The sequence below is a fragment of the Phocoena phocoena genome, chromosome 1 (assembly GCF_963924675.1).
Source record: "Phocoena phocoena chromosome 1, mPhoPho1.1, whole genome shotgun sequence".
In the NCBI taxonomy this organism is placed as follows: Eukaryota; Metazoa; Chordata; class Mammalia; order Artiodactyla; family Phocoenidae; genus Phocoena; species Phocoena phocoena.
The window spans coordinates 121,435,349-121,506,687 of record NC_089219.1 but is presented as its reverse complement, the minus strand read 5'-3'; the positions used below and the strand labels follow the sequence as shown (position 1 = coordinate 121,506,687).

Genomic DNA, 71,339 nt, shown 5'->3' with positions numbered 1-71,339 from the left:
TTGTGCTTTGCCTAATTTCACTTGCTCCTAAAGTTCCGCAGGCAGAGGCCTCACACCTGGCACTGCAGAGCCGATTTCCTAGTGCAAAATGGCTGGGCCGACACCTCAGCTCGCGGGGCCCCATGCAGACTCCGCGACATAGAGCCTGAGCTCCAGCCAACCCGCCCCTCGAGAGCTCCGCCCCCTCCCTCCCGCTGACGCTGCCGGGATCTCTACACAGCAGCCCGGCCCACAGCCCGCGGGGGAGCGCATGCTCTCACCTCTCCATTCTCTGATCAAAATATAAAGTTTTCCTTTGCTTCTGAACCAAACTCAGTCTCGTTCTGTTGACTCCAATGACGCTGGGCAGGGGGACCCTTGTTGGGACCCACTCTGGAGGATCAGTAACAGAAATTGAGAACATTGTAACTTCAATGAATAGATGTGTGAGCCAAACTGTTATTAACATAGAGCAGTGTATAAGGCTCGTGTAAAATAAGATGTTTCTAACACTTCCATTTGATGTTTCCATAACTTTACTATAAGCAAGTTCAGTGGAGGGGTTTGTCTTATCTGTCAGGTCAACATTAGAGAAATGAAGTGATTTCTTTCCAAGGATGTACATCTAATAATCTTGGCTGAAGCTTCAATCTTGTTTTGAATGCTTTTCCATTGAATATGATATCTCTCTTTCAGCTCCCCCATTTCTGAGAAGTATAAAATCTTATAATTTATTATTACCAAAGGGGAAACGCGGGAGGAGGGATAAATTAAGAGTTTGGGATAAACACATACACACTGCTATGTATAAAATAGATCATCAACAAGGAACTACTGTATAGCCCAGGGAACTACACTCAATATTTTGTAATAACCTATAAGGGGAAATATTCTGAAAAACAATAGATATCTATATCTACATCATCTATCAATGACAGATAAAACGAAACATAAAGGAGGCCGATGGTGAGCGCTTCTGACCCTGAAGACTTCAATCATCTAAAGCTTGGAATCTGCCTACTGCCCAAGGCCTTTAATGAACATACACATACCCGTAGCTTAAAAATTTCCCAGTTTGTGTTTCCGGGAGACACTGATTTGGAAAAATCTCCCGTGTTCTCCTTACATGCAGGGGATTCTTCCTACAGCTAAAACATGCCTGTGACACCCAAAAGATGGTACACCGTTTGATCAGGAAGAGTTTGGAAAAGACACGTCATCTCCTCATATCCTGGTAGTCGGGTTCACCCCTCCAACCTCTTTCCTAACAAGCTCCCCACTTGGAGAATCAGCACCTTTAAACTCCTGTTTCGTACAGTTTGCAATTTGTCCGGAGGATGATTGGGAAGAGGGGGAACCAATGAGAGACTAGCTCTAGGTGTTTGGACAAGCACATGTCACTCTAATTTCCAATCAGGAAGAAGAATTAACCAAAGGCTCAGCCTGCCCCACCGGAACCAGAATAAGACCTGAAGCAATCCTGCAGTTTTGCGGCCAGTGCACAAAAAAGCGAGTTGAAAAATGGAGCTCAGGGGCACTGCAATTCACAAACCTGCAGAGTTATAAAGGACAACTATCGTCCAAAAATATATGGAGGTAAGGCAACCAAAAAGATCTGAAAGCAAGGCATAATTGCAGGAAACAGTTTTCAAGACGTAGATTGGACTCGCCTTCAAAGCACATGAAAAGTGGCAGAACTTCGCCAGTGATACAGTTGGCCAAAAAGGGCATATGTGTTTTTCCTAAATACATTCAGAAAAATCGCATACGCGCTTTTCGGCCAACCAAACAAGCAGGCAATGCAAATCAGCACTACAAAGAAGTCTCACTTCACACTGGTCAAAAGGGCCATCCTGGAAAAGTGTAAAAACCACAAATGCAGGACAGGCCATGGAGAAAAGGGAGCCTTGTTACACTGATGGGGGGGATGTAAATTGCCAATGGCCACTCTGCAGAAGTGTATGGTGTTTCCTGAAATATCTAAAAAACAGAGCTACAGAGCATAGGGCACTTCCACTCATGGGCATATATCTTGGGAAAACCAAAAATCGACAGGACACAGGCACCCCAAGTTTAGTGCTGCTCTGTTTACAAGAACCTCGACTTGGGTACACCTTAAATATCCCAGGAAAGAGAAAAATGGATAAAGAAGTTGTGGTACTTACGTACAACGGAATATCACTCAGCCATGAAATCAATGTCATAAGGCCAGTAGCAGCATAATGAGTGGATTTAGGTACAATGATTCTAAGTGAAATAAGTCAGACAGAAAAAGAAACTTATCATAAGATATCACTTAGAGGGGGAATCTAAAAATTGCTACACATGAACTGAATTATAAAACAGAACAGAGTCACACGTTTAGAAAACACACTTATGGCTGCTTAAGGGGAAAGGTGAGGTGAGGTGCTGCATAAAAGAAGAGTTTGAAATTAGCACAGATACCGTTCGATAAACCAAATATGTAACGGAAAAGACCTACTCATTGCTCAATGAACTGGACTCAACACACCCTATTCACTGGAGAAGAATATATCTGAGTAGTAAGAATCTTAAAACGTGTATATTGATATCTCTCTGTAAGTAAATGAAGTGGGTGTACAGCGGCATGAACACAGCATTGAAAATCAGCTAAACCCCACTATAAAAATAAAATACAAACAAAAACAAAAACAAGGACAGTGAAAGTGAGAAAAATTCTTACAAAATTCATTCAGGGGCTGTGATGCAACCTGGATTGACCACATCTAGACCCACAGCTGGATGAGACATAGGCTGGACACTCTTGGGGCTGAGAGGATTGGTGAGTTTGGGTGAGCAAATGCAGACCCTTTAAAGTAATACTGCGTGGTACCCATTCCATGGGTCCCAAATCTCCAGATTCAGGGGAATCTTCCTACAGCTAAAACATGCATGGGAAACCCAGAGGATGGTACACCGTGTGATCAGGAAAGGTTTCTAAGACGCACCTCATCTATTCATCTCCTGGTGCTCGGGTTCGCCATTCCAGCCATTTTACTAACAATCTCCCCACTTGGAGAATCAGCACTTTTAACCTCCTGTTTCGTACAGTTTGCAATTTGTCCAGAGGATGAACGGGAAGAGGGGGATCCGATGAGAGACCAGCTCTAGGTGTTCGGACAAGCATATGTCACTCTAATTTCCAATCAGGAAGAAGAATTAACCAAAGGTTCAACTTGCTCCCTGGAACCAGAATAGAGTCTGAAGCGATCCTGCAGATTTGCGGCCAGCTCCCAAAAAAGCGAGTTGAAAAATGGAGCTCAGGGGCACTGCAATTCACAAACCTGCAGGGTTATAAGTGATAACTATCGTCCAAAAATATATTGAGGTAAGGCAATCAAAAGGATTTGAAAGCAAGGCAGAATTGCAGGAAACAGTTTTCAAGACGTAGATTGGACTTGCCTTGAAAGCACATGAAAAGCAGCAGAACTTTGCCAATGATGCAGTTGTCCAAAAAGAGCGTATGCGTTTTTCCTGAATATATTTGTAAAAATATAAAAATCCTTTTTCCTGATATATATATATATATATGTAAATACATATACACACACATATATATATGGTAATATCTCCACAAAGTAAAAAAAAAATAAGCTATACTAAAGAGTATACAGTAAAAACTAAATATTTACCATGTGCATTCCCAACGTTACCACCCAAAGGCAATCACTCCTAATGGTTTCTTACATATCCTTAAGCAGTCCATGCACATAACAAATTAACACACACACACAAAAGTATATGTGTATTCTCTCTCCAATTAAAAAAAAATAGCATATGCTGCAAACTGTTCTCCATTTTGTTTTTATCACTGTATCTTGGAGACTATTCTATATTAGTACAGAGGTATCTGCCTCGTAAAAAAAATTTTTAAATTAAAGGCACAAAACAAAATAGTTTCAGGGCCTAGAGTAAATTACTTTTGAGGAAGGCTAAACAGATATTATGGGGAACTTATTGGTTATTAGGAGTATAAAGAGGAATTAGAAATCATTTCTACCTTCTAGGAGTCACATATTAGGAAATACACTCACATAAACAATTTAGCAATTGTTAATACAGTATGATGTGATATTATGCTATACAGTGGCAGCACAAAGGATTAAGTAATCAACTCTACTTGTGCCAGGAACAAATGTTAAGCACTTCATGGGCATTAACCCATATATGACTTACCACAACCCTATTACATGCCTGCAGGGGGTCTTTATTAGTCAGGGTTTGATTAGAAGTTCCGCCAGTTGAGAGACTGCACTAAGATGCAAAAGTTGCCCTGCTATATATTTACCAATAAAACAATCACTAATAAAATTAGTCATCAGATATCCCTCCTCATGTAATATCTTTCTGTTCCCATTAGCCTATTTGCAAATTCATTCCAAATTGTTTGCAAAATGAAACTGCAAATCTATTGCAGAAGATGTAGGACTTTCACGAAGTCATGGAAAGTAATAGTGGAGAATTCCTCAAATCACAAGCAAAGCCAGAAGAATATTATAAATATAACATTGTTATGGAAGTATACTATTTAATAATTGAGGAAGACAAACTCCAAAAGGGTAGTGGCATTTCACAAGAAAATGATTTGAATGCAAAAGAAAGGAAAAGTAAAATATCTGTTTCATATATCATGGTAAGCAAAGGCAAAAGCCTGGAGTAGATAAACAAAAGATAACAACAGAGTGGTACCAATAAGTGTACCACTACAGAAAATCATCAAGTCAAAAAGGAAGAGAACAAAAGAAGGAACCAAGAAATAACAAAACAGCCAGAAAACAATTAACAAAATGGCAACAGTAAGTCCATACCTACCAATAATTACTTTAAATGTAAAGGACTAAATTATCTAATCAAAAGACATAGAGTTCTTGGGACTTCCCTGGTGGTCCAGTGGTTAAGACTTGGCGATTCCACTACAGTTCTGCAGCCTGTGGAAGGAAAACCACATGCACAGAAAGATAGACAAAATGAAAAGGCAGAGGACATTGTACCAGATGAAGGAACAAAATAAAACCCCAGAAAAACAACTAAATGAAGTGGAGATAGGCAACCTTCCAGAAAAAGAATTCAGAATAATGATAGTGAACATGATCCAGGACCTTGGAAAAAGAATGGAGGCAAAGATTGAGAAGACGCAAGAAATGTTTAACAAAGACCTAGAAGAATTAAAAAAAAAAACACCTAGAAGAATTAAAGAACAAACAAACAGACATGAACAATACAATAACTGAAATGAAAAATACACTAGAAGGAATCAATAGCAGAATAACTGAGGCAGAAGAATGGATATGTGACCTGGAAGACAGAATGGTGGAATTCACTGCCACAGAACAGAATAAAGATAAAAGAATGAAAAGAAATGAAGACAGCCTAAAAGACCTCTGGAACAACATTAAACACAACAACATTCGCATGATACGGGTCCCAGAAGGAGAAGAGAGAGAGAAAGAACCAGAGAAAATATTTGAAGAGATTATAGTGAAAAACTTCACTAACATGGGAAAGGAAATAGCCACCCAAACCCAGTAAGCGCAGAGAGTCCCATACAGGATAAACCCAAGGAGAAACACGCCAAGACACATAGTAATCATACTGACAGAAATTAAAAACAAAGAAAAATTATATTGAAAGCAGCAGGGAAAAATGACAAATAACATACAAGGGAACTCCCATAAGGTTAACAGCTGATTTCTCAGCAGAAACTCTACAAGCCAGAAGAGAGTGGCACGATATATTTAAAGTGATGAAAGGGAAGAACCTACAACCAAGATTACAATACCCGGCAAGAATCTCATTCAGATTTGATGGAGAGATCAAAAGCTTTACAGATAAGCAAAAGCTAAGAGAATTCAGCACCACGAAACCAGCTCTACAACAAATGCTAAAGGAAATTCTCTAGGTGGGAAACACAAGAAAAGAAAAGGACCTACAAAAACAAACCCATAACAATTAAGAAAATGGTAACAGGAACATCCATATTGATAATTATCTTAAACGTGAATGGATTAAATGCTCCAACCAAAAGACACAGGCTCGCTGAACAGATACAAAAACAAGACCCATATATATGCTGTGTACAAGAGACCCACAACAGATGTAGGGACACATACAGACTGAAAGTGAGGGGATGGAAAAAGATATTCTATGCAAATGGAAATCAAAAGAAAGCTGGAGTAGAAATACTCAGATAAAATAGACGTTAAAATAAAGAATGTTACAAGAGACAAGGAAGGACACTACATAATGAGCAAGGGATCAATCCAAGAAGAAGATATAACAATTATAAATATATATGCACCCAACACTGGAGCACCTCAATACATAAGGCAACTGCTAACAGCTATAAAAGAGGAATTTGACAGTAACACAATAATAGTGGGGGACTTTAACACCTCACTTCCACCAATGGACAGATCATCTAGACAGAAAATTAATAAGAAAACACAAGCTTTAAGTAACACAACAGACCAGATAGATTTAATTGATATTTATAGGACATGCCATCCAAAAACAGGAGATTACACTTTCTTCTCAAGTGCACATGGAACATTCTCCAGGACTGATCACATCTCAGGTCACAAATCAAGCCTTGGTAAATTTAAGAAAACCAAAGTCATATCAAGCATCTTTTCTGACCACAATGTTATGAGATTAGAAATCAAATACAGGGCAAAAACCGTAAAAAACACAAACACATGGAGGCTAAACAGTACATCACTAAATAACCAAGAGATCACTGAAGAAGACATCAAAAACTACCTACAGGCAAATGACAATGAAAACACGACGATCCAAAATCTATAGGATGCAGCCAAAGCAGTTCTAAGAGGGAAGTTTATAGCAATATAAGCCTACCTCAACAAACAAGAAAAATCTCAAATAAACAATCTAACCTTACACCTAAAGGAACTAGAGAAAGAAGAACAAACAAAATCTAAAGTTAGTAGAAGGAAAGAAATCATAAAGATCAGAGCAGAAATAAATGAAATAGAAACAAAGAAAACAAAAGCAAAGGTCAATAAAACTAAAAGCTGGTTCTTTGAGAAGATAAACAAAATTGATAAACCTTTAGCCAGACTCATCAAGAAAAAGAGGGAGAGGACTCAAATCAATAAAATTAGAAATGAAAAAGGAGAAGTTACAACGGACACCGCAGAAATACAAAGCATCATGAGAGACTACTACAAGCAACTCTATGCCAATAAAATGGACAACCTGGAAGAAATGGAGAAATTCTTAGAAAGCTATAACCTTCCAAGACTGAACCAGGAAGAAATAGAAAATATGAACAGACCAATCACAAGTAATGAAATTGAAACTGTGATTAAAAATCTTCCAACAAATAAAAGTCCAGGAACAGTGATTAAAAATCTTCCAACAAATAAAAGTCCAGGAACAGATGGCTTCAGAGGTGAATTCTATCAAATATTTAGAGAAGAGCTAACACCCATCCTTCTCAAACTATTCCAAAAAATTGCAGAGGAAGGAACACTTCCAAACTCATTCTATGAGGCCACCATCACCCTGATAACAAAACCAGACAAAGATACTAAAAAACAGAAAATTACAGACCAATATCACTGATGAAATTAGATGCAAAAATCCTCAACAAAATACTAGCAAACAGAATCCAACAACACATTAAAGGGATCATACACCATGAACAAGTGGGATGCAAGGATTTTCAATATACACAAAGTAATCAATGTGATACATCATATTAACAAACTGAAGAATAAAAACCATATAATCATCTCAATAGATGCAGAAAAAGCTTTTGACAAAATTCAACACCCACTTATGACAAAAACTCTCCAGAAAGTGGGCAAGGAGGGAACCTACCTCAACATAATAAAGGCCATATACGACAAACCTACAGCAAACATCATTCTCAATGGTGAAAAATTGAAAGCATTTCCTCTAAGATCAGGAACAAGACAAGGATGTCCACTCTCCCCATTATTATTCAACATAGTTTTGTAAGTCCTAGCCACGGCAATCAGAGAAGAAAAAGAAATAAAAGGAATAATAATTGGAAAAGAAGAAGTAAAACTGTCACTGTTTGCAGAAGACATACTATACACAGAGAATCCTAACGATGCCACCAGAAAACTACTAGAGCCAATCAATGAATTTGTTAAAGTTGCAGGATACAGAATTAATGCATAGAAATATCTTGCATTCCTATACACTAACAACAAAAGATCAGAAATAGAAATTAAGGAAACAATCCCATTCACCATTGCAATAAAAAGAATAAAATACCTAGGAATAAACCTACCTAAGGAGACAAAAGACCTGCACTCAGAAAACTATAAGACACTGATGAAAGAAATCAAAGATGACACAAACAGATGGAGAGATATACGACGTTCTTGGATTGGAAGAATCAATATTGTGAAAATGACTATACTACCCAAAGCAATCTACCGATCCAATGCAATCCCTATCAAATTACCAGTGGCATTTTTTACAGAACTAGAACAAAAAATCTTAAAATTTGTATGGAGACAGAAAAGACCCCGAATAGCCAAAGCAGTCTTGAGGGAATAAAACAGAGCTGGAGGAATCAGACTCCCTGACTTCATAGTATACTACAAAGCTACAGTAATCAAGACAATATGGTACTGGCACAAAAACAGAAATATAGATCAATGGAACAGGATAGAAAGTCCAGAGATAAACCCATGCAACTACGGTCAACTAATCTGTGACAAAGGAGGCAAGGATATACAATGGAGAAAAGACAGTCTCTTCAATAAGTGGTGCTGGGAAACCCAGACAGTTACATGGAAAAGAATGAAATTAGAGCACTCCCTAACACCATACACAAAAATAAAAACAAAATGGATTAGAGACCTAAATGTAATACAAGACACTATAAACCTCTTAGCAGAAAACATAGGAAGAACACTCTTTGATATAAATCACAGCAAGATCTTTTTTGATCCACCTCCTAGTGTAATGGAAATAAAAACAAAAGTAAACAAATGGGGCCTAGTGAAACTTAAAAGCTCTTGCACAGCAAAGGAAACTACAAACAAGACAAAAAGAAAACCCTCAGAATGGGAGAAAATATTTGCTAACAAATCAACGGACAAAGGATTAATCTCCAAAATATATAAACAGCTCATGCAGCTCAATATTAAAAAAACAAAGAACCCAATCAAAAAATGGGCAGAAGACCTAAATAGACATTTCTCCAAAGAAGACATATATATGGCCAAGAAGCATGTGAAAAGCTGCTCAACATCACTAATTATTAGAGCAATACAAATCAAAATTACAATGACGTATCACGTCGCACCAGTTAGAATGGGTATCATCAGAAAATCTACAAACAACAAATGCTGGAGAGGGTGTGGAGAAAAGGGAACCCTCTTGCACTGTTGGTGGGAATGTAAATTAATATAGCCACTATGGAGAACAGTATGGAGGCTCCTTAAAAAACTAAAAGTAGAATTACCATAGGACCCAGCAATCCCACTACTGGGCATATACCCAGAGAAAAACATAATTCAGAAAGACACATGCACCCCAATGTTCATTGCAGCACTCTTTACAATAGCCAGGTTATGGAAGCAACCTAAATGTCCATCGACAGAGGAATGGATAAAGAAGATGTGGTACATATATACAATGGAATATTACTCAGCCATAAAAAGGAACAGAATTGGGTCAGTTGTAGAGACGTGGATGAATCTAGAGACTGTCACACAGAGTGAAGTAAGTCAGAAAGAGAAAAACAAATATCGCATATTAATGCATGTATGTGGAACCTAGAAAAATGGTACAGATAAACCAGTTTGCAGAGCAGAAATAGAGAGACAGATCTAGACAACAAACGTATGGACACCAAGAGGGGAAAGTGGTGGTGGGTGTGGTGTGATGAATTAGGAGATTGGGATTGACATATATACACTAATATGTGTAAAATAGGTAAGTAATAAGAACCTGCTGTATAAAAAAATAAATAAAATTTTAAAAAAAAGACTCTGTGATTCCACTGCATGGGGCACAGGTTCAATCCTTCGTCGGCGAACTAAGATCTCACATGCCACATGGCGCAGAAAAAGAAAAAAAAAAAAAAGGAAGACACAGAGTGTCTGGTGTCTGAATGGATTACAGAAACAATAAGACCTAAGTAACTATATGCTGCCTATAAGAGACTCACTGAAGATTTAAGGAAACACACAGATTAAAAGTGAAGAGATGGAAAAAGTTATTCTTTATAAATGGAAACCAAAAGAAAGCAGGAGTAGCTATACTTAAATCAGATAAAACAGACTTTAAGCCAAAGACTGCAATAAGAAACTAGGAAGGTCATTATACAGTGATAAAGGGATCAATGCAAAAACAGGATGTAACATTTGTAAATACTTATGCAACCAAAATATGAGCACCTAAATATATAAAGCAAACATTAACAGACCTGAAGGGAGAAATGGCAACATAGTAATAGTAAGGGACTTTAATAGTCCCTTTCAACAACGGATAGGTAATACAGACAGAAAATTAATAAGGAAACATTGCACTCCAACTACATTAGACCAGATGGCTTTACTGGCGAATTCTACCAAACATTTAAAGAATTAATACGAATCCTTCTCAGACTCTTCCAAAAAATAGAAAAGGAAGGAACACTTCCAAATTCATTTAATGAGGCCAGCATTAACCTGATACCAAAATAAGACAAAGATGCCATGAGAAAAAAAAAAATTACAGATCAGTATCCCTAATAAACACAGATGCAAAAATCCTCAACAAAATATTGGCAAACCAAATTCAACAATATATTGAAAGGACCGTGTACCATGATCAAGTGGGATTTATTCCAGGAATGCAAGGATGGTTCACAATCTGCATATCAATCAATTTGATATCCCTCACTAACAAAATGAAGATAAAAATCATATGATCATGTCAATAGATGTAGAAAAAGCATTTACAAAATTCAACATACATTCATGATAAAAACTTTGAACAAAGTGGTATAGAAGGAGTGTACCTCATAATAAAGGCCATTAGGACAAGCCTCCAGGTAACATCATACTCAATGGTGGAAAGCTGAAAGCTTTTTCTCTAAGATCAGGAACAAGAAAAGGATGCCTACTCTTGCTACTTTTCCTCAACATAGTACTGGAAGTCCTAACCAAAGCAATTAGGCAAGAAAAAGAAATACAAAGCATTCAAATTGAAAAGGAAGAAGTAAAATTGTCTTTTTTGCAGATGACATAATATTATACATAGAAACCCCCAAGGGTTCTTTCAAAAAACTGTTAGAACTAATAAATGAATTCAGTAAAGTTGCAGAATACAAAATCAATATACAAAAATTAGTTGTATTTAAAAACACTGACAATGAGCTATCCATAAGAGAAAATAAGAAAACAATACCATTTACAACTGCATCAAAAGAAATAAAATACCTAGGAAAAAATTTAACCAAAGAAATAAAAAAATTGTATAATGAAAACTATAAAATATTGATGAAAAAGTGGAAGAAGACACAAGTAAGTGGGAAGTTATTCTGTGCTCATGGATTGGGAGAATTAATATTGTTAAAATGTTCATACTACCTAAAGAAATCTCAAATTCAATGCAATACCTACAGGACTCCAATGGCATTTTTCATAGAAATAGAATAAACAATTCTAAAATTCATATGTAACTACCAAAGGCCCCAAATAGTGAAAGCAATCTTGAGAAAGAACAAAGTTGGAAGTATCACATGTCCTGATTTTAAACTATATTACAAAGGTATAGTAATCTAAACAGTATGGTATTGGCATAAAAACAGACACATAGATCAATGGGACAGAATAGAGAGCCCAGAAATAAACCCATGCATATTTGGTCAATTAACAAAGGAGCCAAGAATATACAATGGGGAAAAAATAATCTCTTCAATAAATGGTGTTGGGAAAACTGACAGCCACAAGAATGAAACTGGACCTCTATCTGATATCATATACAAAAATCAATTCAAAATGGATTAAAGACTTGAATGTAAGACCAGAAACCATAAAACTCCCAGAAAAAAAGCATAGGGAGTAAGTTCTTTGACATCAGTCTTGTTGATGGTGTTTTGGGGTTTGTCATCAAAAGCAGAGGCAACAAAAGCAAAAAATAAACAAGTGAGACTATATCAAATTAAAAGTTTCTGCACAGCAAAGGAAACCAGTAGTAAAATAAAATGGCCACCTATGGAATGTGAGAAAATATTTGCAAATCATATATTTGATAAGGAATTAATACACAAAATATATAAAGAACACATAAAAACTGGGCAGAGGAACTGAATAGATATTTTTCCAAAGACATACAAAAGGCCAACAGGTACATGAAAAGGTGCCCAGGATCACTAATCATCAGGGAAATGCAAATCAAAACCACAATGAGGGGACTTCCCTGGTGGTGCAGTGGTTAAGAATCCGCTGCCAATGCAGGGGACACAGGTTCGATGCCTGGTCCAGGAAGATCCCACATGCCATGGAGCAACTAAGCCCATGTGCCACAACTACTGAGCCTGCAATCTAGAGCCCACGAGCCACAACTACTGAGCCCACATACCACAACTACTGAAGCCTGCACACACCAACTATTGAAGCCTGCACACCTAGAGCCCATGCTACACAACAAAGACAAGTCACCGCAATGAGAAACCCACACACTGCAATGAAGAGTAGCCCCCGCTTGCTGCAACTACAGAAAGCCCGCGTGCAGCAACTAAGACCCAACACAGACAAAAAAATATAAATAAATTATAAAATTTAAAAACTCCTTATCTTAAAAAACAAATGAAAAACCCCTACTCAGTGTAAAAGTTGTGAGCTAAGTTTTATTCAGGGACCTTAGAGAGGACTATAGCACAGGAGACAGCCTCTCAGTAGCTCTGAGGGGCTGCTCTGAAGAGGTAGGGGAAGAGCCAGGATATACATGATTTGTGGGGTTGGGAAATACATGTAGTCAAGCATGTATCTTGGTAAAAGATGACTGCTAATCACAAAGAACAGATATCTAAAGTTAGTAATTGTAATGCTTTTCTGCGTATAGGAAGATTCAAGCATTTGGAGTCATTGAAATTTTTCCTTAGATATGGATCGTAGCTATCTAGGAGCTCAAAGCACAGAATATTTCATGCTGTTCCCCACCCATCCCATCCCATTCTTTTTTTTAAATTAATTAATTAATTAATTTTGGCTGTGTTGTTTTCACTGCTGCATGTGGGCTTTCTCTAGTTGTGGTGCATGGGCTTCTCATTGTGATGGCTTCTCTCGTTGCAGAGCATGGGCTTTAGGCGTGCAGGCTCAGTAGTCATGGCTCGCAGAATCTAGAGTGCAGGCTCAGTAGTTGTGGCCCATGGCCCCACTTGCTCTGCGGCATGTGGGATCGTCCTGGATCAGGGCTTAAACTGTGTCCCCTGCATTGGCAGGTGGATTCTTAACCACTGTGCCACCAGAGAAGTCCCCCCGCCATCCCACTCTGAATTCCCCTCAGAGCGCACAGATGGTGAGCTATCTCAGTGAGTTGCAACTTAACCCTTTTATAAATGGGATGATAAGCCACACTCTGTTCTTTTTGTTGAAGTCTTCGTTTGCTGCCATGAGGGGCAAATGACTCCATTTTGGGCCTGTTACTTTTTTTTTTTTTTTAACATGAGGCTGTATTGTATAATTGAGATTTGCTATGAGAGTAGAATTTAAATGTTCTCACCACACACATGCACACAAAAGATATGTGAGGCAATTGATGTGTTAACTATGTAGATGGAGGGAATCATTCACAAAGTATATGTGTATCAAATCACTACAAATATTTTACAATTTCATTTGTCAATTATACCTCAATAAAGCTGAATTTTTGTTAAAAAATTAAAACATCTTTCAAAAATGACCCTTTGGGGACACACAGCAAACTTGGGCTGAAGTCTTGCTCCTCCAACCCAACTGTAAAGATGCCATAATAGCAAGAAAGTTGATAGATTCCAGCACTTAACATAATTACTGTAAGAAAAGCCTGGGGGAGAAAAAATAGTGATTCAGTTCCTGAATGGGGAAAAAAATGACAGTCAATATGTAAGAGTGCCAATACCATGAAAATGGATATTCTGGGTGAGAACTTAACTGTGCTTTTTTTCTTTCCCTCTCACATTGTTTCTTCAAGATGGTTTCCTAAAAATTGATTTGCATATATAATTTTATCAGATAATGCCAAATTCCTTTGCATGCAGTTATACAATTTTGCATTTCCATCAGCAATGTATGAGAGTGTCTGATAATTCATAACCATGCTAATGGAGTATGTTGTCAAATTTTTGGATTTCTGATAGGTGAGAGAGTTGAGAGTTGAGAAATGGTGTCTCAGTGTTGTTTATTTACATTTATTTATTTATTTATATTTTTGGCTTAGTTGGGCCTTAGTTGCGGCATGCGGGCTACAGAGTGTGTGGGCTCTGTAGTTGTGGGCTTAGTTGCCCCACAGCATGTGGGATCTTAGTTCCCTGACCAGGGATCAAACCCATGTCTCCTGCACTGGAAGGTGGATTCTTAGCTATTGGACAACCAGGGAAGTCCCCCAGTGTTGTTTTAAACTGACTTTCTTATTATGAGTAAGCTCGACTGTCTTTTTGTTTAAAAGACATTTTTCTATCGTTTTTGTGAACTACCTATTTGTGAATTTTGTCCATTGTCCTATCATGTTATGGATCTCAGTTTCTTAATGTAAATCAGCCTTTTGTCTGTGGTACAAGTTGCAGTTTTTCATTTGTCTTTTGCTATGTTTGTAGCCCTTTTTGTCATGCAAAAAAATATTTATAATCTTTAAACACTTAAATGTATCAGTCTTTAGTATCATTTCTTCTGATTTTGGGTACTAGTTAAGAAAAGATTTCCCCTCTCCCAGTTCTAAAGAAATTTATCCCTGTGTCTTCTAGGGCTTGTATGGTTTCATGTTTTTAATTTTAGATCTCAAACTATTTTGCTAATGTTTTCAAGTCTTTCATATTCTTACTGATTTTCTATCTACTTGTATCAAACTATGACTGTGGATTTATCTATTTTTCTTTTCTGGTTTGTTAGTCTTTTATTTCATGTATTTTGAAGCTCTGAATTAGGTGCATATACAATGAAGGTTGTTATGTCTTTATGTTGAACAAATCTTTTTATTATTATGAAATGTCCTCTTTACCCCTGGTAATATACTTGTCCTAAAGTTTACTTTGTCTCAGATTAATATAGTTCAGCTTTCTTAAGAGTAATATTTTCAAATTTCTTTTAACTTATGAGTTTTAATATTTAAGAATATATTATATTCTTGCATATCTATATATACATTATATATATATGTGTATTATTTAATTGGTTCCTTTTAAAAGCCAGTATGATCAACAGAAGAATGGCATAATGATGTCAAGTAACATTGCTTGACCTCTTCCTATTTGTTCATTTATTAGGCATGTATTATTTTTATCATATCAATAGCAGAATAAAATGTAATTTTGAAAAAAAAAAAGAAAGCCAGTATGAAAAATCTCTGCCTTTTCATTTTGGTGTTTAGATCATTTACACTTAGTGTAATTTTCCACATGGTTAGGTTTAAATTTACCATTTTGCTATTTGTTTTCTATTTTTCTGATCTGTTCATTGTCCCCTTTTTAATATTTTCCTGGTTTATTTGAATTATTTTATTTAATTTCCACTTCTGGCTTATTAGTTATATATATATATTTTTGTTGTTGTTGTTGTTGATTTATTTATTTTGGCTGCGCTGGGTCGTAGTTGCAGCATGCGGGAGATTTGTTGTGGCATATGGCATCTTTAGTTGCAGCATGTGGGCTTCTTAGTTGTGGCATGCGAACTCTTTAGCTGCGGCATGCGTACAGGATCTAGTTTCCTGACCAGGGATCGAACCCTGGCCCCCTGCATTGGGAGTGTGGAGTCTTACCCACTGGACCACCAGGGAAGTCCCATTAGCTGTATTTTTGTATTAGTTTTTTAGTGGTTGATCTAGAGTTTACAATTGCATCTTTAACTTATATTCTATCTTCAAATACTATTATACGACATGATAAAATGTAAAAATCATACAAGTATACTTACATTTCTCCCACCCATTCTTTGTTGCTGTTCTTGTCATACATTTCACTTTTACACGTTATTAACCTCACAATATACTATTTTTGCTTAAACAGATATCTTTTAAATAAATTATAGTTTATGAGAATCATTATATTTACCATATTTATTATTTCTGGGATCTTTATTCCTTTGTATAAATCCAACTTTCTATCTTGTATCATTTCCCTTCAGCTTGGAGAACTTCAACATTTCTTTTACTGTAGTACAATATGTTACAGACCACCTCTCTCAGATTTGTCTGAAAATATCTTTATCTTACCTTGATTTTTGATGAATATTTTTGTTACATGAAAAATTAGGGTTTTTTTTCTTTCAGAGTATTAAAAATGTTCTATCTTCTGACTTGCCTAGGTTCTAATGAGAAAGCTGTTGTCATTTTAATCTTTGTTTCTCAGTACATAATGTGTATTTTAGTTCCTCTTATTGCTTTTCATTATTCTCTTTATCAGCACTTTTCAGCAATGTGATTATAATGTGCTTTGATGTGCTTTTCTTTTTACACTTACCCTGTTTGGGGTTAGTTGAGATTCTTGGATCTAGGGTGGTAGTTAAAAACAGTATAAAACAGTGTTATATCTGCATTCCATATGGTCAAGAAGCTAGAGAAAAGACTGAACACGCTAAGTAGAGACATGGAAGATATTAAAAAATCACAAATAGAACTCCTAGAAATGAAAACCATATTGTCTTAGTTGAAAACCACACTGAAGTGACAGCATACTAGATATTGCAGAAGACTGTTCAGTGAATTTGAAGATAAAGCACTAGAAACCATCCCAAATGAAACAGAGAGAAAATTTACCACAGATTACCTTAAATTTCTGAGAAGAAAAAGGTGAACTTATTGAAATGAGATGAGCTCCAATGTGCTGGAAGATGTGAGAGAGGTAGGGAAGATTCTAAAAGGCAAACAGGATAGAGGTTTAGGAAAAAAGATAGATAAAATGATTGCAAAGAGCATACAAGACTATGCTGAGTTTGTATAACATAGTTTCTGTTAAGGATCCATTTCCCCATTAGCCACACTAGAAACACCAGAATAATTTTTGCCATTTCTCCTTTCTCTATTCTCTAAGCCATGCTAAATCAGTCTCATGAATTACTTTCCTGGTTTCTCTAGTATTCATTCTTTTCACTGACACCCTAGTTCTGGCTCTTTTTTCTGTTCGTCTGGACATCAATATGGTCTTCTAATTAATCTGCCATCCATTCTAAACTGTGTTGCCAAATTCTTTTTCCTAAGGCACCACTTTGATCATGTCACTTTTTTACTATAAAATCTTCAAAGGCTCCGCTGCCCTCTGAATAAAAATTTGGACTGTGTTTCACCTGCAATTCAAAGTCTTACCTATTTCTCCAGCTTTCTGTCTTATGATATAACTGTACTAAATTATCTGTTATTTCCAACAAACTTTCATTTTACTGCCTCTTAATCATTAATGAAAACACTTACTGAGTACCTACAATGTGGCATTAGTCTAAATGACAGGGATAGTCACTTTCCTTCAACCTAGGTTCATGGAAATCTGATCACCTTCATACAAATCCATATAATGAAGTTTCTGAACTTCCAAAGTTGAAGATCAGACCTCAGATAGAGGTAAAATCACTACGGTACAGTCACTTAGGAAGTTTTACCTGAAATAACCAACTGCCATCTATGTTCAGAACATTATGGAATGAATTATTTGCATGAGGTTCAGAGAGAACACAGAAAACAGACCACAGAAAAATGCGTAAGAATCAGATTGAAATGAGTGAAAAAGGTCTAATTTGTCCTGCACAGAACAATTTCTCCTTGGGAAAGGATAAGTGATATGTACCACAAGAATGGAAAGTTAAAATTTCCCTGTGCTTTGGTTGAATGCTTTTGTACGTAGAACATGCATTTCATCCCTTTGACAAATATTTTTAAGTATCTACTAATAGGCTCTGTGCTTGGTGTATATGTCAATTTGAGATGGAGCTCCTGAAAAGGCCCAGAGTCAGAGAAATGAACATTTAGTAGTATTGTTTATGGTATTTATGTTTCTCCATGAATAAAATCAATGCCTTTTTGGCAGCAAAGTGAATTATTAAGGTGGGTAATAGTCTAAGTAGTGAGTACAAGTGAATTATCGGCCAAGAATCTACCATAGGAATACTGAGTAAGCATGACAATGTGTATTTCTAATGGGAAAAGTCACCTCAGATTTTAGTCTTCTATTAAAGATGGCCCAGACTCACATGTGAGAAAAGGAATGTGGACTTGTTTAGGTATTTAAGCATTTTCAAGGGTCCCTTCTAACTCTTAATATTATAAAGCTTATTGTCAAAACCAAATTTTTTGTATTTTCCGCTCTTAAAAGGCTACTTTTCCCAGACATTCTATGTCAGGTTTGTCAAAATACAGAGACAGATTTACCATGAAATTAATGAAAGAAACTTACGCTTTTGGGATCCTCACTTGCGCTGGCCCCTTTTAAATAAATAAATAAGTATTCACTTTTGTACCTAATTTTGACATGTAATTCCATATTGTTCTTTGTAGAAAGAGCCCAAGAATTGTATAAGCTTTAGGTCACAATACACCTAGAAATGCCTCTGGTAGAAACCTTATAATTACTGAAGTATTCTTGTTCACCTCATTTTATTTAATTCTAAGAATTACTATTTCATCCTTCAAAACTCTATTGGATTTTCTCTTGTCAATTTCTGCTGATACTATTTAGTTCAGGGCTTCCTCACTTGAAAACTGCATCATGATGATAGCCTGATAGTTGGTTTTCCTGACTGCAATCTCCCTTCCAAATAAATCTATTCTATGTAAAGATGGCAGACTAATTTTCTTAAAAAGAAACACTGCTTATTTTGCAAAATTCCCATCCAAACTCAAGATATTCTCGTGTCTTTCCACTATCACTGATCTTCTACACTTGGGATGCTTAAATGCCCAGGCAAAAGTGACAGTCAATAAGAGGATACTTGAAGCCACAAGAGAAATGTGACACATTTTTCTAGAGTATCATTTTTTTCTTGATAGCAAGTAATTTAAAAGATTATTTCCCCCCTTTTCTTTACTTGCATCAAAGAGATATCGAATTGAATGTAAAAAGATAAAATATTTTTGAGCTCAGATGCAGAAAATTAGATTCACTATTATTCTTGGCTCATGACACATTCTCACCACTGGTTCATTCAAGGCTCTCAAGCATTCATTCATTCTTTCATTCAAAATAATACAACAGGGGAATTCCCTGGCGTTCCAGTGGTTAGGACTCCGAGCTTTCACTGTTGAGGGCCCATGTTCAATCCCTGGTTGGGGAACTAAGATCCCAGAAGCCGCACAGCCAATAAATAAACAAACAAACAAATATCCATGAAGTCACCACCAACATGAAAACTAGGACATGAATTTACAATGACATTCACCTCTTTGACCCTCCATCGCATCACCCAGCCTCTTCCCACTCAAGGTAACACTATCTAAATCATCATTCTCTTGCTTTTCTTTTTAATATCACAGGTGTATATATATATATATATATATATATATATATATATATATATTCCTAAACAGTTTTGGGGGGGCAGCTTAGAAGTTATTAACTTTATAAGAAGTCTATCACATGCTGTATGTAATTCTTAGACTTACTCTTTTCACTCAATATTATATTGCTAGGATTAATGCACATTATGGCATATAACTGCAATAAATTCATTTGGAGTGCTGTATAAATATATTCTAATTTATTTATCTATTCTTCTACTTGTAGATGGGCATTTGGGTTGTCTTCAGATTTTGATATTAAAGAGAATGCTCATATGAACAATCTTGTGTATGTCCTGGTACTTGTTCAAGTTTCTTTTGGGTATATACCTGGAGCAAAATGGTAGGTCAAGGGGTTTCCAAATGTTTATCTTTACAGGTTAATGATAAACTTTCAAAGGAGGCTGTACCAATTTATACTCCCACTAGAAATGACTAAAAGATTCTGCTGATCCACATCCTCTAGATATGGTCCAACTTAAAAAAGTTTTTTTAAGTTATGGTAACATAGGCACAATATCAAGCCTACCATTTTAACTATGTCTAAGGGTACAGTTCAGCGATATTAATATTGTTCATATTGTTGTGCAATAATCACCCACCACATCCATCTCCTGAACTTTTTCATCTTCCCAAACTGAAACTCTGTGCCCATTAAACAATAACTCTCCTCTCTCCTCTCCCCAGTCCTTAGCATCCACCATTCTACTTTCTGTGTCTATGGATTTCACTACTCTAAGTACCTCGTAGTGGAATCATACAGTATTCATACTTTTGTGACTGGCTTATTTTACTTAGTGTAATGTCTTCAAGGCTCATCTATGTTGCAGAATGTGTTAGAATTTCCTTCTTTTAAGACTGAATTATATATATATGGACACATTTTGGTTATCCATTCATCCATCTATGAACACTTGGATTGCTAAGTATAAGGGAAGAAGGGAAAATTGGAGTTTGAGTGAAAGAACTGGATAGGTTCAGTCTGGGATATCCAAACGGAAATGCCCAGTTGGCAGTTAAGTTACTAGGTCTGAGAATCAGAAAAGAAACCTGAGCTACAGATATTATTTCATGAATTATCAGTGGGTAAATGGTAACTGAAGCTACTGAAGAAAGCAAGATGACAGGGAAAGTGAATAGAATGAGAAAAAACTAGTTCAAGGATTATGTACTAGGTGGTTTAATAAGAACCAGTAACAATAACAGTTAACACTTATTGTGACCTTTCTATGAGCCCGGTACCATTCTAAATATTTTGCTCAAATAATTAAAAAAAACAACTTTGGACTTATTATTATGCCATTTTACATTTAAGGAAACCAAGGCACAATGCAGTGAAATAATTTGCCTGAAATTGCACATTAAATTGAGTGGTGAAGCCAAGATTTGAAGACAGGTAGCCTGACTCCAGAATTTTGTTCTCAACCCTATACAAACCTCACAGTAATTCTGGAAGGTAGGTATTTTTACTTCTACTTCATAGATTAAAAAAATAAATGAGGCTCAGAGAAATTAAATTAACTTGCTAGAGTAATACAGCTTGCATGAAGTAGGATTACGATTCAAACGTAAAGACCACATCCTTTAATACGTCAGTTATGAGAAGAGATTTAATTTCTCTCATAATCTTTTACAATGCCTCGCCTAGTACTAAATATTTGTTTAAAAAATGGTATTATTATTCTTAATTATTACTACTAATAATGTAAGAACATTGAAGTTTAGCTCCAATTTACCTTTCACAGGAAGTTACTTGAGGTTGTACCACAACATAAAAAAAGTATAAACTAAGGCGGAAGATGTGGGTCCAGGAAATAGTGACTCGTACCCTAAAGAATAGTGAAAGGAAGTCCCAGTACAAAAGCCTTATAATAGTCATAGAAATTGGAGGACAGTGAATTTTTGGACAGTGGTCTTCACGGAGAAAACTTTGAAATCTAAAAATTAGTACAATGAGACTTTAGAGATATGATAAAGGAATCTGGTAGCATGTAGTAAAGATGTCACTGAATTGCCTCTAGCACTGTTCTTGAACAAAGGGCATTAGGGTCATGATATTGTTGCCCTAGAGAAGGAAATGTTATCCTAGCAGACAGTTCTGTAGTAAATATTAACATAGGAATAATTGAAATGCTTTTTATTACTGTATTTCACTGATTGTAAGACTTTTCCCCCCATATTTTAAACTTCTGGATGGGATGCATCTTACAATCAATGGTGTGTCATGGTTTAATTATTTTCTTTCTTAATAGTACATAAAATAATAGTGCATCTTCTAATCAATAGCATATTGGATTTGATCAACTATGTGTGCCACAAACAGTTTTATATGCTTTATAATATTACTCTTTCAAATTTAATCTTCCTAACAGTTTCATGTAGCTGATGCTATTACTATTTTATAGACAAGGAAACTGAGGCTCAAAGATGTTAAACAAGGCTTCCCTGGTGGTGCAGTGGTTGAGAATCTGCCTGCCAATGCAGGGGACACGAGTTCAAGCCCTGGTGTGGAAATATCCCACATGCCGCAGAGCAACTAGGCCCGTGAGCCACAACTACTAAGCCTGTGCGTCTGGAGCCTGTGCTCCCCAACAAGAGAGGCCGCGACAGGGAGAGGCCCTCACATCGCGATGAAGAGTAGCCCCCACTCGCCGCAACTAGAGAAAGCCCTCGCACAGAAACGAAGACCCAACACACCCCAAAATAAATAAATAGATAAATAAATTTATCTATTTATTTAAAAAAAAGATGTTAAACAATATGCTCAAGGACTGCTGTCAACTAAGTGGCAAAGCCAGAATTGAAAACCAGGTCTGGGGAATTCCCTGGCGGTCCAGTGGTTAGGACTCAGTGTTCTCACTGTCGGGGCCCTGGGCTCAATCCAGAAACCTCGTGGCATGGCCAAAAAATAAAAAAAACAGAAAAAGAAAACCAAGCCTTACTTCAAAGGTCATGCTCTGTTGCACCTCAACAATTACCATGGGTGATACAAAGCTGAATAAAAACCATCGAAGTTGAATAGTTCAGGTGGGATGAAGTTTTTCCAACTCCTCCAGAAAGAACCAATCTTGCCCTCATCTGTGCTCCAATAACATTTTATGAGTACCTCTGTGGATGTAAAATGTCACCTGCCATATCAGCAAACATAGGATATTGTGGCCATCAAGCCATCAGCCACTACATCAGCCCTGAGGCAACTCAGGATAGAGAAAAACAAACAGGCTGCTGGTCACCAAGCTGTCAGCCACTGCAGCTGTCCCCAATGGTGCAACCTGAGAGGAATTCAGGATGGAGTAAAAAACAGGATACTGGCCCTAGACAGTTAAGGTGCATATCAAAGGAAGGATATCAATAAGCCCAAACTCTTGCATCTTCCCATACACAGCTAAATTCATTAACTTGAGATGTCTGGTTTTTCTTCAATTAGCAGTACTCTTTTGATTGCCAACTACCTGGTTTTTGTTGCAAAAACTCCTATATATCCTTGCTCCTCCCTTTCCTCTTTGGAGCAGTGTCTCAGAGCTGAAAGGCTGCCTCCCGGGCTTAAGGCCTCAGAAAGTCCACGCGGAATAAAATATAACTCCCAACTTTCAGGTTGCTCAATTTTTTTCAGTTGACACCTCTAGTATATGTTGTTATAATGTATAACTTACAGGGAAGTCAGTAGTAGTATCTTAATCACTCTTTCCAACCTTAACAGTGCTTACCACTGAGCCTGACACATGAAGAGAAGCTCAATATCTGTTAAAAGGAAACAGGGTCTCTGCCACTAAGTGTAAAGAGGAGACAAGAAAGGCACATATAACTAATAAAGGCCAAATATAGTGTTATAGGAAAATTATAAATAAAATGCATTGGAGTTTACAAGAAAAGAAAAAAAACGATAGAGAGTACAGGTCAAGGGGAAACAGTTCAGCCAGCTTCCAGATTTTCCTACACACTCACACAGACAGTCTGGAAAAGCTGAAAAGGCTGAAACCAAGCTAATGAGACAATTTCTCTACCCATTTTAAAATTTAATGAGTTATCAGCATTTATAGACTGAACTTGTAAAATTTCATATAAAATCATTTTCTTGAAAAATGGGAAGGTATTGGAAACTGGGTGCTCATTCTCCAAGGGAAATTGGTTGGATGTAGCAATTGTTCCCTTCAGATAAAGTTAGTGCTCCCTTGCTCATCGTAGTACCTCCCACCATTTTCTTACGCCCACCCAGTGTAAAATACTTTATACCTGACCATGACGGGTATTTGGGTTTAGGACACCTTCTCAAGACAAACCGCTCACTGCTCTATTACACACCGGGTATTTTCAAGCACCGTGTCTCTGCCTGGAAAGACTTTGCTTTCTACAAAAGCACTCAGACTTCTCTAAGCGACTGCTTCAATTCCTTCTACTAGCTTTCTCTGATCATCCCCTCAACCGGGTCACCGCAGCATTCTGGTCATACCTCTATTAAAACCCCAATCACACCGTATGTACAAGTTTTTCTCTTTTACTAGGACGTGAGTGCCTGGAAGCCAGCGGGCCACGATTCATTGACGTTCGCGCCCCAAATCCGTGGCCCGGCATCTAAACACAGGCATTCGGTACGTGTGTGCGGAAGTCAATCTCCCCACTTTACGCAAACCTAGGCTAAACTACCTACTCGACTTTAGATGCGGGACTGAGACATAAACGCAGACGAGTCAAAACAAGTCGACTCTGGGCGAGAAGAAAGCACACCACACCACCACCGCGAGAAAACGCTACCAGACAAGGTTCCGCCGCCGTAATTCTGTTTCAGCGGCTCCAGTTCCAACTCTCGCGAGATTCGGCCTGAGCGCCAGCCCATAAGCCCCAGAGACACGCAGCTCGGTTTCTGCGGGATTCTCGCGGTAGCGCGACACGCCAGGAGGAGCACTTCCGGCGCTGCGCCCAGGAAGCGGAAGTGAGGCTTCCAGGCTGAGAGTGTCGGTGTGTTACTCGGCTGTCCGGAAATCTAGAAAAAAAAAAAATCGTTTTCGTTTCACTTTCCCTGGCTTTCGAGCGCTTCCCCCCTGGCGGGTGGGAGTGCAGAGACTGAAGCGCAAGATGAGCACCATGTTCGCAGACACGCTACTCATCGTGTTTATCTCCGTGTGTACGGCTCTGCTCGCCGAGGGTGAGAGCGGCTGCTTCTCTGACGTTTGATCAGTCCCCGAGGGAAGGATCCTAGACCCTGGGTCCCTCGAGCCTAGGGAGAGGTCGCGAGCCTTGGCGGGGGTGGGAGTGGGCTTCATCTCCATTCCAGGGAATCTTACCTCCAGGAGCGGGAGGGGTAGTGTGGAATCGATTGCCGAGGTTTCTTCGGTCTAGGGGAGGTTTCACTTGCGTGTTTGTGAAGACACCTTCGTATCGTGTCACAGTTTTGGTTGAAGATTCAGTTGTCTTAACGTTTAAAAAAAGTTAACTATTGGTGAATACAAAGCAAAAAATTGAAATCCATTCTTATCCAACGGTAACCACTAATAAAGGCTGTTGACCGTTCCAAACATTTCTCTATTAGCATGCTGCTTTTAATGTTTCAGGTATAACCTGGGTCCTGGTTTACAGGACAGACAAGTACAAGAGACTGAAGGCAGAAGTGGAAAAACAGAGTAAAAAATGTGAGTATGGGGCTTCCCTGGTGGCGCAGTGGTTGAAAGTCCGCCTGCCGATGCAGGGGACACGGGTTCGTGCCCCGGTCTGGGAAGATCCCACATGCTGCGGAGCGGCTGGGCCTGTGAGCCATGGCCGGTGGGCCTGCGCTTCCGGAGCCTGCGCTTCTGGAGCCTGCGCTCCGCAACGGGAGAGGCCACAACAGTGAGAGACCCGCGTACCGCAAAAAAAAAAAAAAAAAAAAAGTGAGAGTATGGCAACATCCTTTAAAAACAGTTTCAATACATCAGGCTCACTGAGTGCATGTTCACAGTACATATTTTAGGAGCATCGGCTGATGTAAAAACTTAATAGGAATACAAAGGTGAATCTGACTAGAATTGAAGTCTGTTTAGAAATATAAGATTTTCTTTTTTTTAAAGAAAACTTTTTAAAATAAATTATTTTATTTTTGGCTGCATTGGTTCTTCGTTGCTGCGTGCAGGCTTTCTCTAGTTGCGGCGAGTGGGGACTACTCTTCGTTGTGGTGTGTAGGCTTCTCATTGTGGTGGCTTCTCGTTGTGGAGCACGGGCTCTAGGCACACAGGCTTCAGTAGCTGTGGCACGCAGGCTCAGTAGTTGTGGCACACGGGCTTAGTTGCTCTGCGGCATGTGGGATCTGCCCAGACCAGGGCTTGAACCCGTGTCCCCTGCATTGGCAGGTGGAGTCTTAACCACTGTGCCACCAGGGAAATCGATTTCCGAAATATAAGACTTTTATGCAGAATACGTGATACAAACCTCAGTGGAGTGACTGACAAGAGAGGTACTTATGTGCTGTGGTGGTTCTAAAGAAGAGACCCCATTCAGTTGTGAGGGGCCATGGAAGCCTTTGTGTTGCAGATAGCCTTGCAGTCCTTCATGCGTAGTTAGAATTTGGACAGAGGATGAGATGAGGAAGGAGTTCCAGACAAAGGAAATAGCATACGTGCAAAAAGGGAAATTTTAACTAGTAAGGCGTGTTTGGAGAACAACAGGTCATGATGATTGGTATCAAGGTAAGTGGTGTCTTCAGGGATAAGCCAACTTTCATTTGGGTCTGATGGTTGAAGGAGTATTTGAGGAAAAGTTTAAGAACAAGTTGAGTTTGTTGTTTTTGAAATAAAACAGGAATTCCACAGGATACAGCTGAGGGGGCTGCTATAGGTATAATGTGAATGGCTCCTTACAAGCTTTATTTGGTTTTCAGTCTCCTTTTCTGCCTTATAAAGATTAACTTTCACATCTTAAAATTCTTGTGACTTTCTGTATTCTATGACTTTTCTATATGTCTTCATAAGAGTTTGAAGTTTTCTTTTTTACAACATCCCATTTCTAATATCCACATAGTAACAATTTGTGGTCAGTTGTGTAAAATTATTCTCCTTTTCTAGAAAAGGAGATTGAGACTCAGAAAGGTTAAATGATGTATTAATGTCTCAGAGCAAACAAAGAATTAGAAACCAAATTCAGGCCTTTTAAGTTACGGTTTACTGTTCCTTCATTTATTCAATGTTGTTAATGCACCTCAACATATTTAAAACCAAACTCATTATCTTTACCTTCACACATGTGATCCTTTTCCAGTATTTCCCTATTCGGTGAATGGTACTTTCTTGCTTCCAATGGTGCACGCCAGAAACCTTACTATACTTTCTTCATTTGGCTTTCAGGACACCACACTCTCTTGGGTTTGCACTTACCTTGTCAATTGGTCGTTCTTTTGCAGTTTCCTTTTTGGTTCCTCTTCTTGACCTCCTGTTGTTGGGAGTGACTCAAAATTTGTTTTTTTTCCTCTATACTCCCTTAATGAACTCATTTATGTGCTCTATTTGCCAGTGACCCCCAAATTTATATCCTTAGCCCTCTACTAATGCAAGATTCAAATATCCAACTATCAACTTGTTAATTCCACTGGAATGTCTAGTGTATATCTCAAACCCAACCTGTCCAAATTGAACACTGTTCCTCACTTCCAAGCCTGCTACATTAGTAGCCGTCACAGTGTCTTGGTCAGTGGTAATCCTGTCCTTGTGTAGGACATAAGGACATAATCCTTTTGTAGTTATCTTTGACTCTTCTCTCACAGCCCACATCCAGTACTGTTGGGCTGCTTTCAAATATATCTAGAATCTGCCCACTTTACATCACCTCCACTGCTAACTACCATAGTCCAAACCACCATCATCCTTTGCATGAATTATTGTGATAGCCTCCAGCAAGTGGTCTTGTTTCTCTGTAATCTGTTCCCAAGATAGCAGCCAGAATAATCTTTTTAAAAGTATATCAGGGGCTTCCCTGGTGCCACAGTGGTTGAGAGTCCGCCTGATGATGCAGGGGACACGGGTTCGTGCCCCGGTCTGGGAAGATCCCACATGCTGCGGAGCAGCTGGGCCCGTGAGCCATGGCCACTGAGCCTGCGCGTCCAGAGCCTGTGTTCCGCAACTGGAGAGGCCACAACAGTGAGAGGCCTGCATACTGCAAAAAAAAAAAAAAAAAGTATATCAGATCATGTCCCTTCTCTGCTCATAACTCTGTGATGGTGTCCCATTCTGATTCGGAGGAAAAGCCAAAGTTTTTACAGTGGCCTACAGAGGTCCCCTGTTACTGCTCTGATCTTCTTTCCCTCTCATTCGCTCTGCTCCACCCTCACTGACCTGTTTGCTGTTCCTTATTACACATCAGCCTCACTCCTGTGCTGGGACCTATTTAATGGCTGTTCCCTCTATCTAGAATGTTCTTCTCTGTGATATCTGTTTACCTAACCCTTGTATCTTCTTCACATCTTTGTTCACAGCTCACCTCAGTGAGTCTTAACTTGACCACCCTATTTAAAACTGCAGTCAGCCTACCTCCTGTACCACTGCCACTCCTCATCTTCCTCATCCTGCTGTTTTGTTTTGTTTTCATTCATCTGCTACAATGAACGCTTCACTAGGGCAGGGTTCTTTTTTTTTTAATCATTGTTGTTTACTGACGTATCCCATGCACCTAGAAAAGTGGCTGGCACATGGGAAATGTCTAATAAATATTTGTTGATTCAAATACTTCCTTCTATCACCCTGTATGTGCAGTCCACTCTCAACCCCCGATCCTGTTGTCCTTCTGAAGAGTTTTCAGTCTTTCCCCATCTCTTCATTTCCACCACCATCACTTAGCCTAAACTTCTATCACATTTCATTTGATTTACTGTGATAGACTCCTCATTGCTCCACCTGCAGCCACTCAAATTTATTCTGTTCAGTAACACCTGGAGTAGTTTTTCAAAACACAAATCTGATTGTGTTATTTGCCCTTCTTAAAACACTCAATTTCTTCCCATTGCTTTGAGGACAAAGGTGTGTCCTACAAGGTCTAGCGTGGTCGGGTACCTCCCTCTCTTCCTCTCCGACTACATCTGCATCATGTTTTCCCCTCCTTTCTATTCTCTAGCCATCCTCTGAACTAATCTTGCTTTTTCCTACTATGGAACTGGGCTTTTGTATCTACTTTTTCCACTGTCTGGAATAATTTTCCCTTCTCATTTGTCTAATAAACTCCTAGTCATTCTTCAGATCTCAAAGCCTTATTTAGTCTCCCCAGCAGGATCAAATCTTCGGATCATGGACCTTAATTTATCCAGATACTTCTCCTTAGAGAACTTATCATAATTACAGTTTTTTCTATGTATGACTATTATTATTCAAATAATGTCCTCTCCCCAACTGAACTGTAATTTCTATGAGGGCAAAGGCCCTTGTGTCTCTAGCACTTAACACAGGTCCTGGCATAGATTCACTACTTGATAAAAGCATGTTGAATAGCTTAAAGAATAAATGATCTCTATAACATAACATCACATGTATTCTTTGTGAGGAATTGTTCTGCTATGATCATAAACTAGTTAGCCAGCATGCAGTGGCATCCAAAGACAAATTTCTTCATATCACATGTATCATGGAGGAGTCTTATGAAATACAAAACTCCTTTAGTTTCGAATTTGTTTGGATTAATATTCTCATACCTTAAATACTTATATGAATTTGCTCTGTAGATTTTGGGCTTCCTTAGTATCCACAACTGATTGCCTTGTTTCTAGTTATCTGTATTATAGAAGTTAAGTCTCCTTCACCTGACACCTAAATTCAAAGTAATAGTTGCCAGGCAAAGCTTCCATGGTTGTATTTTTTAATATAATTGACTAATGTGCTTGCTTTGAAGATAAGTATGAGGTAGGTTGGTGATGATTGGAATGTCTCATGGCATTTCTTATGGTCTTAAGTCCTCTATTTCAGGTAATCTATCAAAACTCAGTGAACATGCACAGACATAGAAAACAGATTTAATGATTATCAAAAGGGAAGGGTCGGGGGAGGGATAAATTAGGAGTTTGGGATTAGAAAATACAAACTACTATACATAAAATACATAAACAGCGAGGTACTACTGTATAGCACAGGGAACTATTCAATAGCTTGTAGTAAACTATAATGGAGAAGAATCTGCAAACGAACTTATGTATATATGTATAACTGAATCACTTTGCTGTACACCAGAAATTCACACAACATTGTAAATCAACTATACTTCAATAAAAAAAAAAAACACAAGAACTCAGTAACCATGTATTATTTTCATTTACATGATCAGTTGACACATATGATTGCTTGCTCGCTGTAGAGGTCACCATGATGAGTGCAGTACGCAATGAACAGGCATAGATACTGTCTTCTAGATATTTATAATCAAATGGATAACTATTATTTAGCATGGGATATTTAATAGGAAGAAATAAGGTAAATTCCCTCTTTGAACAAACGTCTTGATTGCAAACATAATCCCTTCTGACATTCTGTGTTCAAAATTTCATATGGATCCAGGCAAGAAAAGTTTGTAGGGACCAAATTTATAGATGGCCCATGGGAATTCCCTGGTGGTCCAGTGGTTAGGACTCCACGCTTCCACTGCAGGGGGCACGGGTTCAATCCCTGGTTGGGGAGCTAAGATCCCGCAAGCTGTGCAGTGTGACCAAAGAAAAAAAGAAAAAAAAAAAAAAGAGAGAGATGGCCCAGGCATAGAACTTGTACATAACTATGATTAACATGTTAAAGGATCTAGTGGAAAATGTAGACAATATGCATGAACAGATGGGGATTTTCAGGAGATGGAAACTATAAAAAAGTGTCACATGGAAATGACAGAAATAAAAACATATCAGACATAAAGGATCCTTTGAGGAAATTATCCGATATGCAAGGCCTTAAAAAATTTTATCTCAGCCAACTATTGGAAAATACACTACGCCAAAACAAATGAGTAAACCAAAAAAAAAAGGAAGATATGAACTCCAGGAAACGAGAGCTCCAACACAGGACTCAGGTGAAGGGAATTGCCCGGATGATGATGAAGGCAGATTTAGATCTGACATTCTTAGGAATGTCAGCTGTGCACCAGGTTTAGCTTGTAAGAGGGTGCTAGGAGAAACTTCTTCAGGAAAATTTATAATGCCTAAGGATCTGACTTTGTACAGGAAAGATTTAGACAGCTAACTAAGAATTTGGGGCTGAATTAGTGATAAGTACGGAGACAACCAAACAAATTTTAAAATGCCATAAATCTAGGAAAAACTTGCAGGAAGTTAAATAATTTGCTACATAAATTACCTGTGAACAGTATTTTCATGATCATAATTTTGTAAATGTTGAACTCACATTTAACCAAAATTACAACTATAACAATGGATTTTATGATGTAACTAGCTTATTTCAGGATATAGGGGTTAAAAGAAAAAAAAAACTTTATGGGAGTTCCTTGGTGGTGTAGTGGTTAGGATTCGGTGCTTTCACTGCCATGGCCTGGGTTCAGTCCCTGATCGGGGAACTGAGATCCCACAAGCCACCGGTGCTACCAAAAAAGAAAAAAGGATATAGGGGTAAATATCAAAATAATTAGCTAAAAGAGGTAAAAGTGGTTGCTCTTTGAAATGAAGGAAATAGGGAGTGGGGGCAAGCATAAGACCATCGCTTATCTTTAAAACTGACTCTTTAAAATAAATGAGTGTTTTACTTTGGTTATTTATTTTTTTAACTATTTTGTATTGGAGTATAGTTGATTAACAACATTATGTTACTTTCAGGTGTACAGCAAAGTGTTTCAGTTATACATATACATGTATCTGTTCTTTAAAATGTTTTCCAGTGACCACTCTCATTGGATGATCACCAACTTGTAGACTATTAAAATAGTTACTACCTGATATTTTAAACTTATATAAAAATCTAATCTATTCACAACTTCAGGCAAACAGAAATTCTTTATGAGTATAAATAAGTAGGCAGTCACAGTTGAAAAAGTAGAAATTTTCTGTCTATTGAAACAATTTTGAATCAATCAGTACATTTTGGACTTTGATAGCTAATAATGAATTTAAGGTGACTAAAGTGTATTTTCACACATTTCAGTGAACAAACCAATCAATAGTAATAAACCAAACTGAAAGGAAGCCTTGCTATTTCATCTACTCTTTGTTCTGTAATAAAGCGATGGGAATCACAGGCTCAAAATGTAAAAGAATAAAATGAAATGAAAAAAATAATTAAAACCTCAAAAAAAATTTGTAGGGTTTTTGAGGAATACAAAGAAATATAAATATATTTGAATCAGAGTTAGGTGTAGATTTCGTATCTTGAGCAGATCTGATCTGAGGCATTATTTGGAGAATACTGGTGTTACCTACAAAGCTGTCCTATTGTGGTGGGGCCTTTGACAAAAGATGCTTTCATAAAGGTACCAAGCTGTTTGATTTAGGTGGTCACTAGACTTAACGAGTGTGCTCTAAACGTCAGTAAGTCTTTTTTCGTTGTGTCACTTTAATAATGTAGACCAATGAAAGAACACTTCAGTAAATGAGAAAGATTAAAGTACTATATGTAATTGGATTCTTGTAACAAAATTATTGATTTGAGAACATTTATTAAGTACGAATTATTGTAAAGTATGAAGTATTTCTTTAGTTTACAGTGCAACAGGATAAAGCTTTTAGAGTAATTTATAAACTGTTTGACAACTCTAATTCAGAATGCAGCAACCAGGTCATGGGCAAAAAATGTGTTTCATAGTAGACGTCTTTTATTTTTGTTGACTCTGATATCTCCATTTCTTTTCTTTCTTTTTCTTTTTTAGAGGAGGATCTCCCTTTATTTTTTAAAATTAATTAATTTATTTATTTTTGGCTGCCTTGGGTCTTCATTGCTGTGTGCGGGCTTTCTCTAGTTGCTGCGAGCAGGGGCTACTCTTAGTTGCGATGCGCGTGCTTCTCATTGAGGTGGCTTCTCTTGTTGCAGAGCACGGGCTCTAGGCGTGCAGGCTTCAGTAGTTGTGGCACGCGGGCTTAGTAGTTGTGGCTCGCGGGCTCTAGAGCGCAGTCTCGGTAGTTGTGGCGCACGGGCTTAGTTGCCCTGCGGCATGTGGGATCTTCCCGGACCAGGGCTCGAACCCGTGTCCCCTGCATTGGCAGGCAGATTCTTAACCACTGCGCCACCAGGGAAGTCCAGTATCTCCATTTGTTGTTATAGGGTGAGGTTCTGGTGAATAAATATCAGCAAAAAGAGTTTCTTCGCAAATTCATGAGGTTAAAAAACCATTATGTTAATTTATATTATCCCTAGAAAAGATTTATCTAGTCTTAATCCAGTGTGCTAGAAGATCAGGTTAATGTTCATTGTATTATCTTATGTTTCTATTCTCTAGCCTTCTGACTTTTTTTTTCCCCTTGTTTTTTATGCAGTCATGGTTAAATGCCAAGTAGCTGTGTTATAGTCCTTCTGAGGTGGGAAAGAAATATTTTTTGTTTCTTTGGTTAATAATAATGATAAAGAATAAAGCATCAATGTTTCTGTCCATTTTGTCTTTTAAAATGTTATTTCTGTAACATCTTGTAGAATTTGACTTAATTTCCTTTTATGATCTCATACTAGTAGTTCATTCTAAATCTCTGTCTTGGGACTTCCCTGGTGGTCCAGTGGTTAAGACTCCAAACTTCCACTGCAGGGCACATGGGTTAGATCCCTGGTCAGGGAACTATGATCCTACATGCCGCCTGGTGTGGCCAAACAAACAAACAAAAAAAACCTCTTTTTTCCCCCTATATATGTCATGTTTTATCTTTTTATCTACCTAGAACAGTACCTGTCACTTAGACACCCAATTCACACACACACATTTTATTATAGTCAGAACTTTGCCATTTTATTTTAGTCAGAACTTTACCATTTTATTTGTAATAGTGGAGTTAAATTGAATTTTATATCTCTTTTATAAAGGAGTAACACCAATTTTGCTTTTAGAATTCAGCATACTTAATATACTAAGGGAAAGATTCCTACCTGCCATTTCTCTTTAATGCAGCTTTCAGAAATAATGCATGTACTGTACTATTTGCTAGTAAAGGAAGTATACTAAGATAGTATAAGAAACAGATAATGTAAATAGAGTAAAGGTAATTTTTGGTGTATCTATTGCTAGTCCATTCATAGGTGATTAAAGATAGTAAATATTAAATAGTTAACACTATTCTTCTTCAAAAGCTTACTGTTACTCTATCGTCATATTAATTGAAAAGCCTCAAAAAAAATTAGTTGTAGCTTTTTTGGCTCTCCTGATCTTCCTACCCTGTGTATGTGTTGCCATTTTTCTGTACTATAATTGTTACTTGATTATGTGCCCTCACTAAATTGCTTTTTAGAGGGCAAGAATCATGTTTATCTTTTTATTTACCTAGAATGGTGCCTGTTAACTTAGGCAGCCAATAACTGAATGAATGAATGCCCACCTTCTATGGTGAATATGAGAATGGTACTACAATTAATCACCTGAGAGCAGAATTTTTAAATTGTGCTTAGACTCTACCTAAGGCAATCACCCACAGCTAATGGTCTGAAAATCATCTCAGTTTTGATTATGACTTTGTGTTTATAAAGTCCTTTATGGGTATTTAATTAATGATGCTTACAATATTGCTGTTTTATTTTTAGAATATTGTGTCTACCTTTTACTGTCAGCAGGTGTGGGAGCATACCAGTTAACCATGACCATAATCAAAGGCAGCGTGTAACTTTCTTGTAAGCTTCTTTCATTGGTTCAGCTGTGATAAAACATTGTTTCTTTTGTGTAATGCATAATTAATTTTTACTGTGTTACTATGTTTACAGTGGAAAAGAAGAAGGAAACAATAACGGAGTCAGCTGGTCGACAACAAAAAAAGAAAATAGGTAAGATGAGTTATTGGTATACAAAATATTGAAGTTTCTTGGAAGAAATAAATTCTTAGATAATGAAAATGGAATAAAGTATTTAGTAGTGGTAACTTATGTTTGTATAGTTTATGGTCTACAAAGCACTTGCATATGTTATCTTACTTGATTCTCTCTCTTGTTTTTGCTCTTAGGTTTGAAATTTCAGTTTAGTGAAATGGTGTTGACAGTCATGGCTTTTGAACTTGGCTGAAGGTTCTTGGCATAGTTTGTAAAAGGGTATTGTTTTTCTTATCTGAGATGATTATTTCCAGTTAAGTCTGAGTTACTTGTATTTATTGTTGCCATAACTTCCTTACTGAGAATTGACTGGTGATGGAGATCTACCAAGATGTAGGAAATTTTCTGCTGAGCAATTTTACCTAGTCTGCAAAATAATTATATGTTTTTGGTTTTCCAGGGTAATTTAGAATTTAATACAGAATGTAGTTCAGTTCCAAAAAGACAATTTATAAGTGACTGCCTGTGATTTGTATTTATACTTTATGATGCTTCCTGATTCTACAATCAGAACAAAATGGTTGTGAAATTGTGTATTTGGCTCAGAAACTATGTCTCTATGCCTAGGTCACTGCTGTTAAATCCTAGGAGATTACTCTACCAGGCTAGACTATACAATTGTTCTGTTCTGGTTAAAGCTTTTCAGTTTAGTGTAGGGGTATCAGATATGTTCTAACTGGCTTATTCATTTAGTTCCATGGCAAGATGCTACTGTACATCTGCTCTGTATGTGTCAGTCACTCTGGTGGGCATTGGAGAAACAAAGTAGGAAAAAATTCTGTCTTTTAAGACAGGGGTCCCCAATGCCTGGACCACGGACCATTATGGGGCCACACAGCAAGGGGTGAGTGGTGGGTGGGTGAGGGAGCGAAGGTTCATCTGCCGCTCCCCATAACTCTTCATCGTATGCACTACCACCTGAACCATCCCCACACACACACACCCGCCCTCCTCGTCTGTGGAAAAATTGTCTTCCACGAGACCGGTCCCTGGTGCCAGAAAGGTTGGGGATTGCTGTTTTAAGAGGTCTAAAGAGGAAAAACAGATCAATGCAGTGTAATACTTACTTTTTAGAGAGATATTCTGAGTGTCATAAAAGTAAAGAAGAAAGGATATCCAAACCAATCTAGAGGACCAGGTTTTCTTTAAGAGATAATGCTTAAGCTGAATCTTGAAGCTTTAGTGTGCGTTAACTAAGTAAAAATATAAATAAATAAAATACTGGTCAATTGAGTTCTTACCATCTGCAACACCCTGAAGTAAGCACTTGACATTTTTTAATTCTCTTAACAATGGTATGTGGTAGTGAACAGTGTTACCTCAATTTTAGAGATGAGAAAATTGAGGTTTAAGTAACTTGCTCTTGGTCATTCAGTGGTATGATGGATTAAGTCAGTGGTAGAGAAGGGGTTTGAACCTAGTCATTCATAACTTTAAGAATCTGCAGTTTTTTAAAATAAATTTATTTATGTTTGGCTGCTGTGGGTCTTCGTTGCTGCGCGTGGGCTTTCTGTAGTTGCAGCAAGCGGGGGCTACCCTTCCTTGCAGTGCGCGGGCTTCTCACTGTGGTGGCTTCTCTTGTTGTGGAGCACGGCTCTAGGCACGCGGGCTCAGTGGCTTGCAGGCTCTAGAGCACAGGCTCAGTAGTTGTGGCACATGGGCTTAGTTGCTTCACGGCATCTGGGATCTTCCCAGACCAGGGCTCGATCCTGTGTCCCCTGCATTGGCAGGCAGATTCTTAACCATTGCACCACCAGGGAAGTCCCAAGAATCTGCATTTTTAAGCCTTGTATATTCTCGGTAGAAGGATAGGCATATACAAAAGCATAGAGGGATCAAATAGCAAGGTATATACCTGGAACTATAAATAGTTTAGTATAACAACTAAAAAAGAAGGTATGTGTAAAGTACAAGCAGACAAGGCTAGAGAAATAAGTAGGGCCTAAACTAAGGTAAGGAGGTTAACGTATGCAGAAGTCTTCCTGTAACCATTAAGGGATTTAAACAGATTTGAAATCAGATTTTAAGGAAGACAACTCTGGCAGTAGTTTGGAGGATAAATCAGAGAGGGGATCATTCCGGAGGCAGGGAAGTTATGAGGCTTTTTAAGTATCCTAGGCATGCAAATGGCAAGAACCTGAACCTAGGCATTGACAATGGGAATGGTGCAGATTCAATGGATATAGAGGAAGTAGATGTAACAGGACTTGAAGGCCTTTTTTTTTTCTCTTAATTTTATTTATTTATTTGGCTGCATTGGGTCTTCATTGCTGCACACAGGCTTTCTCTAGCTGCTGCAAGTGGGGGATACTCTTCATTGCGGTGCGTGGCCTTCTCATTGCAGTGGCTTCTCTTCGTTGCGGAGCACAGGCTCTAGGTGCACGGGCTTCAGTAGTTGTGGCACGCAGGCTCAGTAGTTGTGGCTCGGGGGCTCTAGAGCACAGGCTCAGTAGTTGTGGCACATGGGCCTAGTTGCTCCATAGCATGTGGGATCATCCCGGACCAGGGATTGAACCCAAGTCCCCTGCATTGGCAGGCGGATTCTTAACCACTGTGCCACCAGGGAAGTCCCAGGACTTGCAGACTTTTTAGATGTAGGGTATGTAGAGATGAATGAGTCTGGGAAGAAGCCCAGATTTCTGATTAGGAGAGGAAATAATCAGAGAAATTGCAGATTGGGATGAGGAAGAGGAGAGGATGATTTCAGGTTTGAACATGTTAGATTTGCAGTGTCTGTGTGACAACAGGGCGGAAATACTTGGTACACTGTTGGATGTATGGTTTGGAGCTGGCAGAGAGATAAAGGCTACAAATAGAATTTAGAATCATATGATTATAAATTATAATTGAGTCCACAAGGTAAATGAAATCACACAGGGAGACCATATAAAGTAAGAAAAGCAAAGAGCTAAGGATGGAGAGTTTTGAGACATAGAAATTTAAGGGGTAGAAGAAGAAGTGGAGCTTGAAAAGGTATTGCCAGGGAAGTTGGAAAGGAGTTGTGTCATGGAAGTTGAGGGGAGAGTTTCAGAGGACAGGAAGGGTTAGAGGCTGGGTATTAAATATCTAAGAGGCAAAACAGAGATAATTAGTGATTTAGCAAGAATAATTTCTGTGGCATGATAAGGGATAGAAGCCAGATTGTATAGATTAGGGAGATAATGCATGGTGAGGAAGTAAAGACATTGAACATGGGTAATTCTTTGGAGTAGCTTTGCTATAAAGGATAGGCAAGATATAAAAATGGAAGGCACATTACCCACTACCCTTAAAATTGACAGCACAAACTATCTATACTCAAAATTATTTTACCATGGAATGCTACCTTAAATTGTTTGCTCACCAAAATGTCATCAGAAGGTAAAAGAAATAATATTTATGAAGAGTTGCTTGTCAAAATCTAATAGGAGTTACAAGACATAATATTTGTTAGGAGTTGCTTGAAGGACCAACATCCTATCCATTCTGTAGATTTATAAAATTTACTCCTAAATTAAACCAGACTATCAGAAATCTGTAAACCTAAACTTGTATATAGTTTTGGACTTTATAAAATTGCTTCTACTCTATTTCTCCTTGACATTTGCACTATTAGACATGTCATTGAAAAACTCAGCCAGATAAAATTTACTGTAGTTGCTATGGACTATCTTTGAGAACATTATCTACAACATTGCATAATACCCCTTTGACGAGAAATTATGGAAACTTTATAGTAGTTTTCAGTGTCAAGACAAGCAGTGATTCTCATAAATAATTGATTTATTTTTTATCTTATTGACCCTGTGCTTGAACTGATGGTTTTTCCCTCCACTTTGAGACTGGCTGCTAATAAGCATAGAGTCAGATTTACTGTTCATCTCCAGCAACTTTATAAGACCAGTTAAATGTATTTTTGTATACTGACCCTATCTACAATTTTGTTATTATGCAACCCTTACTTTCCCTTTGCTCAGATTCCCCCCTTGGGTTTCTTTAAAATAAAAAATATATATGTATGACTTCCCTGGTGGCACAGAGGTTAAGAATCCACCTGCCAATGCAGGGGACACGGGTACAAGCCCTGATCCAGGAAGATCCCACATGCTGCAGAGCAGCTAAGCCCATGCGCCACAACTACTGAGCCTGCGCTCTAGAGCCCACGAGCCACAACTACTGAAGCCCATGTGCCTAGAGCCCGTGCTCCACAAGAGAAGCCACTGCAATGAGAAGCCCGTGCACCGCAACAAAGAGTAGCCCCCGCTCGCCGCAACTAGAGAAAGCCCGCGAGCAGCAACGAAAACCCAGTGCAGCCAAAAATAAATAAATTTATTTTTAAAAAAGCAAACATATATATACAGTAATGGGGAGACTATAAAGAATGATATTGCTGCATTGAAAGAAGGGAGTTTTTAGTAAGAGGGGTGTGGTCAGCAATATTCAGTGTTTTAGAGAAGCAAAATGTCATTGATATCACTAGGTGAAGCTCTTAGAGATAATGGTCTTGGATAGAGACATTAATTTGAAACTGAGGTGTCTGAAGATTTTATGTTTCCCATTCTTAATTTCAGGAGCAGATGTCTTGGTTATTTTACGTTTCCGTCTCATAAAAGAGAAACTACTTTTGGTGTATGAATTTTATTTAGATCTTTTGGCTGCAGTCAAGTTACCTCAAGTAATGAGGAATTTAAGGATATATGTGATCCAGAACTCAGGAAAAGCTGAACTATTTGGTTACAGGAAGGCAGGAACTGTGTTAAAGCAATTCCTGCAGGCAGAGCAAGCCCTGGGATAAAGCCAGACATTGGGCTCCACTATTAATTTTTAGTACTTCTCTCTCTTCTGTTGTTCAGCTTCCCCACTTTCTCTGCAGTGCTTCCGTAGCATTTAATTTTTGCCTGTGCCTAACTTTGGCTTGTCTCCTCTGGTTCTTTCTATATCGGTATTACTCATAATGTGCTCTCTAGACCACCTATATCAGTATTGCTTGAGATACTTGTTACAAATGAAGGGTTCTGAGTCTTACTCCCAGGCTTTACTGAATCAGCATTTCTGGACATGGGACACAGGAGCCTGCTTTTTTAACAAGCTGCCCAGATAATTTTTAGATGAACTAAAGTTCAAGAGCCAGTTCTACATTACTATTTTGCTGTTTCTGCTCCCACAGTTAAATGATTTACTTTCCCAATATTTTCTGGTTTAAATTCCTGCAAGAAGGAATCCAACTAGCTCAGCTCATCTTTTTATGCTGTAGGTCATGGGTAAGCCTATGGATTGGCCTCCTTTTTGGTCAGTAGTTGCAGGGCAGGGGATGTTAGGAATCTTCATAAGGTTGAACCTCAACAGAGACTATGATGAGAGGGAGATATTCCCCAGAAGGTGACCAGAGAAGGGAGAGCAGGCATTCTGAAGCTTTGCTGAGTGGGGTGTGTATCTCCTTTCTTGGTGACTTGGAAATATGGGAGGACATTTTTGAAATTTATTTGGGGCCCTGAATTAATATATTTATTCTAGATGTTTATCTATGCTATTTGGATTTTCTATAAAAGAAGGCTGTATCAGGCATTTCATTTAAATTTTGCTTCTCCCAATCTACATGAAATTTTAAAGGCATGTTATTAATTGGTCTTCCATTCAAAACAACTCAGAATATAGAAATGTCATGGCATACCTAACTCTTTTAATCTATAGAGAAGCATCTGCTATTTTGATCATCTCTTCCTTATTTGAGAATGTTCCCCATCTCCCAAACTGTCAGTTTGATCAGACTACCCAGTTGCCCCGTGAGTACTTTAATTGATTTATATTCTTTGACAGAAAAGTCACTGGTTATTTATTTTTTATTTTTTAAATTTTTTTGGCTCATTGGATCTTTGTTGCTGTGCCTGGGCTTTCTCTAGTTGTGGTGAGCGGGGTTGCAGTGCGTGGGCTTCTCATTGCAGTGGCCTCTCCTGTTGTGGAGCATGGGCTCTAGGCGCGCGGGCTTCAGTAGTTGTGGCACATCGGCTCAGTAGTTGTGGCTTGCAGGCTTTAGAGCGCAGGCTCAGTAGTTGTGGTGCCCGATTCTTAACCACTGCGCCACCAGGGAAGTCCCGTCACTGGTTATTGACTAAGGTAAATGGTGACGTGTTCCTTTCTTAGTTAAATCATATTAACTTATTGTACAAAGCCTAATGCTGTCAAAAAAAAATGTGTGATAGATTGGCTTCAGGTTTGTTCATTCTTTGGTCAGAATGGATGTCATCGTTGCTACTAGTGGATTCCAATAGCTACAAGAAATGTAGCTTCTTTATAATTAGAGTATTCCCTTTTAGAATTTTAATGTTTCCTTTTGTCTGTCATCTTGGATGATAAATCATCCTAGAATATAAATATATCTCCTTTATATTTCCAGTTTTTTCTCTCCATGAAATTTCCTCAAATTTCATAGAGGGTGTATTCCAAAAGTTCAGTAGTAAAAGGGTGTATAGAATTCCTTTCAAATGGAGGAATTGAGGTATGATTCTCCTCTGTATTAAATCCTGAGGTTCTGAATGCCATAAAGAATAGTTCACACAGGACAAGTGAACACTGAATGACATAGAATATTTATTTCCAGCACTCGGCTTGGAACCTTTAAATTCTAGATCTTCAGGGGAGGTGTAGAAGGTTTTAGACATAGTTTTCTCCCTTCTTATGTCCACATAGCAGTTGAAAGGTGGGCTGGGAAGTACAACCATCTTGGAAGCCTTGGGCTTCTAGATGTTGAGTTTTCTCAAAGGAGAAAACTAAGGGTGAGTGAATTTTTTTTTTTTTTTTTTTTTTTTTTTTGCGGTACATGGGCCTCTCACTGTCGTGGCCTCTCTCGTTGCAGAGCACAGGCTCAGCGGCCATGGCTCACGGGCCCAGCCACTCCTCGGCATGTGGGATCTTCCCGGACCGGGGCACGAACCTGTGTCCCCTGCATTGGCAGGCGAACTCTCAACCACTGCGCCACCAGGGAAGCCCTAGCTATACTTCTTTTAAGTAACACACCACCAAGATGAAAATAACATTAGACTGAGACAGTGACTTCCCTACCTTATTGGGGCCAAGAAACAACTTTTTGAGAGGAGTTATGCTAGTTAACTGACTACAGTTAAGGGCTAAGTTACACACAGAGCAATAGAGAACCAGTCAAACACTTTTACTTATTTCAGTATACTCTTAACTATTTGGGGTACTAGAAGTTAAGAGTTAATTAGCTAGCTTTTATTGCATCATCTCAGCCAAAATTGTTCTCATAATTACATGAAGCATTATGCTCAAATATTTGATTGCTGCTAATAAACAATATAAATCATCATTTCAAAATAAATTGTTTGCACTTATTTTGACTTACTAATGTGACTTTCCCAGAAATTATTCACTTGAGGAAACAAAGTTTCTTGATAAGGGAAAAGCAGGTTATTTAAAAAAAGATACTTTTTTCAATACAGTTTATTATTTTCAATACAGTTGGATTATTCTTATAAAACCATGTATTACATGGTGGTTATATTGACAAACCTGTCTTCATAAGCATATTTAACCCATAATGTAGTGTAAAAACTTTATTTTTAGGGACAATAGTTGGTTTTGTTTTTGTTCCTCTTTTGTAAAATTAGTTAGTAAAATTGGTTAGGAAATAACATTTAAAATTTACTTAAATCATTGAGGCTTAAAGAAAAGTATATTTGATTACAGTATGAGAGATAGAAACTCTAAAAGGATGTTTTAAGTACTTTTAAGGAATTAAATGTTTCATTTCTCATTGTGTCTAACAGAATATCCTTGTAAAACTTGAATCTTACATTTTAAAATAATGAGAATGAATAGAATAAATCTTTGCCTAGCAGTTTTATTGGAGTCAGGGTTTGGTAGTCATAATGGAAGAGAGATAGAGAAGGAGTTTAATAATTTTCTAAGACCGGAAAGAAAATAAAGAGGGTAAAAGAGAACGTGGGTATTGAGAGAGAGAGAGAGAGTGAGAGAGAGAGAGAGAGAGAGAGAGAGAGGGAGAGAGAGAGAGACAGAGAGAGAGAGATTAGGAGGATCTGAGATACAATTAATGAGCTGGGAATGGAGAAAACTGAAAATGGAAAAACTTTAGATTAGGCATTGGGGTTACTGGGGTGAGGGGAGGTATATAAACCTAACTGTGGCTTTATGGAGATATTTACAAGTTTATCGTTCGTAAGTTGGGGAGTAGATGAAATTGCTTCCCTATTGGTAACATTTCTATTAGATCAGGTTTGCTGTTTCCCACATGGGCATTTCTGGATTTCTGAAAACTCTTTCATTGTCTAGGACTTGAAATGTTATAGTGCTTGTAGTGTTTACGCTTCTTGAGGCATCTTAGCATTTCCTACCAACTAAGCCCATCAAGGTCATAAGAAACTTGACTCTGTTTCTTTTATCCCCTCCAAAACCAGACGAATGTTAACTTATTTCTGAATTATTTGAAACCAACAAAACCTACTTTATTTGTATATGGTGGGCACCTAAAAACAATTTGAGTTGAAAAATCTTCAGGAACCAAGCACAGTAGTGTTGGGATATATCATAAACCTGTACTGCTGTATTCTTCTTAAGCCATGTATACATACAGTCTACCTTGACACTACATATGGTTAGAGCTTCTGTTTGGACATAATTGAAAAAAGTGTAATAGAACTTCATAAAAATGGTGTCACTTTAGTGTCCTCTCAGCCTTTCAGGCTTTAAGTGCCTCTTCAGCCTACCAGCTTTATCAAAGACTCCTGTCCCAGAAAAGGGATTTTTGGTGTAGGGTATCTTCAGATTAGCTTTTATTATATTGCTGATTCATTAAGCAATATTGAGCATATACTACAATACTGAGCAACTAACCACTTGCCAATTACTGAGGATACAAAGATGAAGAAGTCCTCGTCCTCCAGGAGCCTGCCATCCAGTTGCATTGTTAAGTACATAAATAGATCATTATAACAAAATGTATAAACTCGGTGAGTATAATGATAGAGATGTGCTTGGAATATTCTGGAAGCATAAAGAAAGGACTTCTAATCCGGTGTCTAAGACTGCATTGTCCAATACAGCAGCCTGTAGCTACATTTGACTGTTCAGATTTTAAATTAATTAAAATAATTAATAAATGAAGTTGAAATTTTAGTTCCTCAATCATACTGGTCACATTTCATTGCTCAGTAGCTACATATAGCTAGTGACTACTGTATTGACAGCACAGATGTAGGATATTTTCATAATTGTAGAAAGCTTTTTAGAATAGTATTGTTTAAGGAATCAAGATTGTCGAAGGAGGTGACACAAGAGCTGAGGCTTAAAAGTTGAGTACAGGCTAGCTAGGAAAGGGTTTGATGGGGTAGGATAAAACAGTCTAGGTGGAAGTAGGGTAGCCAACCATCCGAATTTGTCTAGTCCAAGGAGTTTATTGGGATGTGAGATTTTCGGAGCTAAAACTGGAACAGTCCAGGGAAAACTGGGAAACTTGGTCACCCAAGGTAGAAGAGACTTTATGAACAAACACACTGAATCAAGAGAAAAGCATCATATATTCCAGAACTTAAAGTTGTTTGGTATTGTAAGAACATAAAAATTTATGGGAGTGGTTGGAAATGTGGCTGCAGAAGTAAGCAGGGGCCAGATGCAGGACTTGCAGGTGATCGTGAAACATGATCTTGGGACTTCCCTGGCAGTTCAGTAGTTAAGACTCCACGCTTCCACTGCAGGGGGTGCGTCTTATCCCCCATGGGGGAACTAAGATCCCACATGCTGCGTGGCGTGGCCAAAAAAAAAGAAACATGATCTTGTAGGGATGAAAAGCCATGGAAGGATTTTAAGCTGGGGAGTATCAAGATTTTGTTCAGTTTTGCCTTTTAAGTAGATCTGACTGCATTTATGTAGAAGATGGATTTAAGGGAACAAGTTTGGAGGCAGATCTGTTAGGAGACTTGAAAGTAATATAGGTAAGAGATGTTAGAAATCCTAACTAAGGAAGTGATAGTAAGGAGGAGGGGAAGAGGTAGATTTCATAAGTATTTATGAGGTATAATTAATAGGACTTGGTGCTTGATTGAAGATAGAGTAGGGAGTCAAGGATGTGCCAAGGTTTCTAGCATAGATGCTTTTCTATACCTTTCTTTTCATGTCTCAGTGGTAGTCCTTTTCCCCCTCTACTTGGTTTTATGCCTGTTTACCTTCTAGTCATCCCAATCTTCAAACACCCAATTTTAAAAAGTCTTATTACATTTTAAGAGGGCTGCTCAGGTAGAAAAAGAGCTCTAGCCCCTGAGATACACCTTAGTTCCACCCCATTTTGTTCATTTTGTTCCATATATCTTCATAATCCCCACTTTCTCCTGCCTGTATCCTTTCCTCCCAGGGAAAACAAACTGGATAGGAATGATTTTGGACAAGGAAGCATATATTCGTCTCACCGTACATTGTTTGGAAACTACAGTCTGCGGTTCCTATAGGCCTGTTCTTCCTTTCCTGAACTTGCAGCCCTCACACCAGTTTCATATATTCCAATTGTATATTTTTTATTTTAGAGGGTATTATATTTTAATTTCATAATCTTCCTGTGAGGGTGAGGATTTGTGTGTGTTTTGTTCATTCATTTATCCCTAGTGCTCAGAAAAGTGCTCGGCATTTAGTAGGTAATCAATAAGTATTTGTTGAATGAATTGATCCTGGTGATAAAAATGCATAATCAAAGAAAGCAGTAGCATAGTATATATAGAGATCATTGGGTTGGGAGTTGGGAAACTTGAATTCTCATCCTGGCTTTGGCATAAAATACCTGTGTGGTCTCTGAGAAGTCACTTCTCCTTTGCTGGGCCTCAGTTTCTTCATAAGTACAATAAAGTCCCTTACGTTGATGGAATACGGTAAATAAGGTCATTAATGTACAACTGAGACTTCTTTAGCAGTTTAGGTTCTGTGTATATAACAGTTTTCTTGAAATATATGTCAAATTTCCTAGCTTTCCAAGTGACTTAACTATGAAACTATGCTTATTTTTAGATTGATTTGACTGTAATATGAAAGAACCTGAATCTTAAATTCATTTTAATTGGCTCTTAATTTTTAGACTCCATGCTCTCTTAGAGAAACTGAAAGAGGGGGGAAAAATCATAACAGATGGGTAATTAATACTTGAAACCTAAGTACAGTCATTATGGTTATACTTCCTTTTGATGTAATGTAAGAGTATATCTTAATGTACAGAGTCCAGACACTTAAAGTTTAAATTAAACTTTAAATATTTTTATTTATTTAATTTGAACTATTTTGGTGCCCTGCTTCATTTGAATTTTCTGTTAGTACAAAGTATACAGTATTCCATGTATTCAGCTTATCTTATTAAGTGATACTGAGACAGAAGTGCTATTATAGTCATCAGGCAGTGACAGTTTAACGTCTGCTTTGCGCTCAGCGCTTTGTATATTAACCAGTTCATTAATTCTTTGCAGAGCGGCAAGAAGAGAAACTGAAGAATAATAACAGGGATCTATCAATGGTAAGAGTCCTAAATATAACTTCATGATAAACCACATGTTTTTCAGCAAAAGACCCCGATTTTCATCAAGTACACTACACTTACCTTTTCAGAAATTTATAGTTAATGCAGGCTATAAATAATATCATGGTTGTTTCTGGACCAAATAGAAGTGAAAATATGCTACTGGACTGAAACCTCGTGTTAATAATATGAATAGCTTTTTTTTAGGCTCTCTCGAAGTCATAATTTGTCCCTTTCACACAGTTTTTATTAGCTTCCACCTTACATTTTCAAATGAAGTAGCTTATTTTCTTTTTCTTCCTCATGTTATTGCTGAATCTTTGGCTTTATGGTGACCTGGTAATCCCAAATAGGAGTTGGAGCATCATAGATGGACTTTATTGTGGCCTTTATTCTCTAAGAGGCCTTTTGATCTGAGGGTCAGGCATATCATAAAGTGTAAGGAAAAGTGATTTTATTAGCCATTTACTCATTTTTTATAAAGAGTAGAGTTCAAGCATGTCTTTCTGAGGTGTAGGTAGGCTAATTATATGGCTTGACTTATTTTTCTACTTAATTTCTGTATATTCAACACAGGACATCTAAACTGTGCAACAGTTGTCTTTTGCTTACCAAGAGACCTTTGCTGTATTATTTTATCTTCTGTTTCTTGAAATTCTTATTAAGAAAGATCGTAATTTAGAAGTGCATTTTTTTTGAAAATAGCTTTTCTGTTCTTGCAACTATTACATGTTCATGAGACCAAATTTGGAAACTGCAGAAAGAATAGATAAAAAATGCTGATAAACTGTTAATCTTATATCTTTATGATCTTTTATTTGTTTATACTTTTATGGCACATGTAATTAAGAAAGAAGTTAGCTGCAAGAAACAAAATGCTTAATAATGGCTTAAACATAAAAATTTTTTTCACTTGCTCAAGAGGTGCAGAGGTTGGTGGTCCTGGCCTGCTGTGGCAGCACAGTAATGGCACTAAGGACTCAGGTTAACCTTCCTTAGCTTATGGTCGTTTGGTTGTTTGATGGTGTTTTACTGTCAGGCATTATGTTCTTCATTCCAGGCAAGAAGTATGGGCAAAAGGCCTAAAGGGATGCTAGCCAAGTTTGTCCCTTTTAAAAGTTCTGGTTGGTACTTACATCTCATTGGCCAGAGTTGGGTCATATGACCACCCCAATAATATTCATCAGAAGCTGGCAAGGAGAAGAGGCCTTGGAGGTGGAGGGTGGGTTAGCCAATAAACAGCTTTTTGCCAAGGAGCATCTTTTAAAAATGACGTAAACCAAAACTTTGAGGGGTGTGCTGTAGTGTTGGTTTTTCTCTAGTGTAAAATAACAATTCGTTGGTTTCCTTCCAGGTTCGAATGAAATCCATGTTTGCAATTGGCTTTTGTTTTACTGCCCTAATGGGAATGTTTAATTCTATGTGAGTAGCCTTTTATATGGTTTTATCTAAATATTGCTCTATGTGTGTGTATGTGAACAATTAGCTTTTTTGGTAATATTTTGATATTTCAAATTTACAGAAGTTACAAGAATAGTACATTGATTAACCAGATTCACAGTTGTTAACATTTTGCCTCATTTGCTTTCCTTTTTTCTGTTTCTCCATATCATATATGTACTCATTCATACATTATTTGTATATTTTTCTGAATCATTCAAGAGTTTGTTGTAGGCTTCATGCCCCTTTACCCATAACTACTAAAGTGCGTATTTCCTAAGAACATGGACATTCTCTTACTTAACCTCAATCCAGTTATCAAAATCAAGGGAAATTTAATTTTGATGGAATACAATTATATGATAACTTTTTCACCCTCTTAATATTGAAGATATCTTATATGTAAGGCAAAGACTAAGGTTTTATGGGTCCTTTAAAAAGAATTTAATACGTCTCCTGGGTTTTTAAGTTCCTTAATAACAAACTTCTTCAAAATGAAGGTAGTCATACAGAGATGTTTTGACTCTTAAAATAGAGTCTTAACAACTATAATCTTGTTTAATAATAAGGTAGGTTACTGTTGTCTAAACTAGCATATAGCAGGCCTGAGTAATTGTAGGACTGCTTTTGACAGAACCTGGGAAAATATCCAGAGATGACAAGCTGTCATTTCTTACCTTTCAGAGCTCTCCTGAACTATCCCACGCATTTTCCGCACTCACTCTTTTCCTTCCGTTTCTCCTACTCTTCCTCCCCTGCTTCATTTCTACCTGTCTGTCTCTCTCTCCTTGTACCCACACCCCGCCCCACCTCCAGTCTGTTCTTCTCTTCTCACCTGTCAAGGGCCTACTTTGTGCCAGGCATTGTGCTACGTATCAGAGTATAACAAATAAGATGTGTTCCCTGCCCTCAGTAATATCAAAATTTTATAGAAAGAAAGGACAAACAAATCAATACATTGATGGATGTTACAATAGATGTGTGTGTGTGTGAAATATAGTAGGGGGGGAAAGGGGAGTGGTTATTTTTACTTAGGTGAGGCACCAAAGGGAATGTCCAAAATGATTTTAATACAAAATTTCCACTTAACTAGTGATTACTAAAATCATAGACCTTTACTGCTGAAAAGGGCCTTTGGAAGATTAAATAACTTGCCCAAGGTCTCTAGAAGTCTCATAATTTCTAACTTATAACTCTAAACTCAGTATCCTTTTTTCACTGCTATGCTTTCTCTCATTTCTTGGGTATATATCACTGTGGATTACCAGGCAAACCAAACACTGAAAGATTTTGTAGGTAACTAGTAAACTTCATTGATACAACTCAAATACTCAAATATTCTTTAATTTGTCACATTCTGGACAGTATAGAGCTAGCTAAGTACTCATCTATATTTAAAAAATTTGATGCTTATCATCTTATTTTTCTCATACTTCTGATTTTTAAAATAATATTTTTATAGGTTAGTGGTGTGTGTATGTAGAGCTATACTTACTGGTCTTGGCTTTATTGTGTGATACCTACAATAAATTTGAATCACTGCTTTGCTTGAAGTTCAGCATTTGATTTTATTCCTTAGTCTTATGTACAGGTGGGTTCTAACGAAATAGGCTAATTAAGAAAGAACTGTGGGGAATATAGCCAATATTTTATAATAACTCTAAGTGGAGTATAATCTTTAAAAACCATGAATCACTATGTTGTACACCAGGAACTTATTTAATATTGTAAAACTTATGTATACCTGAATTTTTAAAAAAGAAAAGGAAGAAAGAATGGTGGCCATTTCTACCAGTGGTAATGCTGCCTTATATTCATGTGGTTCCCTTTCTTAATGTTATTTGTGAACATATCGTGGTATGAATGGCTGCTCTATGGGAAGGGCATCTGATTCAAATATATTTTTCTCCCAATGCCATATTTTTCCCCTCAGGTGTAACCTTTTATTACATTTTTTTCTGTAATCATTGAAGTAATAAATTCTTACAGGAAAAATTCCAATAATATATAAATGTATAAAATATAAAGTAAAGTTCACTCTGCCTTCCTCAAATGAGTACGTGTCCTTTCAAGATTTGTACTTCTTCTCTCTGTATACAAACATTTAGATATTTGTATGTATTAATTTTTATACTCCAAAATGGTTGTTTTGTAACCTGCTGTAGTTACCTGTGATGATTTTTTAAATACAGTATGTGTAACTCTTGCATAATCATTTTTAGAGGATATTTTTTTAAAAAAATTATTTTTAGTTTTTTGGCTGCGTTGGGTCTTCATTGCTGCATGCAGGCTAGGATTTTTAATATTATTTATTTATTTATTTGGCAGCACCAGGTCTTAGTTGTGGCTCGTGGGCTCCTTAGTTGTGGCTCGTGGGCTCCTTGGTTGTGGTGTGTGAACTCTTAGTTGCAGCATGCATATGGGATCTAGTTTCCTGACCAGGGATCAAACCCGGACCCCCTGCATTGGAAGGGCAGAGTCTTAACCACTGTGCCACCAGGGAAGTCCCATCTTGCATAATCATTTTTAATGTTTGTCAGTATTCTATTGAATGGATGTACCCTAACTTATATAATCTTCTATTAATCTTCACACAGAATTTTCACAGGTAGTATGTACACCAGTGTATGCTTATTTTTTCCTCAGGCATATCCTAGAAGTATTGCTTAGGTGAAATTTTTTTTTTTGGCCTTGCCGCACAGCATGCGGGATCTTAGTTTCCCCGACCAGGGATCGAACCCGCGACCCCGTGCGGTGGAAGCGCGGAGTCTTAACCACTGGACTGCCAGGGAATTCCCCTAGAAAGGTTTTTATTAATTTATATTTTTCGATTATTGCCCTCAGTACTTGTGAGTGGTTCTTTCTTCATATATTTGTCATCACTGGGAATTATGTATATGTTTAATATTTGCAAATCTAATAGCTAAAAAATAATATTTCTTTTAAAATTTGCATTTCTTGTGAGATGTAGCATCTTTTCATATACTTATTATGTTTATCTATTTCTAAATTTCTAGTTCATGTTCCTTCCCTTATTTTCTTCTTATAAGAATTTTTTATTTATTGAGACTATTAAGCTCTCTTTTTGAGATATATGGGCAATGTTAATTTTTATGTCAAATCTGTTACTCTTTTCTGTTATATAAATAGTTCCTTTCTCATACCAGATTATATAAATTTTTTTCTACTTTTTATTTTTTATATTTAAATTTTGTTTCATCTGTAATTTTTTTTGGTGGTTAGTTTCCAACTTTACCAAGTACTTAGCTATTGTTAATACCAGGTAGGGAACAAATAATATATTTTCCCTGATGATTTGAAATGACTAGTTTATGATATATCAGGTAGCTTCCCAAAGCTTATGTAGTAGATTTTTTTTTTTTTTTTTTTGCTGTACGCGGGCCTCTCACTGTTGTGTCCTCTCCCGTTGCGGAGCACAGGCTCCGGATGCACAGGCTCAGCGGCCATGACTCACGGGCCCAGCCGCTACACGGCATGTGGGATCTTCCCGGGCCGGGGCACGAACCCGTGTCCCCTGCATCGGCAGGTGGACTCTTAACCACTGCGCCACCAGGGAAGCCCTATGTAGTAGATCTTAACCAGGAGTGCGCATCAGAACCAAAGTTTAAAAAGAAAAAGGTTTTCTTATACTAGTAATATACAAGTACTTCTAAAAAATTCAAACAGTATAATGTAGAATAAAAGGTGAAAGTGAAACCAAATGAGTTGAAAACTTATGTCCACACAGAAACCTGCACACAGATGTTTATTGCAGCTTGATAATTGCCAAAACTTGGAAGCAACCAAGATGTTCTTCAGTTGGTAAACGGATAAACTGTGGAACATCCAGACAGTGGAGTGTTATTCATTGCTAAAAAGAAATGGGCTATTGGCCATGCAAAGACATGGAGAAACCTTAAATGCATATTACTAAGTGAAAGAAATCAACCTGAAAAGGCTACGTACTATATGATTACAACTATATGACATTCTAAAAAGGGCAAAGCTCTGGAGACAGTAAAAAGGTCAGTGGTTGCCAGGGATTAGGTGTGAGGGAGGGATGAATAAGCAGAGCACAGAGGATTTTTTAGTGTAAAACTATTCTATGTGATACTTAATGGTGATACATGTTGCTATACATTTATTAAAACCCAAGAGTGAACCCTAATGTAAACTGTGGACTTTGGGTGATAATGAGGTGCCATTGCAGGTTCATCAGTTGGCAATTATGAATAATGCTTCCATAAACATCTGTATGCAGGTTTTTTTGTGAACATGTTTTTAACTCCTTTGGATAGATACCAAGGAGCATGGTTGCCGAATGGTATTCATGTTTTTTTTCTGGTCTTTGTGCTCAGACCAGAAATTTAAATATATATATATATATATATATATTTCTTATGTCTAGGACTGTGAGCACCTAGAAGTTAAAGAATGTATCTCTATTTTTATAAGCTGGTATGTGAGATTAAAAGTCTAGTACTTTTTTTTTTTTTTTTTTTTTGGTGAGCAAATTCCAAGTTTTATTTCACATATATTGAAAAGCAGACATTTCAGATCTGATGTTCAGAATATCCAATCTATAAGATTCAATGCTATCTTCATATCCTCAGATAGAATGTCATTGTTCATGTGACGTGACAGTCCAGACAATAGCTGGGATTGAAACCGAATGCACCCCTTTCTTTTTCTTTTCATTAAAAATATTAGCAAATAATAATTTAATCAAAATTTAATCATATTTTGTATGTATGAATTTTAAATTTAAATGGGAAAAAAAAGTATAGAAAAAAAAGCCCACCATCCCTCAGCAGTTCTAAACAAAAGTAACGTGGGTGTCAGTTATTACAGTCTAGTACGTATTTTGATTGTATTGAAGAATCACTATTCATTTTTCGCATAATTTCTCTTAGTTTCACCTTGATCATCTGTTTATTATAGAATGGAATACATTATCTCTAATACCCATTTTAGTCTTACAATTGTTGATAAGAAAAAAGGCTCAAGTTAGACTAAGATGGGAAGGACTTGAGCTCCAGATTGCCAAAGTAGCAACAAGAGGCACCAAATTCAGCTATTTGTCTTTGGCTTCTCTTCTGGATCATTTCCATAAAGCTGAAACATTAAATCTTAGAAGTGATCTTAAAAGTCATTTTAACACATTACTTCTGTGTCAATATGGAAATCCCTCCAATAATACCTCTAGCAGATAATTTTCCATTATTTTTAATCATTTTCAACGATGAGGAGCTTGATGTTTTCTGAGACAATATAGTTTTACTGAGTAGTATTTAGGGTTTGAAAGTGGTTCCTTTTACTGGACCAAAATATGCCTGCTTGTTCTGTTCATGAGCAGTGGTGCTGCCCTCTGGAACTGCAGAGAGTAAGTTCACTTAAAGAAATAATCTACCTATTATAAGCTATCTCTCTCTTTGCACCTTTTTCTTTCCCTCCCTAACTCTTTTCATTATTAGGCTACACACTAGTAATGGTGTCTATTCTTAGCTATTCCTATGGAAAACGTCTAATCTCCTGGAAAAATTAATTTGAAGGGGTTTTTTCCTTCATATTTGTGGCTGGTTTAAGGTCTCATTCGTACTAAATGTTCAGTTTCACATAAATGAATAACTCACTTATAGGGCATGAAAGGTTTTCTCTCTCCTTTTTCTTTTAAAGCTTTTTTCCAGCTTTATTGAGATATATAATGACATATAATATAGAACATTGTGCACGTTTAAGGTGTACAGAGTGATAATTTGATATACATATTGCAAAATGATTACCACAGTAAGGTCAGTTAGCAAATCCTTCATCTCACATAAATATCATTCTGTTGTGGTGGCAGTGAGAACAATTAAGACTTACTCTCTTAGCTTTCAAGCATATAATACAGTATTAACTATAATTACTATGCTGTACAATAGAAGCCCAGAGCTTATTCATCTTAAAACTGGAAGTTTGTACCCTTTGGCCAGCATCTCCCCATTTCCCTCAACCTTCATCCTCTGGCAACCACCAATCTAATTCTGTTTCCATGAGTTCAGCTTTTTTAGATTCCACATATGAGTGATGTCATACAGTATTTGTCTTTCTCTGTCAGACTTGTATGCAGTATATATATCACATTTTCTTTATCCGTTCATCTGTCGGTGGACACTTAGGTTGTTTCCGTATCTTGGTTATTATGAATAATACTGCAATGACATGGGAGTACAGATCTCTTTGAGACAGTAGTATATTTCAGTTCCTTTGGCTAAATAGCTAGAAATGGGATTTCTGGATCATATGGTAGTTCTACTTTTAATCTTTTGAAGAATATCCATATTGTTTTTCATAGTAGCTGTACCATTTACATTCCCAGCAATAGTGCCCAGGGGTTCCCTTTTCTCCACATCCTTGCCAGCATTTGTTATCTCTTGTCCTTTTGATAATAGTCATTCTAACAGGCATGAGGTGAAATCTCATTGTGGTTTTGATTTGTATTTCCCTGATGGTTAATAATGTTGACCACCTTTTCATGTACTTCTTGGCCGTTTGTATGTCTTGTTTGGAAAAAATATCTGTTCAGATCCTCTGCCCACTTTTTAATTGGATTATTTGGCATTTTTTGTTTTGCTATTGAGTTGTACAAATTCTTTATATATTTTGGATATTAACTCCTTATCAGATATATAGTCTGCAAATATTTTCTCCCATTTCATAGTTTGCCTTTTCATTTTGTTTCTTTTGCTGTGCAGAAGCTTTTTAGTTTGATGTAGTCCCATTTGTTGATTTTTGTTGCTTGTGCTTTTGGTGTCATATCCAAAAAAATCATTGCCAAGACCAATGTCAAGGAGCTTTTTTCCCTATGTTTTCTTCTAGAAGTTTTACAGTTTCAGGTATCATGTTTAAGTCCTTAATCCATTTTGAGTTAATTTTTGTGATAGGAGTCCAGTGTAATTCTTCTGCATGTGAATATCCAGTTTACCCAGCACCATTTATTGAAGAGACTATCCTTTTCCCCCATGAGATTTCTGGCTCTTGTCAGATATTAGTTGACTGGGTTTATTTCTGGGCTCTCTATTCTATTCTATTGGTCTGCATGTCTATTTTTGTGCCAGTAATATATTAGTTTGATTACTATAGCTTTGTAACATAGTTTGAAATCAGGAAGTTTGATGCCTCCAGCTTTCTCAAGATTGCTTTGCCTATTCAATATCTTTTGTGGTTCCACATGAGTTTTAGTATGGATGTTTCTATTTTTGTGAAAAGTAGAGTTTTGATTAGAGATTGTGTTGGGTCTATAGATGACTTTGTTGTTTTTAATAAATCTATTTATTTTATTTATTTATTTTTGGCTGCATTGGGTCTTCGTTCCTGCGCATGGGCTTCCTCCAGTTGCAAGGAGCGGGGGCTACTCTTCATTGCGATGCACAGGCTTCTCATTGTGGTGGCTTCTCTTGTTGCGGAGCACAGGCTCTAGGCATGCGGGCCTCAGTAGTTGTGGCATGCAGGCTCAGTAGTTGTGGCTCGTTGGCTCTAGAGCGCAGGCTCAGTAGTTGTGGCACACGGGCTTAGTTGCTCCATGGCATGTGGGATCTTCCCGGACCAGGGCTTGTACCTGTGTCCCCTGCATTGGCAGGTGGATTCTTAACCATTGTGCCACCAGGGAAGCCCTGTAGATGACTTTGGATAGTATGGCCATTTTAACAATATTAACTCTTCCAGTCTATGAACATGGATATCTTTCCATATATTTGTGTCTTCTTCAGTTTCTTTATCAATGTCTTATAGTTTTCAGTGTATATATCTTTCACCTCCTTGATTAAATTTATTCCTAAGTATTTTATTGTTTTTGATATAGATGGGATTGTTTTATTCTTTTTTTCATATAGTTCATTGTTGGTATATAGAAATGCAACTGATTTTTGTATGTTGATTTCCATCCTGAAACTTTGCTGCATTCATTAGTTGTAAAAGATTTTCTTTTTGGTTACAATTTCAAGTCAAAAATGTCAAGGAATAAAATGACTGTATAAGATGAATTTGTTGGGTGTGTATGTTAGCAACAAGAGGGGTAAACAGTTTGGGCTATATTTATTCCAACCCTACTCCTCACAGTTTAACTCTACAGATGGAGAGTAGAGTGGCGTATGTAGAACAGTATACTGCATATAGCATATAACCAGGAAATATTGGAACAACTGTGTATAACACTTCCTGTGAGTGAATGGGAATACCTCCTCCTGGAAAAGTTATTACAATACTTTGTTTTGCTTTTGTGAGGTTAGTAGATAAGAATAACTACTTCAAGCAGATCTTTAAATATTTTCGTCATATCCAAGTAACAACAGTTCATGATTGAGCCCTTACCCTGTGCAAACTATATACTAGGAAAGCAGTTGGAAATAGTAAGTGGACAATCATACATATGTACAGAATATGTCAAATTCATTCTATTTATATTCTTTGGAGTTCAGCTGTGTAAGAAGCTCTTTATAACCACAATAGTTAATATGGATATTTAGGTATTTTTTTCCCCAGCGAAAAAGATGGTAATGCTACCTCTCTTTTCCCTCTCCCCCTATAGAAATATTCTAAATACCAAATGTTTTTCTAAGAGGGAATGTTCTAGATATTTTAACTGGAGTTAAAGACTTTATTTGGATAAAGTAACTGATGCTGTCATATATTTTTCTAATATTATGAAGTATGAAGTCCTTAATCACATTAATTTATAATTCTCAATATTGTCTGACTGTACAGCTTATTCATAGAAAAGTATAAAAGAAGTTTATATCCTCAGCATCTCAAAATAAACACTGATACCTATTTTCTTCTAGTTTTTTTCTAAGATTTTCTCTTTTCAAAACATTTTTCTTTTCTATTTTAGAAAAAGTAAAAGGAATTACTTTCAAACATTAGAAGTATGTTAAAAGTTATCTCAGAGTATTATGTATGCCATTTTTCATTCACCACTATGTATATTCCATGAATTTCTCTCCAGAAGTGTTTATCCTGTTTGATATGTATATACTGGGACTCTTTGAGTCTTGGAAAAGAGGGTTCTTAAAATCTTATTGGTGTCATGGTTTAGAACAGTGGTTCTCAAAGTGTGGTCTGTGGATCCCTGGAGGTCTCTGAGACTTTTAGGAGGTCCTTGAGGTAAAAAGTATTGTTGTAATAATTCTAAGATGTTATTTGCCTTCTTCACTCTCTTTATCTCATGAATGTACAGTGGAATTTTCCAGAGGCTTCATAGGGTGTGTAATATTGCAACAGCCTGAGTAATGAAGCAGCTATGAGAATCCAACATTTTTCTATTAAATAAAACATTAAAGAGATTGGAGGGAAAAAAGCCTTTCTTCTCACTAAATTTTTTTCCTGTATGGAACATATATTTTCCATAAAAATACTTGTGTTAACATACTGAATATTGCTACCTTTTAAATGATTTGATAAATGGTTTAAATTTTCTGTTTTAATTTATAAAACAGTAATATTGATAGATATAACCTCTAAATAAAACCTCTTTAGGGTCCTCAATAATTTTTCAGAGTGTTAAAGGATCCTGATACTGAAAAAATTAAGAAGCACTAGTTTAGAAAAAGATTGATGGGAAAAATCTAGGTGCCCTTCCTTACATCCTTATACTTCAAGTCTCTTTTTAGAATATCATCCTTTCTTTGTTTTTTAGAGATCAAGGGACTTAGAGTTCTATTTCTGTCCCAGATTCTTCTCTGGAGCTAAGAAGCTTGTCAGTCTTCCAAAAATAACAGTTTTTTCCTTTTTAGATTTGATGGTAGAGTGGTGGCAAAGCTCCCTTTCACCCCCCTTTCCTACATCCAAGGACTGTCTCATCGAAATCTGCTGGGGGACGATACCACAGACTGTTCCTTCATCTTCCTGTATATTCTCTGTACCATGTCAATTCGACAGGTAAGTGACAACATCCACTATTTAATATGTATATCCTTCCTTGCTGTCACACCCTAAATTAGTGTCTACTTCTGTAATACTGGAAGTGTCTACCTGTTGCTACTGAGATCTTTCAGTTGCTTGTTTTAGAATTCGAGTATCATCTAAAACTGTTTTAAATGTATGTAGGTCTAGATTACTGATCCTTAGGGATGGGAAGTAGCCATAAAATCAAACATGGTTTCCACATCTCATTTTTAGAGCTCTCAAGTTTCTTCTTTTTTGCAACTATCTAAAGGTAGAAAAGTAAAGAGTGGGTTTTGTCTTCCCACTATCATTTCTCCTTTATTATACACCAGTGCCTTTTGGCACTTCAGAAACACAAATAAACAAATAATTTGGTGACTTGAAGTTAGTCACAGTTGAGATAAAGTCTGGCTTGTAGAATTTACATTCAAGCAACATGATGGTCAGACATTCATAGTGAAAAAGAGTGAGAGCTAAGAGATACATATAAGGTTGTGAGAGCCTGGAAGAGAGACATAACATTCAATTAGTGGCAGACGATTCAGGCAGAAAGGTTGAAAGAATGAAGTGGCTTTTGAGATGGGACTTTAAAAAGTAAGAGAGGTTAATTAAAGTCTCTGGCTCCAGAACTCTTCATATTTCAAGGCATTATTCAGTTTTTGAACAACTGCCACTCAGCAGGCATTGTAGTGGGGAGGTTGGCACATGCAATAAGTATGAACATGATTCTTTCAATGATTGTTACATAAATGATTCAGAGTTATTTTTCTTCTTCTTCCTCTGAATATTGTCTGTGGCAGCAGGTTTCTTGATTTGTCTGGCATGTGGGAATCAATAGGAAATGGAATAATAGTTTGAAGCTCACAAAGATCTTCATGATCTTACCACTTAATACTTTCCTTACCTCATCTCTCACCTCATCCAACACTCCAGCCATTCTGACTTGCCTGACAGTTTCCATGTTCCACTTACCCAGACTCACTTTTTGTGAATGCTCTTCCTTCTATCTGGATGTCTCCCACCTTTTTCTGTTGCATATTAAATGCAACCAAGTTTCCAGGCTTCCTGGAATCATTTTCTGACACTTGCTGCATTCTGAAGGGTAGATGTATGACCAGATGCAGAAATCTCAGAAGATTATCACAGTAGTCTAGCAAAACATCACTATGTTCTAAACTTACAGTGATGGGAGGGTTGAAAAGGAGAGGACAAAGTTGAAAAATATATAGAGGTAAACTAGCAGAACTTAGTGATTGATTTAATGTGAGAAAGGAGAAACTAAGGTAACTTCAACATTATGGCTTTGGTGACCAAATGGAGGATGGGAATAGAAGAAAGAGAAGTAGGTTGGTTAGAAAACATGCTGTTTGAGGTGTTTGTGAGGCACTTAAGTGGGTATGTCCACCAGGAAGTTGTATTCTTGTGTAGCCGAGGTGTATTCTACATCTTTTGACATGCTTTAGCATTTTGGCTGATCTGAGGTGAAAGCCAAGACAGCGACAACATGGATCTCTTTGTTGGTTTAACAGAGGTCATTGATAACTAGAATATTGCTCTTAAATTTGATTATTTAAGTATGAAATATTAAAATTATAGCTAGGGTCAAAATACTAATAAAAAAATGATGTATACATGCTACTTTAAGCAACAAAGAACAATTCTATTTTAATTACATGCAGATGTTACTACTTTATTTGTGATGGCTCACAACAGTTTTGTGGTTTTTTTGTGTTTGGGGGTTTGTTTTTTTGGGCCAGCCTCGCGGCTTTGCAGGATCTCAGTTCTCTGACCAAGGATTGAACCCAGGTCATGGCAGTGAAAACCCGGAATCCTAACCACTAGGCCACCAGGGAACTCCCTCACAATAGTTATTTTAGATGCACCATTTGCACTGCTACCTGGACATTGTTACCTAGAAATCACCATCTGAACTGTAGAGGTTTTTTTTTAGTGAAATAAATGTTAAGAATGATCATTGAGAAAGTTCAGCTCAAGCTGGTCTTTAAACTCCTTTCAGTTATTTCAGAAAGTCTGGTGAGGTGTATGTGTAGCAATTAATTTTATCAGGAATGCCATGGTCATTTACCATGGTGGTCAGCAAACTTCTTCTGTTTGCTGACCACCATGTAAGGGTCTAGATCAGGGGTCCCCACCCCCTGGGCTGCGGACTGGTACGGCATGTTAGGAACTGGGCCGCGCAGCAGGAAGTGAGCTGCGGGCAAGCGAGCGAGTCATCTGCTGCTCCCCATCGCTCACATTACTGCTTGAACCATCTCCCCGCTGCCCGTCCATGGAAAAAATTGTATTCCATGAAACCAGTCCTTGGTACCAAAAAGGTTGGGGACTGCTGATCTAGATGATAAATATTTTTGTTTTTACTTTTCAGACCATACAGTCTCTGTCACAACAACTTAACTCTGCCATTATAGTATGAAAACAGTCCTAGACAATATGTAAATGAATGAATGTGGCTGTGTTCCATCAAAACTTTATTTATAAAAACAGTCAGGGGCTTCCCTGGTGGCGCAGTGGTTAGGAATCTGCCTGCCAATGCAGGGGACACGGGTTTGAGCCCTGGTCCGGGAAGATCCCACATGCCACGGAGCAACTAAGCCCATGTGCCACAACTACTGAGCCTGCGCTCTACAGCCCGCGAGCCACAACTACTGAAGCCCACGTGCCACAACTACTGAAGCCCATGCGCCTAGAGCCCATGCTCCGCAACAAGAGAAGCCACCACAGTGAGAAGCCCGCGTGCCACAATGAAGAGTAGCCCCCGCTAGCCGCAACTAGAGAAAACCCGTGCGCAGCAATGAGGACCTAATGCAGCCATTAATTAATTAATTAATTAATTTTTAAAAAACAGACAGTAGACCAGCCATGCTAACTCCTGAGAATACAAAAAAAAGGTGAAAGGTGATGGGTGGGGAGAGAAGGAGTGGCAAAAAAAAACACAAAAATTCAGTGTGTTTGTTTTCAGCCAAGGAAGATATATATTCATACTTTTAATTTCCGCTTGTCCGAGTCTGTGCACTGATATTAATAAGAGAAAAGTATATAGAGCTCTAGTATAGGTATTCTGAGATATTAAAAATCTTTGAAAAATCACTAAAATGACCTACTTTTATCATTTTTGTTAGCTGCCAATAGTTTCTTATTCTGTTCCCCGTTGGTTGTTAGTATGTATACTAACAGGAGGATTATGAACTTACATCCAGTCTGAAATACTTTAGCATTTGAAGTGTTACTATGGAATATATGCTTCTTTCTTTGAATTAAAATTCCTTTCTCTTATTCCCTTTCTCTTTCTATGTTTTGTTTTGTTGTTTTATTTGTTTTTTAAGATCTTACATTGCATAATAGTTAACTCTGTAGATGCATGTGAAATGATCCGTCATAAAATATGAGGCTTTCAGATTAGAGACTGTATTATGATTCCCTCAATGAAGCCATTCTTTTTTTTTAATTAATTAATAAATATATATATATTAAAAAAATTTTTTTTGGCTGTGTTGGGTCTTTGTTGCTGCGCATGGGCTTTCTCTAGTTGCACTGAGCGGGGGCTACTGTTCATTGTGGTGCGCAGGCTTCTAGTGATTTCTGAATTTCCTGTATATATCTTAAAGTGTAGTGTGCACCTAAAAGGCAGGTGTGAAACAAACAGTAGATACTACACCCAAATATAAACTTGGAAAATTGGGGTTATACCACTTTTTACTCCCTAAAACAATGTGGGAAAATTCATGTTGCCCCCAACCTCCAGTAGGAATTGTCAACTTCGGGATTTTTACCAATCTAACAGATAAGAATTGCTCTCTCATTGTAGTTTTAATTTGCTTATTTGGATTGAGCATCTCTGTTTGTCTAAGAGCTATTCATGTATTTTTTTCTTTCTTTGGTAGGCGAGACACTGTGTATGCTTTTTGCCTATTTCGCTATTGGGTTGTTGGTCTTTTTCTTAATTTTTAGCTCTTAGATTAGCCCTCTCTATGATCTAAGTTACTAATAATTTTTACAAATTGTCATTCGTGTTTGTTTTACTTAGTATGGTTTTTGCCATGCAAAATTTTGTTTGCTGGAGGTTTTTAGTTGTTTTTTTTTTGTTTGTTTTTCTTTTCCTTTTTTGGTTTACTAGTCTTTAACTAAAGTTATAAAGAAATTCATCCTTGTTTTCTTCTAGTACATTTTGGCTTCATTAAGTCATGGTTCGATGCATTTGGAGTTGACACTGGTGTACCTTATTTATTCTTTGCTCTTGTACTTTGCCAACTATTATGTGATTTTTATTAGGGAAAACATGGATTCATTTGAGATCAAAGGTTGCCTATCCCTTGTTTTCAAAGACTGAGGAGCCAGAGGGTCAAAAGAATGCAGTAAGGTTAATGATCATTCTTGAATCTAGTGTGTATTTGAATAGGACGAAGCCCTGTCAGCAACCTACTATTAATATTTTCTCTGGAGTGCCTGTCTAAATTCCTCTTTGAAATTTGAAAGTCTGTTCAGATCCCAGTGCAAGTGTTTGGCTGGGGACACTCCTCCTTTCTTCACACCTTGTGTAGATAATTAGGGTTTTAGAATGCGCAGGTGTCATAGAGTGGGCTAAGCATTGTGATCTGAACCCCTAGAGTAAAAGAATATGGAGGAGTGGGTCAAAATATATGTGTCATACCTGTAGAGTCTCAAGGTTTAAACTTGTCAGTGTGACTGCCCCTGGTAGCAATTTTCCTGAGGAATCCTCAAGGCAATGCTCTCTTATGTCCAGAAGCTACTTTCTGGTTTCCTATATTCAGTAATACCAGTGCTTTTAATCTTTCTTGTTTATTGTGGTAAAATAGACATAACATAAAATATGCTGCTTTAACCATTTTTAACTGTACAGTTCTGTGACATTAAGTACATTGTACGTTGTCATATGACCATCACCACTATCCATCTCTAGAACTTTTTCATATTCCCAAACCGAAAATCTCTGCCCATTAAACACTAAATCTCCATTACCCTCTCCCCTCAGTCCCTGGCAACAACCATTCTACTTTCTGTCTCTGTGAATTTGATTGTTCATATTTGTGAATTTGACCTCATATAAGTAGAATCATACTTATGTCCTTTTGTAACTGGCATGTTTTAAAGGTTCATCCATGGTGTAGCATGTGTCAGAATTTCTTTCCTTTTTAAGGGTGAACAGACATTCAGTTGTATGTATATACCACATTTTGTTTATTCATCTGTCAAAGGACAATTGGATTGCTTCTGCCTTTTGGCTGTTGTGAGTAATGCTGCTGTGGACACAGGTGTATAAATGTCTGAATTCCTGTTTTCCCTTCTTTTTGCATATATACCCAGAAGTAGAATTGCTGGTCATACTGCAATTCTATGTTTAATTTTTTGAGGAATCAACATACTGTTTTCCACAGCTACTCATCATTTTACCCAGTACTGTTATCTTAAGGCTTCAGTTTGCCACCAGTTTGAGACCATTTTTAAAAGAATACAAGTAATTTCTCATGCTTTTGTTTCAGTGAGTGAAAACCATAATTTCATTCACTCAGGGTTAATGTTTATGCTGAATGTGTAAAAACAAAATGTATTTTATTCGTTACCTCCAGCAATGGTGGGGTGACCTTGCTTGTTTTAATGGGGAAGTCTTCTTGTAGTAAATTAGAATATAGCATCTATGGGAATGAGAAACATTTCTGTTATTCATGTCCTTAAAGTGTCAACAGTTTTAATTGCTGAAGTGAGTAGATAGTTCTATCACCAGGTTTCTGGAATTTGTTTTAAACACCTTATATTTGCGAAAGATTATGATATTTACATATGTCAGTTAATAGCATCTCTACGGTATTAACCAGAATCCACTTCCTTTACTGAGAGTGGTAGTGTGATTAAATCAGCTAGCTCCAGTCCCTTCGTGACAATACCCCAAGGGTAGGAGTGTGCTAACTGGTTTAAAAAAAAGTGTCACCTTAAGAACAACTGCTAAAAGCAAAAAAGAAAACTGCTAACTTTCTATATCATGCTCCCTTATTATGATGGAGGTATAATATTAGGTTGAATTAAGGGTATCTATCTGCTTCAATATTTTTTTCCCCTATGTATAAGAGAACTTACTATCACATTAATAATAATCCCTTGATAGTGTCCTCTGTTCATTTATTCATTCAACAAAATTGAACACATATGTGTATCAGGCTCTGTGCTGGATGCCTAGTATACAGTTATTAAAAAAAAAAAACTGAGTATAATTATGGTCCTTGCCCTCATGGAACTTATGTTTCTTTTGAAATAAAAAGGTTAATTTTCCCCACCTGCAACTTCACTTCTAAAGAAATCATTATCAAATATGAGGGTATAGAAGTACATTTAAAATTATTTCTGTTATACTAATCATTCAGAGTGGAGGCAGATTAAACAAAGATTAAATTTTAAACCTAAACTAAGGCAGTTTTATGACATTACTAATTCACGTAAGTATTTGTGAGTCTGGTTTTTATCTATTATTTTTTTCATGTTCTGGTATGTTAGTGATTATATGATTCACCACTGACTTAAGAGTTTTCAAGGAGGCACTTCCCCGGTGGCGCAGTGGTTAAGAATCCACCTGCCAATTCAGGGGACACGGGTTCGAGCCCTGGTCTGGGGAAATCCCACATGCTGCGGAGCAACTAAACCTGTGTGCCACAAATACTGAGCCTGCGCTCGGAGAAGCCCACGCACCGCAATGAAGACTAACCCCTGCTCTTCGCAACTAAAGAAAGCCCCACACAGCAACAAAGACCCGATGCAGCCAATAAATAAATAAATAATTTTTTAAAATAAATAAATAAAACAAGTTGGAAATTTAGTGACATTCTATCATTTGGTCTTCTTATTGCTTTGTGTAGTGGATTTTTAGAGGGGGGCATGAAGGAGCTATTTTTATTATGAAAGAAATACAGACATTCTCCAGCTTTACTAAGGGGAAGTAACCTACTAATGATTGATTTTTCTTCATAACCTGTTTTTAGATTTCTTTTTAAAGTACAGCATGGTCTATAGTATTGTGAGTGATTGAATGAATGAATGAAGTATTTTATGGCAAATATAATTTAAATGAGTTCTTGAAGTTGTGTCTTCATATTTAAATATTATGTGATATTCTGACAGTGTTATCTCAGAAATATAAACATATCAGTAACAATTATTCTTTTTTTTGAATATTTGAATTTTATTTATTTTTTAATACAGCAGGTTCTTATTATCTATTTTATACATATTAGTGTATATATGTCAATACCAATCTCCCAATTCATCACACCACCACCACCCCCTGCCGCTTTCCCCGCTTGGTGTCCATACGTTTGTCCCCTACATCTCTGTCTCTATTTCTGCCCTGCAGACTGGTTCATCTGTACCATTTTTCTAGGTTCCACATATATGCGTTAATATATGGTATTTGTTTTTCTCTTTCTGACTTACTTCACGCTGTATGACAATCTCTAGATCCATCCACGTCTCTACAAATGACCCAATTTAATTCCTTTTTATGGCTGAGTAATATTCCATTGTGTATATGCACCACACCTTCTTTATCCATTTGTCTGTCAATGGGCATTTAGGTTGCTTCCATGACCTGGCTATTGGAAATAGTGCTGCGGTGAACAGTGGGGTGCATGTGTCTTTTTGAATTATGGTTTCCTCTGGGTATATGCCCAGTAGTGGGATTGCTGGGTCCTATGGTAGTTCTACTTTCAGTTTTTTAAGGAACCTCCATACTGTTTGCCATAGTGACTATATCGATTTACATTCCCACCAACAGTGCAAGAGCGTTCCCTTTTCTCCACACCCTCTCCAGCATTTGTTGTTTGTAGATTTTCTGATGATGCCCATTCTAACTGGTGTGAGGTGATACCTCATTGTAGTTTTGATTTGCATTTCTCTAATAATCAGTGATGTTGAGCAGCTTTTCATGTGATTCTTGGCCATCTGCACGTCTTCTTTGGAGAAATGTCTATTTAGGTCTTTTGCCCATTTTTTGATTGGGTTCTTTGTTTTTTTAATATTGAGCTGCATGAGCTGTTTATATATTTTGGAGATTAATTCTTTGTCTGTTGCTTTGTTTGAAAATATTTTCTCCCATCCTGAGGGTTGTCTTTCCATCTTGTTTGTAGTTTCCTTTGCTGTGCAAAAGCTTTGAAGTTTCATTAGGTCCCATTTGTTTATTTTTGTTTTTATTTCCATTACTCTAGGAGGTGGATCAAAAAAGATCTTGCTGTGATTTATGTCAAAGAGTGTTCTTCCTATATTTTCCTCTGAGAGTTTTATAGTGTCCAGCCTTACATTTAGGTCTCTAATCCATTTTGAGTTTATTTTTGTGTATGGTGTTAGGGAGTGTTGTAATTTCATTCTTTTCCATGTAGCTGTCCAGGTTTCCCAGCACCACTTATTGAAGAGACTGTCTTTCTCCATTGTATATCCTTTGGTTTGTCCTATGTGGCCTTTATTATGTTGAGGTAGTTTCCCTCTATGCCCACTTTCTGGAGAATTTTTATCATAAATGGGTGTTGAATTTTGTCGAAAGCTTTTTCTGCATCTATTGAGATGATCACATGGTTTTTATTCTTCAGTTTGTTAATGTGTATCACATTGATTGATTTGCATATATTGAAGAATCCTTGCATCCCTGGGATAAATCCCACTTCATCATGGTGTATGATCCTTTTAATGTGTTGTTGGATTCTGTTTGCTAGTATTTTGTTGAGGATTTTTCATCATGGATTATCATCAGTGATATTGGATTTATCATCAGTGATATTGGTCTGTAATTTTCTTTTTTTGTAGTATCTTTGTCTGGTTTTGGTATCAGGGTGATGGTGGCCTCATAGAATGAGTTTGGGAGTGTTCCTTCCTCCGCAATATTGTGGAAGAGTTTGAGAAAGATAGGTGTTAGCTCTTCTCTAAATGTTTGATAGAATTCATCTGTGAAGCCATCTGGTCCTGGACTTTGTTGGAATATTTTTAATCACAGTTTCAGTTTCATTACTTGTGATTGGTCTGTTCATATTTTCTATTTCTTCCTGGTTCAGTCTTGGAAGGTTATAGCTTTCTAAGAATTTCTCCATTTCTTCCAGGTTGTCCATTTTATTGGCATAGAGTTGCCTGTAGTAGTCTCTCATGATGCTTTGTATTTCTGTGGTGTCCATTGTAACTTCTCCTTTTTCATTTCTAATTTTATTGATTTGCGTCCTCTCCCTCTTTTTCTTGATGAGTCTGGCTAAAGGTTTATCAATTTTGTTTATCTTCTCAAAGAACCATCTTTTAGTTTTATTGATCTTTGCTATTGTTTTCTTTGTTTCTATTTCATTTATTTCTGCTCTCATCTTTATGAATTCTTTCCTTCTACTAACATTGGGTTTTGTTTGTTCTTCTTTCTCTAGTTCCTTTAGGTGTAAGGTTAGATTGTTTATTTGAGATTTTTCTTGTTTCTTGAGGAAGGCTTGTATTGCTGTAAACTTCCCTCTTAGAACTGCTTTTGCTGCATCCCATAGGTTTTGGGTCGTTGTGTTTTCATTGTCATTTGTCTCTAGGTGTTTTTTGATTTCCTCTTTGATTTCCTCAGTGATGTCTTGGTATTTAGTAACATATTGTTTAGCCTCCCTGTGTTTGTGTTTTTTACGTTTTTTTCCCTGTAATTGATTTCTAGTCTCATAGTACTGTGGTCAGAAAAGATGCTTCATGTGATTTCAGTTTTCTTAAATTTACTGAGGCTTGATTTGTGACCCAAGTTGTGATCTCTCCTGGAGAAGAACTGTTCCATGTGCCCTTGAGAAGTGTAATCTGCTGTTTCTGGATGGAATGTCTTATAAATATCAATTAAGTCTATCTGGTCTATTGTGTCATTTAAAGCTTGTGTTTCCTTATTAATTTTCTGTCTGGATGATCTGTCCATTGGTGGAAGTGAGGTGTTAAAGTCCCCCACTATTATTGTGTTACTGTCGATTTCCTCTTTTAGAGCTGTTAGCAGTTGCCTTATGTATTGAGGTGCTCCTATGTTGGGTGCATATATATTTATAATTGTTATATCTTCTTGGATTGATCCGTTGATCATTATGTTGTGTCCTTCCTTGTCTCTTGTAGTATTCTTTATTTTAAAGTCTATTTTATCTGATATGAGTATTGCTACTCCAGCTTTATTTTGATTTCCATTTGCATGGAATATCTTTTTCCATTCCGTCACTTTCAGTCTGTATGTGTCCCTAGGTCTGAAGTGGGTCTGTTGTAGACAACATATATATGGGTCTTGTTTTTGTATCCATTCAGCGAGCCTGTGTCTTTTGGTTGGAGCATTTAATCCATTCACGTTTAAGGTAATTATTGATATGTATGTTCCTGTTACCATTTTCTTAATTGTTATGGGTTTGTTTTTGTAGGTCCTTTTCCTCTCTTGTGTTTCCCACCTAAAGAAGTTCCTTTAACATTTGTTGTAGGGCTGGTTTCATGTTGCTGAATTCTCTTAGCTTTTTCTTGCCTGTAAAGCTTTTGATTTCTCCGTCGAATCTGAATGAGATCCTTGCTGGGTAGAGTAATCTTGGTTGTAGGTTCTTCCCTTTCATCACTTTAAATACATCATGCCACTCCCTTCTGGCTTGTCGAGTTTCTGCTGAGAAATCAGCTGTTAACCTTATGGGAGTTCCCTTGTATGTTATTTGTTGTTTTTCCCTTGTTGCTTTCAGTAATTTTTCTTTGTCTTTAATTTTTGTTAGTATTATTACTATGTCTCAGCGTGTTTCTCCTTGGGTTTATCCTGCCTGGGGCTCTTTGCGCTTCCTGGACTTGGGTGGCTATTTCCTTTCCCATGTTAGGGAAGTTTTCAACTATATCTCTTCAGATATTTTCTCGGGTCCTTTCTCTCTCTTCTCCTTCTGGGACCCCTATAATGTGAATGTTGCATTTAATGTTGTCCCAAAGGTCTCTTAGGCTGTCTTCATTTCTTTCCATTCTTTTTTCTTTATTCTGTTCTGTGGCAGTGAATTCCACCATTCTGTCTTCCAGGTCACTTATCCATTCTTCTGCCTCAGTTATTCTGCTATTGATTCCTTCTAGTGTATTTTTCATTTCAGTTATTTATTGTTCATCTCTGTTTTTTTGTCTTTAATTCTTCTAGATCTTTGTTAAACATTTCTTGCATCTTCTCGATCTTTGCCTCCATTCTTTTTCCGAGGTCCTGGATCATCTTCACTATCATTATTCTGAATTCTTTTTCTGGAAGGTTGCCTACCTCCACTTCATTTAGTTGTTTTTCTGGGGTTTTATCTTGTTCCTTCATCTGGTACAATGTCCTCTGCCTTTTCATTTTGTCTATCTTTTTGTGAATGTGGTTTTCCTTCCACAGGCTGCAGAACTGTAGTTCTTCTTGCTTCTGCTGTCTGCCCTCTCAGTAGCAATTATTCTTAATGATAAAGTATTGGGGAGTGTATACTTCAGAGGAGCTTAGATATAGATATTCTCATAGTGCCTTATGCACATTAGGTACTCAGTAACTGTTGAATGAATGAACGCATACAAGCTAACCTGCCTACCCTGGGTTAGAGTTTGTTCTGAAGAACAGAACTTTAATAGAGGAGGTACTATGTAAGAGAACCCATTAGATTAAGAATCCAAAAACATGGGTTTTAATTCTAACTCTGTTCTTCATTTAACTTTGTAATTTTGGACAGGCCATCCTACTCTTCCAAGTTTTAATTGGAATTTCTCAAATATAAAATGAAAGACTTGAGCAAAAATAATTAGACGATCTTTAAGGTTTTCCCACTTACAGGTACTGTACAATATCTTAACTGACCTTATTTACCCTCTCCACATTCATGAACCCCTTCCCTCCCTCTTTAAAGCAAACCACCTTATCCCCACATCACAATGTCCACGCCTGTGCTCTTTAGAACTCCTCCACCTGTCTGCTCCCACCAGTTGAGTCATTGCCTTCCAAGAGCCAATTGTGTTTATCCCTAAAGTGTTTATGCTAGTTTTACTCATTGTTGCATTTATGTTATTTAATTTAATGTTATATTAACCGATGAAATCTGAGTATAAAATAGTCTTTTCTATGAGAACTAGTTTCATAAAGTTGAGTTTCTAAAAAAAAAAAAACTACTGAATTAGATTTAAGTGAGATAGCTGAAAAGATGAGGGGTTGTGTAGAAACCTAGGAGGATTCTGAACTTAGATTACTTTGCGAAATTCTGAATTCTCTCACTTCTTTGAAGACATTGATACCGAATATTTCAGTTTCAGCTGATACTGAATATTTCAGTTTCAGCTTCAGGCGGTGCAATAATGACTAAATCCAGCTATAAGCCCCATACTCAGAGAAAAAGCCTTCCTACACGAAATAGCTAATGAATGTACTTTGTGTACATTGTACACAATGTACTTGTGTTGAAATAAAAGATTACCTCTTTTTATGATTCTCCACTTGAAAAAATCAGCTTCTTTGGTTAGTAGACCAAGATCCTATGAGGGAAGAGGCCTTTTACTGTTCTGTGATCTCTATAACATTGTAGGCCTTTTAAAAAATAAGTAGTAATCATCCTGTTTTAGGTCATATTAGTACTTTTTATTTGTAAGGTTTCTCTTTATATGAGATCTATGTTAAATACTTTTCTCTATATCTCATTAAAACCCAATTTTTATTCTGTTTCCTTCACAGAACATCCAGAAGATCCTTGGCCTTGCCCCTTCACGAGCCGCCACCAAGCAGGCAGGTGGATTTCTTGGCCCTCCACCTCCTTCTGGGAAGTTCTCTTGAATTTAAGAAGAACCCTATAACTCCTGTCATTCTTTTTAGACACTCAAATAAGACCGGCAACTATTTTGTAGCAAGAGCCATAGGCAGCCTTAGCACTTGGGCCACTTTCTAATTTTGAGTTATTTCTAGGTTTTTTGGGATATGATTCGAATGAGAATGGCACTCAACAAACATGATAGTGCTTTTGGTCACAGATTAATTTTTTTTAAACAAGCGTTTTGATTAGATAAGCACAGGTGATGTTTATGTAATGAGAAACAAATTCTTATTTTGCTTTTACACAAATATTTCTGTGGGATCAACTTTCAAGTATGTGCTGTGTGCCATGTACCATGGAAGTTGGCTCTCTGAGCATTTAGAGATCTGGAAGAAAAATTTAGTTTATGTAACTCTTATTTGGAACAATTTGTTGTGTGTTTTTTTCAACCCAAATATATGACCTGAGATCAATAAAAGAGGCCAAAATTTTAGCTATTTCATCTACAAGGAGAGACGTGTTTTGTTTTGCCATATTTCTAGATACATATTTTTAGTAATATGAACATAAGGGTAAACATTGGCGAGGAAGGGGCAATGCTGTTTTTGTTTTTTCTCGCCCGTCCTCCCTACCCTGGAGCAATGTTTAAATGTAATATTTTATCATACTTGCTTCATATGCTCAAAATACAGAGTTGCCCTGTTATAGGAATTCTAAAACATGAGAGGAAAAGAAGGTAATAACTCACAGGAGTATAAAAATGAGTGTCCTCAGCAGTTTCCTTCATACTCTAGTACAATCTGTTGGATTCTTGGGAAGGCACTCAGTCCTCCCCTCGAGGCAAGGTTATGGTTATTTGTGGTTAATCTTGCAGAGCTTCCTTGTAGTCACAGTGGCCTTTGGTTCCTGCCCTGCTCCTTTGTAAAGGATGAGGGGATGTTTATACCATGATCTTTCCCCCCGAATCCATGGAATTAGAAATCTTATGTGGAGTGATAACTCTAGTACTAAATGTTTACTTTTATCAGTAGTGTCCTTAGATGCATGTATTCTACCAGTGAGAAAGGTACATTATTTGCAAAGTAACAACTGTTAAACCAACAGCAAACTTTTCAA

General features: G+C 37.3%; 1 protein-coding gene across 1 annotated transcript; it reads left to right on the top strand.

Annotated features, from left to right (window-relative positions):
* The first annotated feature begins 24,536 nt into the window (after positions 1-24,536).
* TMCO1 (transmembrane and coiled-coil domains 1) lies at positions 24,537-70,732 on the top strand. Its single transcript, XM_065878733.1, has 7 exons — positions 24,537-24,811; positions 25,218-25,295; positions 34,494-34,553; positions 46,049-46,095; positions 47,453-47,520; positions 57,312-57,456; positions 70,148-70,732. The coding sequence occupies exons 1-7, from the start codon at positions 24,742-24,744 to the stop codon at positions 70,244-70,246; spliced, it is 567 nt and encodes a 188-aa protein (XP_065734805.1). The 5' UTR covers positions 24,537-24,741; the 3' UTR covers positions 70,247-70,732.
* The last annotated feature ends 607 nt before the right edge of the window (positions 70,733-71,339 follow it).

Coding starts and splice junctions, on each gene's coding strand:
- TMCO1 (XM_065878733.1), top strand. CDS start 24,742: ATGAGCACCATGTTCGCAGACACGCTACTCATCGTGTTTATCTCCGTG. Junction 25,296..34,493: donor GGAAAAACAGAGTAAAAAAT/GTGAGTATGGGG, acceptor CTATGTTTACAG/TGGAAAAGAAGAAGGAAACA. Junction 57,457..70,147: donor GTACCATGTCAATTCGACAG/GTAAGTGACAAC, acceptor TTTCCTTCACAG/AACATCCAGAAGATCCTTGG.